The 72089-nt window shown below is 40.7% G+C and overlaps 1 protein-coding gene and 1 long non-coding RNA gene across 2 annotated transcripts; both read left to right on the forward strand.

Annotated features, from left to right (window-relative positions):
- The first annotated feature begins 22179 nt into the window (after positions 1-22179).
- Positions 22180-24366, forward strand: LOC134633357 (uncharacterized). The gene is made up of 3 exons (XR_010094721.1): positions 22180-22290; positions 22742-22831; positions 24270-24366. It is a non-coding gene; the product is annotated as an uncharacterized LOC134633357 (long non-coding RNA).
- A 7-nt stretch (positions 24367-24373) lies between these two features.
- On the forward strand, positions 24374-51276 carry LOC134633021 (ryanodine receptor 2-like). The gene is made up of 25 exons (XM_063481884.1): positions 24374-24407; positions 24514-24591; positions 25208-25283; positions 25699-25822; positions 26084-26199; positions 28885-28949; positions 30912-31033; positions 31253-31302; positions 33139-33199; positions 34096-34334; positions 34408-34489; positions 38720-38850; positions 39507-39634; positions 39855-40047; positions 42036-42118; positions 42407-42564; positions 43437-43524; positions 45978-46070; positions 46218-46388; positions 46905-46964; positions 48186-48320; positions 48530-48642; positions 48893-48989; positions 49137-49249; positions 51171-51276. Exons 2-25 carry the CDS (start codon positions 24559-24561, stop codon positions 51247-51249), a joined length of 2610 nt encoding a protein of 869 aa, XP_063337954.1. The 5' UTR covers positions 24374-24407; positions 24514-24558; the 3' UTR covers positions 51250-51276.
- The last annotated feature ends 20813 nt before the right edge of the window (positions 51277-72089 follow it).

Raw genomic sequence — 72089 nt, forward strand, 5'->3', positions numbered from 1 at the left:
CAGGCAGCTGTGATTGAGCAGCAATGTAAATCTTTTGTTTGTAAAAATTTTGTTTTGCTTAATGCGTTTTATAGTCCAGTGCGCCTCGTGTATGAAACCAGACCTGTTCATCGACAGTGCGCCTTATGGTCCGAAAACTACGGTGTGTTAAATCTGATTGAACTATAATCCCTTGTCTTCTGCACAGGATGGTGAAGGCAATTCTGTGGATGTCCAGGTCAAGGATAATAGCAACAGCACATACACCTGCACCTACACCCCACGTAAGCCTGTGAAGCTCACTGTGATGGTCTCCTGGGGAGACTGAGAGTCCATTCAGGGTGAGTATGCACTCACACACTCTCTCACTTTCACTCTGGCATGCAGGGTTTGCCTTTTCTTCTCACTGAAAAGTCTCTTGAGTTTTGGTGTTTGTGCCCACTGATGAATGTCGGAGCAGGCTGTCATCCAAACAAGGTGAAGGTTTCTGGGCCTGTAGTGGCAAAGATGGGCCTCAAAGCCTTCCAGCCAACATACTTCACTGTTGACTGCTCAGAGTCTGGTCAAGGTAAAGCTCCATAAAACTGTGTGTGTGTGAGTAAAGAGCGCAAACATATGCTCATGTCACAGAAATATTCCAAACAACAGTAACATGTTTAAAAACAGATATTACAGGGAAACTTATTTAACCCACCTGCTGTTTGAGGCTTAAAATGACTGTAGAGCATTACCTGCAAAGGTAACATGGTAACACAGCCTTTGTCCTCTGCCATCAGGACAAAGGCTGTTTGCCTTTAGGCTATTCCAATGACACCGTTCAGGGTCAAAGTGGATCCTTCTCAAGGCAGAGGGACCAGGACTCAGCCGCAGTGCTAAGAATACCTGTACTGCCTCACAAAGTCAGAGAGTACTAACAAAAAACAGTCTGTTTATTTAGTTTGTTGGCCTATAATACGGTCTGAATGTTTTCCGTCATACTACATGGAACAACTCTTCATAACACTTTTATGAAAAAGTTTGACGAAATGGACAAGATCAAAATTAAAACCACAATCGCAAGGATTTAAAAACAAGAATAAACATGAATAAACAGGGTTATAGTTGGTATGCTAATGTAAACACATCCTTTTGAGCTGTCATTTGAACTGTGTACCAGTCAAAGCAGTAGTAGCAGCAGTTTCCAAAGATGAGTCACAAAAAAAGGGTATATTCTGGACTATTTGTTCTTTGAACCAGTAAGCCACTGTTCCTGCTCTTTAGTTTAGGAAAATATTTGTCATCCAGGTGGTGATGGTGGGGTTGTGTTGTTTTGTTTGTTTGTTCTTTTTTTTTTTTTAGGGGGGGGGGGGTTAAAGCCAACAGGCCATCACCAGCTAACAAGCACTGGGTGCTGCCCCTCTGCAAATCCTGTTAATCTAAAGAAAGGAGAAGATGGGAGGTAAAATGGCTCATTGTAGTACTAGGATGACATGAAGCTCTCCATTACAGGCGTTTCACTGTGAGCACTAAAGGAGCAGGAAAGGGAAACTTGGACTGCAACTTCAGCGGCCCAACCAAAGGAGAGGCTGTGAAAGACTTTGAAATCATCAAACACCACAGCCTCATTCTTCTGGCTGTTATGCATCATATTAAATGGGAGAAGGTGGATCACAGTCCCAAGAGGACTTTCAGGAACAGCACGTCGTGTAAACATCAGCCCACATTCCTGAGTGGCTTTCCTCTGGTCCTCACGTCACGCCGAAGGATGGCGGTAATGCACACTGTCGCTGTTTGACAACCGCCAATAAAACCCACGAAGAAGAACCCGAGGTCGGTTTGGATAATGGCGGGTGTTCTGACAGAGGAACAACTTGCTTGTCATGTGTATTTTTCGTTGGAGGTAAACGTTCAGGGTTCATAAGCCTTTTTCAGGGTCAAATTCAAGCACCTTTTAAGCACTTTCAAGGTCCCATTTCAAGCTTTTCCAGCACCCCCCCCCCCCCCCCCCCCCCCCCGAATTGCATGTTTCAATTCGCATCACCTCAGTAAGACCATGTGAAAAAACACCTTTGCTCCCCTTCTGTTAAGACATAGAAAAATGCACCACACAAAAATACTGCAAAAGGAAACGGTTGCCTTATATACATAGTGTATAAACTCAAAATGCACATTTCACTTAAAAATTAAGATGTGAAAATGTGAACAAATCAACTTGTTAGATATTCTTCTCTTGTTGAAAAACAAAAAAGAAATAAATAAGTCTTCTCATCAGATATTGATGCTTCTTTCCTGTGTGACAAAAAATAGGAGACAGTCGCCTGTGAGCTTGGGCTCACGACTGTGCAGGTACCGGCCGCGCCGCGTCCACCTGCCACGCGGCCGACCTCCGAACCAGCTCCGCCGGCACCGCTGGATTCGCGGGCGGCCACCTGAACTCGCACCTCCCCGTCGCTTGGCCGGGGCCCGGGGGCGCAGACGGTCCGGGCTGATTCCCTCTCCCACTCACGGTGGGGAGTAGGTTCGGCCGGATGGCTCCCCGGCCTCAATCGGGCGATGGGGGTATGTGGTGGGGCGTGGTCTGCGGTGCCGCGCAGGGAGGGCGGACGCACCTGCACGGCATCCTTAATCACGCCCGCCGAGTTAAAAACACGGGGAATCAGGGGTTGGGGTGTCGTGGTGTGATGTGAAATCAATAAAATGGCTCAAAACACTGACCCATGGACCCGCCGTGTCTCATTCACACCACAATGAGCAAATAGGTTTGTTACCTGCCCGGCTGCGATGGCTAAGGCTGTCACTGAAACACAAGAAAGAAAACAAAAGATCTTAGCACAGCTCAGTCTGGAAATATTAAGACATTTTCTGTAATGCTAGAATCATCAACTCATATGATTAGAGATGATTTGAAAAAGGCAGCTGTACTCACATAGACCCATTGTTCCACTCAGGGTGAGGAACCTAAGATTGGACTGTGTCTTAAACAGAAGTGAGCATCAGCTGTTATTTCCTGGATAATGAAACTGAATGGGTGTCACTGGGTCTGTGAAGTAAATAAACTTCCTTTAGTTGTCATAGAACAAGTGATTGTGAGGCTGGATCTCAGGGGGTTTGACATAGTTATTTATTTGATGTTTTTTATTATGTATTTCACACACGTGTTATTTCAAGGATTTTTCTTTCTATTTAATCCTTGTGTTAAATAACTTGCTTAAAATAAACACAAACAAAAAGGAGGTTATGATACGGAGCATGTATGAATGTTATTTGGGTCACTGAAAATGTGTCTGTATTATGTGTGTCCTTTCTTTGGGGTGTGGTATGTAACAGAAGAAAGACCGCAGGTACCAATTAGTGTAGAACTTCCTCACATACTTGAGTCATACATTGACTCTGGTTTAATCTTGTTAAGGAAAATAGTGAGAAACAGAAATGGAAATAAAATGGGTGAGTATAAAAGGCTTATCACAGCAGACACAAGAGCAGAAGGTGAGATGAGTTATAAAAACAACCAACGTTTGAGAAGCCCTGGACAGGAGATCCTATGAAATGGCAGCACTGGAGATCACGACAAGACACACGTTCAGGAAAGTTGATTATACTGCATTTAATCCCAGTCATTTTCAGAGAGAGATTAAAGGTTGAAGACTGATTTATAACAAGTCCCCACACAAACATAGATAAAGCACTAAAAGTGCCTCACTGACGAGCAAGAAGTGCAATAAATAACTGAGAAGTGATACATGCTGTATGGGCGTCGCACGTATGACGAGTTAGGAGTGAGAACGTGTTGATCTGTCGGGAAGCAGGAGACTGTTGTTATAGAGTGGATTGAGGATTTTTATTCTTTATTTCTATTTTTCAGTTTTCTTTTTCAAGACTTTGTGAATTGTCTTTTTTTAAATAACTTTTCTTACCCTCTTTGGTTTTGTTAATATTGGCAGTAGTGCAAAGTGCTATTGTTGGTTTTGAATATATTTATGATATAGGCCATCCAGTTATGTTAAATGTCATGTTTTGAGTTGTTAGAATCTGATGAGCATTATTTTATTTTATTTTTTGTTGTTTTGTTTTTCTGTTTCCCCCCTGAGAGATTACCACCTTAACGTGGTCAGGCGGTGTGATGGCTGCAGTTACAGCCACACAGTGGTAATATCAGTGTAGAGGCTTACACACAACACTGCATTCACATTTGTCTTTCTTTAAATATAAGGTTTAATTTACAGGATAATAAATAACTGGTTTTGGTCTCAGTTAGGTTTTTGTGTGTTTTACCCCTTTTTGTGATTTTTGTGGGCTGATCAGCCACTATTTAAGTTTCCCTCTTTGTCTCGTTTAGTGAGGTCAGTTTGTTTGAGGTATCAGTATTGGTTGTTGTTAACTTTGAGTAGAGTTCTGTTATTTTGACCTCTTTTATGGGCTCAAGATTTTGATTTTTTTGTATAATTTACTATGTTGTTGGGTTAAATAAAAAAAACTTTTTTGGGGACTGTACTGCGGTGGCCCTGAGAGGCCAAACGGACTGCAACTTAAGAAAACACGAGCAATAAGAAAAACCCTGCAAAAGCACACAAAACACAACGGAAATAGGAAAAAAAACAAACAAAACAGATTTCCAAAAGCACAAGGGAAGTGTTTCTGGGGAGACAATAACCCGACGGACCAGTTGCAGGAACCAAAATATGCTAAGAACTGTGCTGGGAGACACTTAAAAGAAGTGGAGGATCTATCGGTTTTGTGAGGAAAGAACAGATGAGAGGTAAGTGTGTTAGCCTGACTATTAGCCTAAAAATCCGTCATCATATGAATGATGATAAAACACGCCTACCATGTTTTGGGTTCCTGCAACTGGTCCGTCAGGTTATTGTCTCCCCAGAAACAATTCCCTTCCTCTTGTCTTTTTCCTATTTCTGTTGTGTTTTGTGTGCTTTTGCAGCGTTTTTCTTACTGCTGGTTGCAGTTAAGTCACCAGTTTATCATTTCTGCAAAGAGATATTGCTGCTCAGTTTTAACAGATGTTTTTCCAATTTTTCGATTTTTGCTGCTTTAAGAGCCATGAAGAAACTAGCATTTGAATCTTCTTTTTTTTTTTTCAGTTTTATTGGAGAGAAGGCCGGCAGTTCCTTAGCAGATGTCTTAGAATGAAGCCATAACATTATAGGACATAGGAAAGTGAAAACATTTCGTTTTGGTGTGAACTCTTCCTCTAAAATCTGATTCGGATGTCGTATAATCTAATTAATGATATCGTCATTTCTTCTTCCAGAAAACATGCAGGGCTTGCGATCATTAAAATACTGAAACCATCATAACATTTTGACTTTGTAGTAACAAAAACATTTAATAAAGACACCTGCTTATCAGTTCCACTTGCATTTCAGCTACAACCAGCTGATTTCAGGTCATGCACCAGGGGAGGAAAATGTTAGCGCAGTATACAGCCTGGATATTGAAATTACTTTTTTCTATTGCACAAAAGGACAAGAGAGATTTCTTTCATTAGCAACCACAGCATTTTTTTTTTATCATGTAGAGAAAACTGAGACATACTGTTGAAATTGCACTTCTTTTTCCAATATTGAGATAGCTCAGAAGTGAAATGTGCAGTTAAACTACTTTACACAGGAGATTTTCACTGGTGGCATGTATGTAGCCCTCGATGTAAAAATCAGTTTAACATCTCTGGCTTAAACAGTGTAAAGACAGTGTATGGGATGGAAATCATGAAACATCTGTGTACATCTTGTTGGATTCAGATGTGTAAATCCACAAAAAGCAGTAAACCTCAGGTCAAGATCAGCTGATCACAGACTGTATACAGGTTTCAGTTCAAGGAGACAGATTGTTCTTTAACAGACCACGCACCAGTAGAATTACACATAAATCTAAATGTTGAAAAGAACAGAATGGGTAGGTGGAGACTAAACCTAAGCATGTTGCAGGACGAAAAATTCGTATCAACCCTAAAAGAGGATATAAGATATTTTTTAGAGGTGAATGTTGGATCTATGGACAGGCTGGCCATTGTATGGGATGCTTTGAAGGCATTTATTTGTGGAAAGTGCATAGGCTATAGTTCTAAGAAAAATAGAGAAAATAAGGAAAAGATAAAAACTTTGGAGGAAAATATAAGTAAATTGGAAAAACAATTAGCAGGAAAATTTGATGATAATACATTTAAAGAGATTTGTCAGCTTAAATATGATCTTCATGAAATTTATAACAAAAAAGCAGAGTATGCCCTCTTTCGTCTTAAAACTAATTTCTATGAGAACGGTGAGAAGACAGGCAGGCTATTAGCCAGACAACTTAAGCAAATGGACAATCAGAATGTTATTACGGCAATTAAAAAGGATGATAAATTAGTTACATCCTCTTCAGAGATCAACACAATTTTTAAAATATTTTATCAAGATTTATACACGTCCGATAACAAAGTAAGTATGGATCTGCTGAGTGCATACTTTGGTAAAATGAAAATCCCAAAAATCTCACAAGAGTGTAGGGACAAATTGGAAACTCCACTAACTGAGGTAGAAGTAAAAGAAGCTATCCGTGCAATGAAAGCTGGGAAGTCACCAGGAATAGATGGATTCCCAGCAGAATTTTACCATAAATTTATAGATTTGCTATGTCCTTTTCTAACTGAAGTATTACATGAAGCTTTTGAATTTGGACGACTCCCTGCAAGTTTTAATCAGGCAGTAATATCACTAATTCCAAAAGGCAACAAGGATTTAACTGATCCAGGTAATTACAGACCGATACGTTTAATCAATGTGGACTGCAAAATTCTATCCAAAGTTTTAGCAACAAGGTTGGAGGTTGTAATACCACAAATTATTCATCAAGATCAAGTAGGGTTTATCAAGAACAGATCTGCTTCTGATAATATCCATTCCAAACGCAATTTCATTGTTTTTCTGACAATGACAATAAATATTTGAATTGAATTGAATTGAATTGAATATGAGGAGATTACTACACCTGCTGTGGCTGAATAGAAGTAACACAAATCCTGTACTGGCTATATCTTTAGATGCACAGAAAGCTTTTGATAGGGTGGAGTGGAACTTTCTGTTCACAGCCCTGGAAAAGTTTGGAATAGGAGACAACTTTTGCAGATGGATTAGAACCATGTACTCTGGTCCAGAAGCAGCTGTATTTACAAATGGGGTACTTTCTCCTTTTTTTAGTATTTCCAGATCAACACGTCAAGGGTGCAATTTAAGCCCATTGCTATTTACAATATTTTTAGAGCCATTAGCTATTGAAATCAGAGAAAATGCAGAGATTAAAGGTGTATTCGGGGGAGGCAGAGAACACAAATTATCGTGTATGCAGATGATGTGCTGGTATTAAACCAAGACCCAACTAATTCTATCACAAAACTATTAGAGGTGATTAATACATACTCAATGTTTTCGGGGTACAAAATTAATTGGCATAAATCAGAGGCGATGCCAGTTTCCCGGGCTTGTAGTCATAACTTAATATCGGGCTTTAACTTTAAGTGGGTGGATAAGGGAATGAAGTATCTTGGAGTTGAATTGAACCCAAATATTGAGGATATTATGGCTAACAGTATGGGAAAATTATTAAACAAGATCAATAAAAACTTGGGTAAATGGAGTAAACTAAATTTGACATTGTGGGGAAAAGTAAACACAGTAAAAATGTTTGCAGCACCACTCATCAACTATTATACAGGAATGCTGCCTATGTGTATCCCGCGACGAATGTTGCAAAGCTACAATAATATGATATTATTATTATTATTAAACAGCAGACTGTTTACTGGACACAATGGCTAAGAAGAGGTATCAGAACTGTTAGGGACCTATTTGAAGGGGGTGTTTTCATGTCTTATGAGGATATTAAAAATAAGTTTCATTTAGCTAAAAGACCGGTGTCGGCACATAAGAACGCTGTCATAGCCTGTCTACCACGTTGATTAGCTGCATATATACGAATGTAAATCGCATTATTGGCTGGACTATGGGATAAGGTGGCATCGTTCTAATCCCATACGGGAGCAGCCAGTCACTTACTGACTAACACTGCAAAACAGAACTGTTAAAGTTTTAATTTTTAATTTCAGTTCAGGTTAGATTTTTTTTTTTTGTGCGCAACACAGATTTTCTGTGCGCAGAGACCGTGCCAGCAGTGCGCAATTGCGCACGTGCGCAGCTTAGAGGGAACATTGTTGGCAACCCTAGCAGAGCCACAAGCCTCCGTCAGGTTCTTGTCTGGTCCCATCAGGTAGGGGGTGAGGAAGGGCTCGCACGGCCGCAGGCTGGTAAAGAAGCCGTAGACACAGAGCAGCACAGTGGGGAAAAACACCGACATGTCTGAAGCAGCATGACCTACACCGGTCCTACGCCTTCTTCTTCTATCTTTTTATGGCGGTAGCAAACAACTTCAGGTACATTACCGCCACCTTCTGGACTGGAGTGTGAATCGGAACGCCGCGTTTAGATAAGATAAGATAAGATAAGATAAGATAAGATAAGATAAGATAAGATAAGATAACCTTTATTAGTCCCACACGTGGGAAATTTGTTTTGTCACAGCAGGAAGTGGACAGTGCAAAAGTTATGAAGGACAATTAGAATAAAATAAAATAAGAATAAATACAGTACACAACTGTACAGAATAGAATAAAAATAGAATACTATATACAGTAGAATAAAATAGAATAAAATATACAATAGGATAAAAATAGAATACAAATGCTATATACAACAGAGTGAAAAATACAACGGTGCCAGAAAGATTATTGCACATTTGTGGATGTGTGTGTTTGATCAGTTAAAGTCTTTGTTGTGGAGTCTGACAGCAGTGGGGAGGAAAGACCTGCGAAATCTCTCCGTCCCACACCGTGGGTGCCGCAGTCTCCCACTGAAGGAGCTGCTCAGTGCTGTCACAGTCTCATGCATGGGGTGGGAGATGTTGTCCAGCAGGGATGACAGCTTAGCCACCATTCTCCTGTCACTCACAACCTCCACTGGGTCCAGAGGGCATCCTAGAACAGAGCTGGCCCTTCGGATCAGCCTGTTCAGTCTCTTCCTGTCCCCAGCAGAGATGCTGCCACCCCAGCAGACCACACCATAAAAGATGGCTGAGGCCACCACAGAGTCATAGAAGGTCTTCAGGAGTGGGCCCTCCACTCCAAACGACCTGAGTCTCCGCAGCAGGTACAGCCTGCTCTGCCCTTTCCTGTAGAGGGCATCTGAGTTATGAGTCCAGTCCAGTTTGTTGTTCAGATGAACACCAAGGTACCTGTAGCTGTCCACAGCCTCAATGTCCATACCTTGGATGTTCAGTGGTTGCAGTGGAGGATGTTTGTGCCTGCGGAAGTCTACCACCAGCTCCTTGGTTTTACTGGCATTGATCTGGAGGTAGTTCAGCTGGCACCAGTCCACAAAGTCCTGAGTCAGTCCTCTGTACTCCTTGTCGTCCCCATCAGTGATGAGGCCCACTATAGCAGAGTCATCAGAGAACTTCTGCAGGAAGCACTGGGTGGAGTTGTGGGAGAAGTCTGCAGTGTAGATGGTGAAGAGGAACGGAGCCAGAACCGTTCCCTGTGGGGCCCCCGTACTGCAGACGACCCTGTCCGACACACAGCCCTGAGTCCTCACATACTGTGGTCGGTCGGTGAGGTAGTCCAAAATCCAGGTAGTGAGGTGATGGTCCACTCCAGAGTTCTCCAGCTTGTCCTTCAGAACCGAGGGAAGAATAGTGTTGAAGGCACTGGAGAAATCAAAGAACATGATTCTCACAGTGCTCCCAGCGGTCTCCAGGTGAGCGAGGGAGCGATGTAGGAGGTGAATGACGGCATCATCCGCTCCAATGCCAGGCTGGTAGGCAAACTGAAGTGGGTCCAGTGATGAGCTCACAAGGCGCCGAAGCTGAGCCAGGACCAGCCGCTCCAGGGTCTTCATCAGGTGGGATGTCAGAGCCACCGGCCTGTAGCTGTTGAGGTCCTTGGGGCGTGAAGTCTTTGGCACTGGTACAACACAGGAGGTTTTCCAGAGCTGTGGGACTCTTCCCAGCCTCAGGCTCAGGTTGAAGAGGTGCTCCATCACACCACACAGTTGGTCCGCGCAGGACCTGACGACCCTCGAGCTGATGCCATCTGGACCCGCTGCCTTCTTGGCTTTAATCCTCCTCAGTTCCCTCCTAACCTGGGTGGTTGAGAGAGACAGGCTGGAGCCTTGTGTTGATTGTGTATTGGATGCTGTTGTTGGGGGTGGGGAGGAGTGAGCAGGGTGAATAGAGGAAGTGTGAAGTGTCTGAGGTGTCAGAGGTGGAACAGCAGCAGTGGGGGTGGTTGAGTCTGCAGCCGATGTTGGAGACTATGGCTGAATCAAATCTGTTGAAGAAATGATTCAGTTCATTTGCCCACCTCACATCCCTCCCAGGCAGAGAGTTCTGATGTTTGTGGCCTGAGATGGTTCTGAGGCCTCTCCAGACTTCACCAACGTTATTTTGCTGAAGCTGGTTCTCCATCTTCTGCCTGTAGCTGTCCTTCCCATTCCTTATCAGTCCCCTCAACTCTCTCTGCACCCTTTTCAACTCCTCTTTGTCTTTGGATTTGAAGGCCCTCCTCTTCTGCTTGAGGACAGCTTTAATTTCCGGGGTAATCCAAGGTTTGTTGTTGGAGAAACACCGTACAGTCCTGGTAGGTACGGTGTTATCCACACAGAAATTAATATAGTCCGTAATGCATGTAGTAAGGCTGTCGATGTCCTCTCCGTGGTCGTCACAGATCACCTCCCACACAGTCGACTCAAAACAATCCTTAAGAGCCTCCTCGCTCTCCTGCGACCATCTCTGTACTGTGCGGGTGGCTGGTGGCTCCCTGCGCACTAAGGGCTCATACACAGGGACAAGGTGCACCAGGTTGTGATCAGATCTGCCCAGGGGAGGGAGAGGTGATGAACTGTATGCCTCTTCAGCATTGGCATACAGTAAGTCCAGTGTTTTATTGTCTCTGGTTGGGCAGGTCACATACTGGGTGAAGGTGGGCAGTGTGGAGTCCAGTGAGGCATGATTAAAGTCCCCTGATATTATGAGGAGGGCTCTCGGAGATTGTGTTTGCAGTCTGCTGACCACTGAGTGGAGAGTGTCACAGGCTGCATCCGCGTTGGCCGAGGGGGGGACATACGCTGTTATCGCGATAACATGCGAGAATTCCCGGGGCAGGTAGTACGGACGCATGCTAACGGCTAACAGCTCAATGTCTCTGCTGCAGAGTTGTTCTTTCACAGTGATGTGCCCAGGGTTACACCATCTGTCATTCACAAACACTGCCAGTCCCCCTCCTTTCCTCTTACCGCTGTCTCTTGTCCTGTCCGCTCGAAGCAGCTGGAATCCCGGTAGTGTCACACTCGTGTCCGGAGTTAGCGGTGTTAGCCACGACTCCGTTAGCATCATGATGCTACATTGCCGGTACTCCCTCTGTGACCAGGTTAGCGACGTGAGCTCATCCATCTTATTGGGCAAAGATCTTACGTTTCCAATAATTACAGAAGGAAGAGATGGTCGATAACGTCTCCTTCTCGGGCGACGGCGCTCCTTCCCAGCACGACACCCCCGTCTTTTCCTCCTCAGCTCGCTGGGAATGTCGGGTCTGTCCGCCGGCAGTACTGCTGTGGGACGCAGCGCTAACAGCTGATCCTTACTGTAAACAAAGGATCCCTGCTCTGGGTCCCCACACACGGGTGAAAAAAGTAGAAAAAAACTAAGAAAAACGACCAGAACTAGCACAAAACGGTAGAACATGGTTGCAGAGTCTAATTACTAATACGTTAGTTATAGAAAAATTACGAGAAGAAAAGATAAGAAAGAAAGAAACTCGGAATGAGCAGAGCTGCTGTAACAGGCTGCCGCACACGGGGGGCGCCGGAAGTGACACATATGGACAGCTGCTGCCCCCTGCCGGCCTGAAACAGGCTTTTCACACAGTTGTGTGACAAACGTTAAATACCTAATGATTAGTTCCATAAAAATGTACAACTTTTGATCATAATATAGGATGCTTTTTCTTTTTACTTTATCCAGTGATCTAGTTTTTAACATGCTCTAGTTATATTGTAACTATTAATTAACTGATACATATTATTTTCCCTTACAGATCCATCGTATTGCTTCATCTAATATACATGAGGACATTGAAAGATGTGAAAAGAACTGCTCCAGTTAATTAATCTCTCTTTATTAGTATTAATTATTATGATTATTACTATTTAATTAAGACACTAATCCGCAAGGGTGGTAGAATCAGTGTTTGAGTCAGTGACAGACAGGAGGTCACTGAACAAACTGCTCTCCATTATGGACAACCCAGCACACCCTGCTCCACACTTCTGAGGCAGCAGAGCTCCTTCTCACTCTCTGACTGATTCATCCTCGCTGCCATAGAGAAGACTGCACTATGTCATAGTATACGCAGGGGCGGATGTAGAAATTCTTTTTAGGGTGGTATGAAGGTGGCATGGAAATCAAATGGGTTGGTAGTTCAAATACATTTTTTACACATATGCAGGTGTTACATTCTGTAATATGCATTATATATATCATTAAAATACATCAAATGCAGTATGTATACACATGTTTCATATTAATATACTCTACAAATTTCTTATTTTCTTTAGCCCACATAATTAAACATTTCAGTTACATAAAACATGCAAATTTTGATTTTATGTACTGTATAGCCTATATAATGTAGTCCAATAAGTATAAAATCCAGAAAGCTACACAACATGGGGGTGGGGGGGTGTCATTTACAAACAGTTTCACACTCTTTTTTTCTTAGAAACAATCAATGCTTACATGCTTAAATTTACTCAAAATGCCAGAAATCTGCACCGTCATGAACACATTTTTCACCAACATCTCAAAAACTATTAAAGATTAAAGGCGAGTGGATGGAATGACCGCTATATTAAACAGTTTAAAGGTAATGTTTGAAAAGCACATGTCAACTCAGAGTGTAATGAAAGAAACAAAACCTTAAATAAACACTGCATTCTTGATGGATTTTAACTGACTTAGTGCAAGCAATCGTTGCCAGTACGATTGTTTATTATGTTATTATGTACTCTATGTGTTAATGTGTTGCATCATCTGTTATAGGTTTCCCGTTCATTTTCAGTTGTATTAAATACATAAATAAAAAATACAGTGAAACAATAAAACTGGGCTTTCTGACAGTATTCATCTTTGCTGAAGCTCCACATAACTGCGCTGGACCACACCCACACATACAGATGTCACATTGCATATGGACAAAAATCAAGCCGTGCACTCACAGCTAAACCTCAATCTCCTCTGCATCTCATTGTTAATGTGTATAGTGAAAATAAAATTCAATTCAATTCAATTCCATTCCATTCCATTCCATTTTATTTATATAGCGCCAAATCACAACAAAAGTGCCTCAAGGCGCTTCAGAGAAAAACCCAACAATCATATGACCCCCTATGAGCAAGCACTTTGACGACAGTGGGAAGGAAAAACTCCCTTTTAACAGGAAGAAACCTCCAGCAGAACCAGGCTCAGGGAGGGGCGGCCATCTGCTGCGACCGGTTGGGGTGAGAGAAGGAAGACAGGATAAAGACATGCATTCAAAGCTCTTCTTTGGATGTTGGCTGCCTTTCGGCATATTCACTAATGTTGAGGTCCAGGCTGTGGGGAGGCCAATACACAACTGATAGCGTTCCATAATGTGTTTTTCTACCTGGAGATGGTGGTGTTGTAATTGCTATTTATTGTTTAATTACATTAGCACAATGGTGATAGGAAGGCCCCAACCCCGCCTTGTGGGAGCCAACCAATAGGACCACTCCCTCCATGTCTGCGACCAGTGAGACCACAATCATCACCATCTAACAAGGCACCAGTGATAGGAGACACATATGTTGCTTTTCACTTGCACAATCATACTGGGTCACAGGTTGAACAGATATCCACAGGTGGTATAGGCAGGAAACTAAGGCTACGTTCACACTGCAGGTCCTAATGCTGAATTCCGATTTTTTGATCAAATCCAATTTTTTTGTCTGCTTGTTCACACCACAAATAAAATGCAACAGCAAACGCGCTCTAGTGTGAACCCTCAAAGCGGCCCGCATGCGCAAAAGAAGACGTCACACACAACGCGCTCTGTTTAGACCCAGACCAAACAATATTGTATGACTGATGGCCCTTAATATAAAGACTTGGGACTTTACGTTTCCCAATTTTTGCTTTAAGTTATTTTGTTATTTACATAATAAAGTAGATAACAAAATAATGGTCCTTATTGCTGTTTTAGAGGAGCGGTGCTTCCAAGGATAGTTGCAGATTTCGGTCAGAATCTGCAGATTATACAGGACAAATAAAATGTTCACGTTTCTCCAACGTTGTCTTCCCAACAGTTTCACTGACATCTACACAGGATGGCCAGGAAGCGTTCACGATGTCTTCTCCGGAGCTGATAATTGGGGTCTGTCTTGTGTCAGTGACGTAAAAGATGGATTTAATGCGACATGATGATTCAAACAGCAGTTGCTTTCTAAAACATTGGATATGTATCGGATTCAGTACCACATACTAGAGATGGCACGATACCACTTTTTTATGTCCGATACCGATACCGATATCATAAATTTGGATATCTGCCGATACCGATATTAATCCGATATAGTGTGTTTTTTAATCAATAAAACTGTTTTTTTTAAACATCTTGCTGCATTTTGTATAAGTTCATACTCAAGTTTAAATAAACAACAACACTAAAGCTATTCTGTTATACCTGTATGTAAAAAATACACTGCACCCAAAATATTTCATAGTTCAGCAACACTGATCAATCTAATAAACTTAAACCTACTCCATCCTTCCTATTCTGGTATTTTAAAGAGTACTTAGCAGAAATATTAAGCAACCTAACTAATAGGGTTGCAATCTCCCAGCAAAAAAAAAAAGAAAAAGGGAACCACCTCCACCCTCCACCTCATGATGCTTAATCAACGTAATCAACTTTAATTTGATGCAGTGTGAAAAAAATGCACAGAAATAAATTATTTTTCAAGAATAATTAAATATATTCAACATCTTTCTTCTACAGAATTGCAGACTGCACAGATGGTACTTTCCCAAAGGAAAAAGTACTATAGCTTACTAGGGTATATTAGACTTAACAGTTACTATATACAGTAATGGACTTCTATACATTTTACATCAGATTAAAACTTTGGGTGTAAGATTCAGATAATTATTTATTAAAAGCTAGACATTTTAAATGAGAATAAGAAAGATAAGTATGTCTTTGTGCCCCCTTTTCCCTGTTAATGCCCTATCGGCCCCCCTGGCTAAACTTTGCTAGATCCGCCCCTGCACAGTTACCAGCCGTCAGCTACGTAGAAAAGGATCCTGGTCTAGAAAGTAATATTAAATAAATTCTAACAACAGCTTATCAAGCTTAAACCTGCTGCTGTTGTTCAGCCACTGGTTTCCTCTTTCTGGTGCAAAGTGGGCCAAAAACAAAGAAGAGAGACGGACTCGCGACAGAAAAGCCGATCAGCTGATCATTAAGCAGTTTCACGATTGAAGTAGCAGCAAGAGAGGGAGAGAGAAGAGGCTCCATATATCGGTTGTTAAGCTTAACGTAGGTACGCTTTACAAACATTCAGAGATGAACTTACACACTTGCTTTACTTCTCTCTGGGATAACTTCCTTGGAGATGAAATGCTGGATTGCTAGCGAGGCTACAAATAAACACAGCCGCTCTATCACGTGAGCACACTGCTTCGACGTGCTACGGTTACAAGCCGAGTTACGTCGTGTCGCAAGTTTTGTGAGGTGCTTTTTTGATATTTAATGGATCGGATTACATTTTTTAATTTCTCGCCGATATCCGATCCAGTAATTTAGGTCAGTATCGGACCGATACCGATACTTAATATCGGATCGGTCCATCTCTACCACATACGAAAGTGACCCAGATCGGATTTGAAAATATCGGATTTGTGCCGTTCACACTGTCATAGCATGATCGGATGTGGGTCGCATAGGGTCAAAAAATCGGATTTGATGCGCTTTCGCCTGCAGTGTGAACGTAGCCTTAGTGTTGGTAAGCTTTAACGTTCTGACCTCTCAAAACACACGTCTACTTTTTAGACTTTTTATACACTGTTTGATCAGCGGACATCAGAGCAACTGGCACGTCACTTTTTAACACTGGTAGATTATTTCAGCAAAAGAAGTTAAAACATTGCTCTGATTCTGTATTGACTTGTAACACAACAACATGATCTACAGATATTTTCTCAGATTGTCTTTAAAATTCCACATGTGAAGCTGTTAAAGCCACAGCACGTGATCCTCATTTACAATTAAAAACTGGTCACGTGGAATACTTAAGAAGAACGGGCTCTTTCTCATCACACAACCTCACAGAGAATTGCAATCAAACTGCGCAGTTTAGCAGCTGAAGCGCTGCACATAGTCAGGCCCATAAATAGTGGAAGAGTGGGGCTACGTCCACACGTACACGGGTATTTTTGAAAACGGAGATTTTCCGTTTTCGTTTTAAGAAATAATCCCGTCCACGCTGCTAGGAACATGCCAAAGCAACAGGTGGCGATATATTCCTAACTGTGTAGAAATGTTGGCCAATCAGAAGTCTAGAAGCCTCGGTGGGAAATAGTAAACAAAGATGGGGCGTAGAAGCAGAACCGTGTGGAGGGACAGTAACTGTGTGTGTATATGTAAGCATTTAAACACTGCAGAGAGTACAATTAACAGTATTGTAGAAATTCATTTCACCGAAACAAACGTGGCGCACAGTGCGACGTCAAAAAAGGCGCACATCTTTGACGCTGCGTATTCTCCGTTTTTCTCGTCCACACGTAAATGCAAAAACGGAGTTTTCGAAAATATCCACCCTGGCAGGCGTTTTTAGAAATCTCCGTTTTCAGTGACCGAAAACGCCGTTTACGTGTGGACGAAAGGTGCAAACGCATAGAAAAATCTGCGTTTTCAAAAATACCCGGGTGCGTGTGGACGTAGCCTGAGATCCAGGGATGTGCAAACAGCCTGCTGTGAAATCCCCCCTGAACCACCTCAGCAGTTTTACTGAGCTCATTAGGAGTTAGCAGAGTCCAGGCTTGGTCTACTTTTTATACTCTTTCATCTTTTTCCTAAAACCACTCTGTTCATTTGTTTGCTACATTAGCCGCTAGCATACACGCTGTGTTAGAGGCTTGTTAGTTAGCCATGCTGCACACCTGTTACTCTGTATTTTTCAATGATTCAGCACTCGTTCGGTTTTCTTATCCATTTTTAGACAGTAATGAGATCATCTGCACACTCCACACAGGTCCAGAGTTACTGTTCATAGCAAAAGTGTAATGCTGTCCTTGGAGATTTTCACATATGACTGTGGTTTGGAGAAACTTCTTCCTTTTCTTTCATCACAGCTGTCCTGTGCCAGATGTTCTGTTGACCCACTGAGAAACATCAGGAAGACTGAAGCTCATGGCAGGAATGAAGGAGGACCTTGTGACCTGCACCAGCAGCTCCCTCACAAGGAACTCTTCAGAAGTCCACTGCAGGCACGCCCCAGAAGATGGATAAAGCCAGCGTTTCATGAAGACACTGGAACCAATCTATCTTCATAACAGTGAGTTTGATCAACAGGTCATATGCTCTTGAGACATAGTCTCGCGATACCGATTATACACAAATTGTCGGTGTGTTTAAATTGTAGCAGCTATGTGGTGTAGCTTATAGCAACATGTACTGTGTGCTCTGGATGCTTTGCAGGTGAAAGCAGCATAGTTGTCTACAAAAAGCTTTCATGGTCAACGTTTCTGCCACTATAAAGCAAAAATGTATCAGGAATTCATAGATCAAACTTTATGAGTCCCTCGGGTGGGTTCAACCTATCATGCATTTTAATCTCTTTTACAATAAACACACACTGACATGATTTGAAAGTTGAAATTGGTACCAATTAACCAACTTGTTTCATTTGAGTTTATCTGATAAAAAAAAAAAATGCTGCTAAGTAAGCTTGCTACAGTATTGGATGTAAATTGTGTATGCTGTTGAAATATCTAACAGACCAAAATATTTTTCAGTGGTGAATGATATTAGGAAAAGCCGTAGATCTTATTTTCTAACTGCATTCTAAGTAGCAAATAATAAGGGATGGCGTTAAGCTGCAGTTAAAGAGGTTCGTGTTTACAGCCGTACCCAAGCTGGCCCCCTGGCTTTGGCCACACAGCTGTGTAAATACATTTGGCGAGGTGGCTTTTGGTCTGACTGTAGACTAGGGCTGCCACGATTAGTCACGATTACGTCGACTATCAAAATTGTCGACGCATCGTTTGAAGCTTTGTAAGATCACAAAAGACGCAGGAATAAGTAGTAGGATTTAAGAGTGTAATAATGGACTGAAACAGAAGATGGCCCGAAGAAGAAGAAGTAGCTCTGTCCCAGAATTCATAGCGCAGCCCAGCTCAGTTTCCAACAATGGCGGCACCTAGTTAGTTTTAATATTACTCTTATTACTCTTTCTGGGTCACAAAATAAACGTTTAACATATTTTCAGGCGAGAATGTAGCTGTGTAAACCTCAAATATCTGCTCAGTTTATCAAGACACCACATATTTTCAGCGTTTCCAGCCCCCACAGATAACAATTTTTTTTCAACTCTGCAATCAGGAGATTATTAACAGCTGATTTTATACTTTTCCATATCTTTCTTGGGATTGTGCAATCAAAGCTTCATCATCATCATCATGACCCTCAACCTGAATGTAGAGAATAAACCACACAAAATTTATTGGAAAGAACTGTCGGAATCCTGACAACGAATACATAAATAAACACTTTAATAACACAATTTGTTAAATATGTTACGTAGATCTCTTAACAGTAGTTTTACTAATAATGTATGGATCGCATCATTTTGAAATGCAGTAAGTTGCCTGCTGTGAACCACCTTTATTTTACTCTCCGTCCGCGCTCGGCACATCTCTGATAAATCGTTGCAGGACTTTTACAGACAGGTAGGAGAGAGCAGACTCTCATTAGCATCACAGTGGATTCTTTTATCACACATTAGGTTCAAACAGCTCTCCAACCCCCCACAGAAGGCCAACAACTTCCAAACCCCAGCTAGTGCTGGGCGATATGACGATATATATCGTGTGGACGATAGAAAAGTGTCTATCGTGCCATTTGTCTTCTATCGTCTCTATCGTTTCTAACCCTAATTTTATAAATTATTACATAAAATATATCATTAACCCTTTACAACCAGTCGGAGCAGGCACACTCCGTTTTCCCTAACTATTTTTAAATCCCTGTAGAACTGGAACCACGTAAGGTAGCGCAATAATGTTTTTTGCATATGAAACCGTAGGAGTTGTACTTACATCTTATTCCATTAGCTTGCCCTAGGTCACGGTTTCCTTCCACATATAGCTTTGCAAAAACTGCATAAAAACCACTTCCAGCAACAAAAACATAATATTCCAGACTTGCAGGAACAAAAACATAATATTCCATTAACACGCTTTGCCGATCCGATCAGCTGTTCATAACACTTCCTACGTTGTAATATAAGTCAGCGCGAACTATCGCATGTCCGCCATTACCTGTCCGAAACCGGAAGTGACGTCATTTTCGCGGAAAATGTAGTTTTTTAGCTTCAAAGCCTATGTTGGTGTTTTTAAAAGTCATGTTTGACTTTATGCTTTTCTGTATCGTTTCTGGGATGCTTAGAAGTCAAATTACACTGTTGGAAATAGTTTATTTTGATGCACATGCTGTATTTTTGCAAATTTGCATTTATTCATTTTCCCTGTAGTATATAAAAATTTGTGTATCTCAAAAATACAACTATGAAGACACTCAAAATAAATTTCTCGTGGTTGGAAACTATTTTGTGCAACTTTTTTGTATTTACAGTTTTGAGGGATAAGCCTCTTAAATTTCTCTAACTAGAAATATATGTAAAAAAAAAAGATTTTCAATTTTTTTGTAGTTTATTGCACTTTTTTGCAATTTATGTAGTTACTATGGACTTAATGCATACATATTATTAAAATTTGGGCTATAACGGTTGTATTGATGTATGGAATCTTGAAATGCTCCCACAAATGGCACTACAGCATGTAAAATGTAAAGATAAGCTCTGGCGGACTTGGTTCTATTCAATTCAATTCAATTCAATTCAATTTTATTTATATAGCGCCAAATCACAACAAAAGTCGCCTCAAGGCGCTTTATATTGTACAGTAGATAGCACAATAATAAATACGCACAATAATAAATACAATGGTTGGTCTTAAAGGGTTAAATAGCCTGTGCAAATATATTAGTGTTGTCTTCTCACTATACATGCTCTTAACTTTATGCAAGAGAAAATAAAGTATAAAAAAAATGATATTTTTCGCAAAGAAACTCCGTCTTGTGGTTTTGCGACATGGTGCTGCTTTACGTGCACCCGGATTTGCGACATGCTTTACAGTAACTCAAAACAAAGACTGCACCCTCTCCACTCGCTGTTTACAGACTGCATACTTTCCAGATGACCACAGGTCAGGTGGTATATCGTGATATATATCGTTATCGTGATATAAAATAATTCATATCGTGATAAATATTTTTTCCATATCGCCCAGCACTAACCCCAGCCCAGATATCCCCTGTATGCCGTCTTTTACACTTGTAAATGGTATTCCAGGAATCACTGACAGGAAGTTTTTGCAGAACGCTGTTATAAAAACAGTCACTGTCTTTGTATTTTCCCAAACCCCCATCTCTGCCTGTCTGTAAATCTTAATGAATGTCATTAATGTGTTTTCTCTTTTAATGAAACATAATTACAGAAGAACAACATCATGTTGAATTCATAACAGTGTGTAACTTATAAATATGCAGAAGCAATTTTCACTTGATGGAATGATCTGACAAGTCAGAATATGCCTGTTCAGTTTATTTAGGCTGCTCAGTCCAGAAACAGTTTTCAGCACAGAGGTGTATTCATGAAAACTCCGTCTTTTTTTAAATCTTGGGAGAGCGCGTGCTCTCCTCCTCGAAACAAATCAAAGGAAACAACAAAAACTGATTATCAAGTAGGAAAGCCTTAAATTTATGGAATTCACATAGAGACATAGACTGTTTGTTTTTGGTAGTCTTCTAATGTCCACTGTGAGGTTTCTTCATATTTTTGTTCACATTTCTAAAGACATAGCCCAAACAGCTGATACGTTGCACACCTGCACATCTGTCAAGTTGACACTGGTCAAACACACTTTCATTGAAAAAACATTCCCCTCTTAAGTATGAAGACAGGACTTAAAATGATTCAAAAAGAAGCCAATGTCCAAAGAACAAACAGCTTCAAAGTTGTTCTTTGAAGCCTTCAGCAGAACTTTAAAAAAGAACAATTAGGTGAAAGTCTCTTATGTAAAATGTAAAGAAATTGTGAGTGGCTCAAGACTTTTGCACAATTTAAGAGATTAATGAAATCTAAAGAATAAATCAAAATATTAAGTTGCATTCTAACAGAAAAAAATGAATAACAATGCTATTCATTCAAACAGGTCTGAAGAAGTAACAACCCAGCCAACAAATGCAGTTTTACCAGTTTCAGAAGTAACCTCCACATCTGGGTTGGGATCTATGAGGAAGCTTGTGTGCAAGAATTATTATTTTTCTGTATTTATTTTCTTTTAAATTGTTTCTACTAGATTAGATTGAAATGGAAGAACGAATGGATGTTTACAGGAAATAGTTTTGGTGATTTGCAGTGTCAAATGACTGAATGGTCAAACTAACTGTAAAGTTTGATCCATGTATTTTTTCAAAACTTAACTTTAAGTTTTTATACTCTAATGGGTTATGGTAGTGTTATGGTACGTGTATGGACTGGTCTCAGCTGGATCACTAGTGCTAACCGATAGTTAACTGATAGTGTAGCGTTGACTGCTGAGAGACGTAGCAGGATAAATTCCTAAGTGTACAGTCTGGCGATTAACACATTTGAAATGATAAATAAAGTTATGAGCATAACTGTATATTTATTTATATTTCAGTTTTTGATGCAGGACTCCATAATGCTCCACTGAAGTGCCTTCAGTCATTTCCTGGCACTGGACACTGACACAAATCCAGATGCAGATTTCTATTTTCTCATCTCTGTGTTTCTGCTTCTAATGGAGTGGTTTGTTTTGTCTCGCTTTGACAGTGTGACTGTTCCAGAGAAACTGGATTGTTTTATAACCAGATATGCAGAGCACATCCATGAGAAGTGGTGTATAGAAAAGGTATGTATGATTTTATTCTTGTTCTGTGTTGTATTTCCTGATCATACTGTTTTTCCCCTCACCATGACGACAAAAACAGTGTGGTACATCAACAGTCTTTCACAGTCACTGATAACAAATGCACCCAATGATTACACATAGAAGAACACACCCCACAGCTGTAATATATAAAACATTCTGTTACACATGTATGCTGTTTGGCAAACTTTACGGTATACTCTATTTTAAGCCAATGATTGACATAAATGTCAATATACCAGCTTATTCTGCTGATACTTTTTTAGAGAAAGAAACATTTCTTGTAAACATTGAATAACATTGAGGGGAAAATGTTTGTGTGCTTTTTAAAAATGTCTTAGTGTTTCTTGTTATCATCACGAAATGTAGCAAAATAGAACTGCTTTTGGTTGCTGTGAAATCTGATCTGTAAATGTGAAATTATATTTTGTAGTTTTCCAATGGCTGGTCATATGGAGACCAGATGTGTGAAATCAGCAAGAACCATCCACTCCTGAAACCATACAAAAGCCTGTCTGAAAAGGTAGTCTGCATGCAGACATCTTTCTGTGGAAGTTTCTATATTTTACAAAAGATTTGTATAGTTTGTGTGAGTGCTACATTTGGGTCAGTGATAGCTTATTAATGATGACAAACGGCATGGTATGCATCTGTATTGAATCACAGGTAGCTCTCCTGGCTGCTACACCAAACTCATACCTGAAAACTGAAAAAGTCAGTTTTTCCTCTTTAGCAGTAAAAGGCTGATGGGGTGTTGTCGTCACCCTGGTGGCTGAGCGTGAGCACCTACGTTTGTGAATGCAGTAACTCAAAAATGTAGGAGCTTCAAATTGATAGCACAGGTAAAGATGTGAGAGGAGTTTGAATCTCACTGACCCTGACCTCATGGTTCAGTTTTCTGAAATTGATACTACAGGTGCATTTACTAAAAATGTCAGAGGAGATCAAATCTCAGTGACCTCAAGGTCAAAGTGAGTTTTCTGAAATTCTTGTGAATGAGAGAACTTCACACCGAGGTGATGTAGGATTTTGAAATGGATACCATCGGTATATCTGCTATATCTGCCCGCCGTTTTCCTGTAGCACGCCAATCGGCACCAGCCCGTCTCGCCGAAGGAGTTAGGGCGCTGCCCCGCTGCCACCAATTCCCCACCGTAGCGTGGTCTAGCCTCCAGTTTATGCCAGCAACAGAACAGCTCCCTCCGCTTTTCTGCTCGCTGGCGTCATCTTGCTCTCCCAAGTCCTGCACGCCAAAACTTTACCAGCTCCCTGCATCTCTGAGCACTCTCACCAACGCCAACTCCGGCGCCGCCGCTTGCGGCCATCACCTGCCACTCCTATTTCACCATGCCTGCTCCTGTCTCTCAAGCCTCCCCTCAAGCCTGTTCTCAGTGGTCTGGCAGGCCCTCTTATTGGCCTCCGGGACCTCGCAGGTGTGTCAGGTTCATAATTGGGGAGGGCGGAGTCTTTCCAGGACAAGTCACCAATGAATACCATAAAAACATGCAATAAAACCCATAAAAATAAAACACTGTACAATATTAAAATATTAAAAAAGTAAAACACAGCAAAACATGCACAATAAAAACCCTAGGTAACTTGTCCCTTTCCACCCCGTGACACTTCATTTTGCAGTGCTCATTGAAATACACATTACAATGGAGTTTTAATGGATTCTAGTTCTGTCACTGATCCTCTAGATGCTTCCATCATGACACTACATTTGTATCTACACTCATTAACTAAGTGTGCCAAGAAAATGTCCAGTTGTGTATATAAAGTCTCACAGTTGTAATGAGCTTCAAATGAGATTTACTAATTGAATGAATGGAAATGTATCAGCTGATGTGGAAACAGACATGTGCTCAAATGATCCTGCAGAAGATCATCTGTTGGTGTGTCTGAGTTCATGCTTTGTTCGGTTTTTGCAGTACATCTGAAAGTAAACTGTGACTTTGCAGGATAAAGAGACGTACTGCTGGCCCATCAGAGAGTCTCTGAAGACCATGCTTTCATGGGGTTGGAGCATTGACAGGATCAGAGAGGGAGACTCTGTCAGCCTTCACAACAAGCCCAGAAGGATATCACAGGCCAGTCAGGTGTATATGAACACCAGCTATTCTTACATTTGTTCCCGAGGTACTCATTATGGATCAGAGGGAAAGGTGACATCATATATAATGCTGTGTGTTCAATCTCCAACAGCTTTCTTTTGAAGGAGCTTCAGCTTTCAGTCCAAGACCCACTGATATGAGTAATGTGACATTGTCCAGAGACTTGCAGGTAAATTATTCACAAGAACACAATGCATGCAAAGCCAGATTGGGAGCTGATAATGCAGATTGATTGATGGATGAATTGATAAGATAAGATAAGATGACCTTTATTAGTCCCACACGTGGGAAATTTGTTTTGTCACAGCAGGAAGTGGACAGTGCAAAAGTTATGAAGGACAATTAGAATAAAATAAAATAAGAATAAATACAGTACACAACTGTACAGAATAGAATAAAAATATAATACTATATACAGTAGAATAAAATAGAATAAAATATACAATAGGATAAAAATAGAATACAAATGCTATATACAACTGAGTGAAAAATACAACGGTGCCAGAAAGATTATTGCACATTTGTGTTATTGCACATGTGTGGATGTGTGTGTATGATCAGTTAAAGTCTTTGTTGTGGAGTCTGACAGCAGTGGGGAGGAAAGACCTGCGAAATCTCTCCGTCCCACACCGTGGGTGCCGCAGTCTCCCACTGAAGGAGCTGCTCAGTGCTGTCACAGTCTCATGCATGGGGTGGGAGATGTTGTCCAGCAGGGATGACAGATCACACCATGACCAGATCAGCGCAGTGTAAAAGAGTCACATGTCAAACATTTACTTCTCCAGTCAATGGCAGAGCTGCTTGCAGAGAATTATCATAATATCTGGGCCAGGAAAAAGAAACTGGAGCTGGAAGCCAGAGGTAAATCTCACACAGCAAACACACAAACAGGGTTTTCCTCGTTTCTCTGCCATCACAAACAGATAACACAGAAAGCTTGACTTCTTTTTTATGCATAGCCTGTAAAAATAAATCAGATGGAATTCTGCGAAGCGGTATTTAGAAGATCAATACCATTTCCCTATACGTCTGCTTTACAGTTGCTGTTATAGCAACTTTACCCAACCCTTTGATTTTTGTTGCATATTAACTGAAGTGCCATACAATCATTTTGGCAGTTTTTCTGTTAGAAGCTTGTCCATTTTGGTGTTTTGAATAGATGAAAATTCGGTCTCAAAATTGTGATGGACCACCAGTCGCCTGGTAGATGTTAAGATGTCACATAGTGTTGCCACAGCCTGTTGTCTTTCTTCTCCACCCTGCTGCTCTGTTCCAGGTGGAGGAAACCACCCACTGATGGTTCCTTACGACACATTGACTGCCAAAGAAAAATCCAAAGACAGAGAAAAAGCACAAGATATCCTTAAGTTCCTCCAAATCAATGGTTACATTGTGTCCAGGTTGGTCCAACTATATCTGACATTTTTAACATGCATGGGTGCATAACAGTTTGTCTTTGGCGTTTGTTTTCAGATTAGAAGGTCAAATCCATAAAAGTTCAATTTTTCTAAAACGTCTAACTCAGAAAATACAACATTAGTGTGTATAGTCCAGCGCTGCAGTGTGGATTTGATTTAACTTAACAAAGGCAGTGTACAACACATTTAAAACAAAGTTGAGAAATGCAAATAAAAGGAGAATATCCTTTGTGCTGATTCCAGAGGTGTGCAGTCACAGGAGCTAGACACTCCTGCCATAGAGAAACAATTTGCCTACACCTTTCTCCAGCAGATCATCACCTATGTGGACCAGGCACACCAACACATGATGGAGTTTGGTAAGAATCTTCTCATGCCTGTAAGAGCCACTTGTTTACATCACCAACCTGGTTGTTGTCCATGATACAACAACCATGATACTTTTGCCTCATTCGGTGAAACAAGTTTGTCGTTTCCTCTTTTAGCAGGAACGTTTTTTGCATATTTTGCCAAGTACAATGCTTTGATGAAGGTTGTGGAAGTAGCTCTCTTTTTAGATACTAAATTGTCACTGGAGGCTAAAACAGTCTTGGGGTCTTGCTCTGAGACATTCCCAGGTTTTTCTCTTTTGTTTTTCACACTAGGAAACGTGAAGGCATGGTGTTGTTATAGCACTGATATAGCAATATGACACTTTTTTATTTGGAGTTTTTACCTGGTTAGATGTTGGGCTGGGTTTTGTATGCAGACAGAGTTGCAACCTGTTTGTAAGGTAGTAAGTAATCTATAAGACAGTGGACATGACAAGACGGTGGTATGCTGAAAATTTCTCTTTATTTTTCCTCCCTGTCCAGGATGTGTACATCCTCATCATAGAAAGAGTGTCCACTGGCCTGTAGGTGTAAATAGACTGCAGAGTGCTGGCCTGACGAGTTAGCTCTTCTGTGTTGTACCATCTGCTTATCCAGAGGTTGTTTTGTTTCCCCGGCAATCCTCCTGGCACTTAACAGCGTGCACTATGTTACTCTGTTTGTGTCGGGGGACCCGATCTTTGGGGTGGAACAATTTTTGGTGCAGCGTCTGTTGGGATTTAAAAGCCACAGAGAGTCTGTGTTTAGAAAAAATGCATCTCAGCTGTTCCGATACTCCTGACACCTGAGGACTCACTAAAGGTTTTCGCCTTAGGCAGCAGTTGTCCTTCTCTCCTGGATCAACTGGAGCAAGTTCTTTCCCAGCTGGGATAACCACATTTACTCAGGGCCTTCTTGATGTTCTTCTGCCTCCCTGGCCGCTGTGTCAGTGGGAATGGTGTTCGCTCTGTGTTGTAGCGTCCTGATGACGCCCAGTTTGTGCTCCAGTGGATGATGAGAGTCAAATTTTAAATACTGATCCGTATGTGTAGGTTTACGGTACACGTCAGCTTTTAAATGTCCCCCATTACTGATGGAAATCTCACAGTCTAAGAAGGCTAACCTGCCACTGTTCATATCCTCCCTGGTGAACTTGAGTGGACTGTGGTACATCCTGAGATTTGATTTTCACCCAGGTGTCATCCACAGACCTTAACCAATGACTTGGTGGTGTTCCAGGGTAGGATAGCAAAGCCCTCTTTTCCACTTCTTCCATATAAAAGTTGGTCACAACAGGTGAAACAGGGGAACCCATGGCACACCCATGTTTCTGCCTGTAGTACTGACTCTTGCATATGAAATGGGTGGAATGAAGACACAGTTCCAAAAGCAAACACACTTGGTTGGTGCTGAGAGTGACCCTGTTGCTGAGGTTGGGGTCAATCTCTTACAAACTACCTCCACTGCTTCAGTGGCTGGAACACAACTAAAGAGAGACGTAACCTTATACGAGACCATTGGTTTATCTGCCCTGCCCAAACCAGTGTTCCTCCAGGGAGGTCGAGGAGGCCATTTACAAAAAGGAAAGACCATCTCTGAATCTAGGAGGAAGCCTAAGGGTACATCTGTCACCATCTTACAATGCTGTGATTGCAGCCATTCTCCAACTCTCAGTGAATGGTACTCATGGTCATTGATCATTTGCATATTAATGACCATGAAACTGACCTCACAACCCATTGTTAGTCAGTGGTGCTAGTGTCAGTCATTATGCAAATCTACTGTTTAAAAGGTTGGGAAACCTGCAGTAAGTTGAACCTGACGAAGTCACTTGGATGGAATTTTTCTCCCTCTGAAAACGTCCAGATGAAAAAAATAAACTTTACATGGATGATTGCACATGCATCAGTACATTGTTTGGTGTAGTTTCTCAAGCTGTTGTCCAAAAGAAGTCACAGTCAAGCTGGGGATGTTTGTCAGATGTGTGGGGATCAGATCTTCAGAGTTCACTTGGAGGGAAGAATGGTAGAAAGGCAAAATCACAGAAGGTAGTGAGGTTGTGTGGATGAGGCACCACTGGACTGTGAACTAAACCTGCTGAACCAGTTGAAGAAATTGGTTTAGTGTTCATTTCTGAATTTAATTCATAACATGATTATAGAATTCTCAGATTTCTCTTGTGCCCTGTTACCTGACTGTTCATTGGACTCCTTGTGCGACCCAGTGGTAAAAATTCTAGAAACACCTCTGTGTGGCTCAGAGGTAGAGCGGCTTGTCTACTTCTCTCCTCCAGTTCTTATTTTAAAGTGTCCCTAATACTGAACCCCAAATCCACCCATCAGTTTGCATGTGTGTGCTACAGAAAAGGGTTAAAGTGTAGTAAGGATAGCACTTAATGAATGTGTTCATGTGTAAGTAAAGTAAGCATAGAAAAGAACAACTTAAATACCAGTCGAGTCCTGTTAGTCCCTCAGATTTCAAGCTCATGGCTACACAGCTGTGGCAGCTCGCACAGTAGAGTTGAGCCTTTTTCTATGGCTCAGAGGAATTTCAAATACTATGCAAGATAATGCAAATGTAAAAAAATAAGAAAAATATTATTATTTAGTGAACTGTTTGCATAAAACAATTATGTTTTTATATTTTCCACAACTTAACTTCATCAGCCCATACTCACTGTATTGTCTGTTGTAGATGTGGGAACACGACCAAAGGGAGAGAAGATTCCTCATGAGCAGCAGATCAAGTTCTTTGGAAAGGTGATGAAACTTTTTTTTTGCTACACATTTTTTGACTTATTTTTGTTGTTTTGTTTTATCAAGTTTATATATTAGATTTAGTTTTTTGTAATCAGCAGAATTCAAAATGAAGTTATCAGCTTGACTAAAACTGCAAATAATTATGATTTCTTCTTCCAAATTGACACAGAGCAGAATAAGCATTTGACTGACTCTGTGCGTTCCACATACCTCAAAGCAAAATGTGTAAATTTCAGGCTTTTCCTGGTTTGTGCCTGTTCAAAATCCTCTATAATGGTTAGCTAAAGAGGCACAGTGACAGGACAGTGAAGGCATGGACACAGTTTTTGATGATGTCCTCGTTGCATCTGTAGTGCAGAATTTTAGGGGAAGAGCAACGAACATAAAAATCACGAGTTACTAAATTTGTGGCAGGTAATTTACTGAAAAGTGTGCTAATAATTAACTCTAAAAAAGAATATTTCACTAGCAGGGACCACATCCTTGGTAACGATGGGCGATGAGGGATGAGGAAGTGTGAATAGTGCTGCGGTTTGGGGAAGGCCTTGAAGGGGAAGGGCGACGGCTCTCGGGCCGGGCAGATCCCCATGTACTAACGAAAAATAAATGGAGGAAAGGAAGAGAGGAGAGGAGAAGAGGAGAGGAGAGGAAAGAAAAGAAAAGGGGGGCAGGGTGGGGCATGAAAATGAGAACAGCAGGTATTGGAGAAGGGGGGTTTTTATAGCCTGAGGCCAGAGGGGGCGTGAAGGCGGAGTGGTCCCGCTCCTGAAGTTCAGATGATATCTCCACTTAATTTGGCACCCGATAATGCTCAAAGTGTTCCGTGTATAGAAAGTAGGGGTGGGTAATATAAACGATATACGATAGAAACGATATAGATTTGGCCAACGATAGAGATTTTGACTATATCGCGATATCGCGTGTTGATGATGTCATCAAGCTGCGCCTGTTTTGGTAGAAAGTATCACAGTGGCTACAAGCATTATCATCAGTAAATTATGTTCTCCTGACTGAAGTTTGGCCCGTGTATACCATCCTGCTATGCGATTGCATTTGTCCCTGACCACCAGAATCCCTCACGTTAACTTTTATCGAGTGGAAAAAAAGTTGCCGTTCATCCTCCAGCTTCACTGTGCTAATGTTATGCTAACATAGCTGTGTCGCTAGCAATCACGTAGCACAACATTATATACCAGGTAGTCCAACTTCGGTAACCCTGCAAACGCCACTGCTGTTTAGTTTTCTGTCTTCACTTATGTTGGAAGTGGTAGCAGAGCTGTATGTTTTAATTAGTTTCAAAAATCTCTGTCAGAACATGGTATGAAATGTTTAGGTGTAAACTAGCGAGCTAACTTCCTGTTAACTTCTAACTCCGTTAAATTTAATAAATTCTGTTTTCACGGATGCATGGATGTTAAACTTAATTGTTACACCCGATAAAGCAGCAACGCTGATGATTTAATTAAAGATGAAAGAATTTAGACTGTTTTTAACTCTCAGTGTTCGTTTGACTTTGGGACCTGAAGGGGACGGAGTTTTGGACCCAGATTACTCCTCACTACGGCAGCCGTAATGCTCTGACATTCCATCAAGCAGTCCATCAGCAGGCTTACCAAAGTTGTACTAAAACATTTTTTAACAGATTTCTACACGCCAAAATCGGTTCAAGGTCAGTGAGCACAACCAGAATTCATACATAAGGCACACTCTCGATTTTTGAGAAAATTAAAGGATTTTAAGTGTGCCTTATAGTTTGGAAAATATGTTATACAGAAGAAAAGAATATATCGTGATATATATCGTTATCGTACATGCTTCAAATTATATCGCGATATGAATTTTAGGCCATATCGCCCAGCCCTAATAGAAAGTTATGTATTTTATTAAAACTGACCCAAAAAGTTTCTGAAGACTGAAATCAATATGATCGACAAGCTCTGAGGCTTCATGTCTCACTCCCAGGTCGTCCTGCCGTTGGTGGATCAGTACTTTAAAAACCACAGGCTGTACTTCTTGTCCACGGCCATCCATCCCATCAGCAGTGGTGGCCATGCCTCTAACAAGGAGAAGGAAATGGTGACCAGGTGAGCGTGGCCAGCATTACAACAACAGTAAAAAGTCAGGCACATTGTTGAAAGGAATAAAACTTGAGAATGTCTTATTGCCTAAATATTGAATGTCTGGTCCTATGGGCTCTTTCCTCTGTTCCTCTCATTTGATTGCCTCACACTTTTGTCTTCCTCTTTTGTCTTCCTCCTCTTCCATTCTGCCTCTTCTTCTCATCTTCCATTAAATCTTTTCAGTCTTTTCTGCAAACTGGGAGTTCTTGTCAGACATAGGATATCCTTGTTTGGTAAGGACAGTGTAAACATTCGAGTTAACTCCCTAAAGATAAAATATTTGATTTTTAAGCCAATTTTCTTAAAAGATGGAAAACTGCAACTGTGTTTATTAGCTTGCTGTCTGTTTCCCTGTTTTTGATGGCACGTTGTGGTTTATCCTGGCATGTTACCAACACATTTAGACTTTTTGAATAGTGGAAACATTTGCAAGAGTTTATTTTCACTATGCAGCCTTGTGAAAAACTAAGTACACCCCATGATTCAGTTAACTGGAAAAACACCTTTAGCAGCATTGCTGTAGTTTTGGTTTTCTATATGAGTTTTTCAGTCTCTTATGTTGTTGTGAAAGAGTTCTGGCCCTGTCTCCTTTACAATGTTGTGTCAGTTCTTTAAGATTTGCAGGTATTTATTCATGAACAGCTGTCTCAAGATCTTGCCACAGGATTTCAGTTGGGTTCATGTTTGGCATCTTGATTATTTTCTTTTCAGCAATTCTGTTGTATTTTTGGGCCAAGCTTTAGCAGTCAGACCAAAGGCTTCACATATGAGTCCAGAATACTTAGATATGCAGAGAGGTTCATTGTCAGTTCAGTGACTGCGAGGTGCCCAGCTCCTGTGGCTGCAATACACGCCCATCACCAATCCCAGAAGTCTTGTGACGTCTTTGTTCTTTGTATTCTTTGTTCAGACTGAACTTTACCTAAACCTAAAACATGTTGTCATGGTCTCTTTAAAGAGAGGAGGCTTACTCCTTGTTCAATCTATTTCTAACTGTGCTGTCATGAAAGGTAATATTTAACATGCTAACTGAGATGATCAGTCTGAGTTGTAGCTTATGACTTTTCAGCAATTCCTCTGAGCATTGTACAGTCTGACTTTAAGGTGCATTTTCTGGCATGCCCACTCCTGGGAAGATTATGGCCTGATGTTAACACATCAGTGATCCAGATGAGCAAACTGCAAAAAAAGGGTCACATTTGCTAATTGGCAATAATTGAAGTGCATTTGAAGGACATCTGGCTACTACTTTCCCTGTTAATTCCTGTTGAATTATTACTTGTGTACTCAGTTTTATACAGGACTGCATGGAGTCCTATGGAAACATTTTTCTGACTGACTGTATTTTGATACATGGCACTTCTACGTTCCTCCTGGAATATATCAGACGGGAGCTTAATAAGCTAACTTGTAATTGGTGCAGGTGTCTGCAGGGATGTCACGATACCAGAAAGTTTTAGCCTGTATACTTTTGATATATGATAAATATGATACCACTCACACATACAGTGACAGACTGAACAGACTTTTCTTTCCTCCAATGCAAAATACCAATACTGTCTAGTTTTTCTACCAGTGACTTGGTAGCAAAGTATGAGTTGTCGTGGCATCCCTAAGTGTGTGTGCATGCATGGTATTGTGGGTGTATAAATCCTCATCACTGTGTCCTCACAGGAAAAAGATGTTCCACTTCTTCAGACTCAAAAATGGGCACTTTAGGAAAGAAACATATTGTCAAAAATGAAAGATAATTATTAGTTGCATGTAAAGCAAAAGCTGTTAGAATATCAATTATGCTGATATTTAATGGCTTTTGCTATCAGCCACTGATGACAGGGTAAAAGTAGTAAGTGTAACATTTCCACTTCACATAAACTTTATTTTATAATTGTTTATTTATTGTTTTTCCAAGGAACATCATTTTCCTCAACATAACATAACAGTTGTTGTGTAAGTGTGGTTTTGTGCTAAACATTTCACATTCAAGACAGATACTGTGTGAAGCCTAAATACTTTGTGCTCCGTGATGTGAGTTTGCAGTTTCACAGCTAATTCTCTCTGCTCACCAGGGAACAATGCCACTTCCATTGTCAACTGTCTGCAGATACTGGGACAAAGCCTGGATGCCAGGTAAAAATGTGATCAGTTGTGACCTCATAACGATGAATGACGGGAATGCTTTCAGCTTTCTATGGAAAAACATAAATGAATAAAGCAAAAGAACAAATACAGAAAAATTAACATGAATCAACGCAGATTTTGCAAAATAAGTACCAGTGACTTTATCCCAAAGCAGTATGAACTACACTGAGTGTGGTAGTCGTTAATATAAGCTGCAATATTAGCTGTCAAGAGATAGCAGTCCTCTTTTAAACAGTGGTAAAGTCTGCGTTTGAAGGGCAGAGACGTAATGACAAACTAGTGTATCAGCCAGGAGACCAAAGTTTAGTTAACAGGTGTGGGACAGAAATCCGAGTCAATGAATGCCATAAAATACAAACTCTTACATAAGTAAGCCTAGACTACAAAGTTTAGTTCTCAATGCAAGTGATAATTTCCCATAATTTCAAATTATAGCTGGATGAAATAACAAGATTAAAAAGATTTAAAAGAATCTAAGGAAATAGCACAGTATAAGTATAAGCACAGGTTTGATGGATGTGTTTCTGTCTGGAAACATCATGAAAATTCAGACTGATAAAGGATCATCATTATGTGCGGCTATCACAGTGAATTCTTACCTCAGATAATTATGTGTTTCATTGTGTGACTCCCCTCTCTAAATGTTTTGTACTTTTAGAAGCAAAGTTTAACGAGGCCTCTCACAAAAATAATCGTCAGCACTATTTAGTTGGAAACTCAGTAAAATCCTGACAGCGTTGAATGAATAATATTTACTAGCAAATACTGGTAAAATTGCCCCTTAGTTATCAGACTGGTTGAATGTGCCCATATTTTCTCAAAGTGCTTTTTTCCTGTTTGAAAAAAGAACATCTCTTGTCAAGATATTAATGTAACTCTATCAGGACAGTGATGAAGACGGGCCTGGAGTCAGTGAAGGCGGCTTTACGGTCATACTTCGACAGCGCAGCGAAGGATCTGGAGAAGACTCAGGAGAACCTGAAGCTCGGTCAGTTCACTCACAGCAGGGACCAACCACGAGGAGCGACTCAGATCATCAACTACACCACCTTCGCCCTGCTCCCTGTCCTCTCCTCACTGTTTGAACACATCGGACAGAACATGTTTGGAGAAGACCTCATTTGTAAGTGAAAACTTCACCTTTCATCTGGACGATGATGTCAGTTTACCTACAAATTTTGTCTCTCTTGCCTCAGTGGGTGATGTCCAGGTTTCCTGCTACAGAATCCTTAACAGCCTCTTCCTTCTGGGAACCAACAAAAGTATCTATGTTGAGAGGTAGGAAACATCCATGGTCCACATGTGATAGATTTAGTAAAAATGTGTTTCACGTCGCATACAGTAGAGTTCAGAAGAATGAGACCACATTGAGAATCTGTCCTGGTTTCATGTAAACCTGGAAATGATCAAATATGCTTGATTCAGGAATATTCAAAAAAAGAATTATTATGTAAAATGAAGAAGAAATACAGTCCTATGAAAGTCTTGAGCACTTTTCTGTTGTTTTTATTTTATTTATATTCCTATTATTTAGAGATTTATTGAAACAAGCAAACATAAATACAGTATGTAAGGTAAAAACAAGAACTCAGCACTTTGGAGTTTTCCATGGTTGATGAACGGATTGTTTCCCTGCACCTTCGGGTTGAGATATGGGTTGTAGGATGTAGGATTGGTGGCTGTATGTCTTGGACACTCAGGAGCAGATCTGTCAGCTGATACCACCAGGTGCTGAATTGGATATGGTGGTGGGGGATTAAGTTGGAGAGGCCTGGCGTGCCCAAACGGATAAGGAGCACGCACTGGGAATGTATGGCAGAGGCCCCGTTTCGTGACATCTTCAACTTCTATGTCCGGCAGAACTTCAACAGCATCCTGAGGGTGGTTGGGATATTAAGTCTGAATGGACCACGTTCCACACCTCCATTGCTGAGGCAGATTTATGGTGCTGCTAATAATAAATATAAAACCTATTAAATAAATAAATGACCTATTAAGTAATAATGGCTGAGTCAATAAGTCAATTCAAAGTGCAGAATGTAGACTGTATATTCAGAGGTGTGGCAGTTTGGCACAGTTCATCAGACTCATATCATCTGGAAAACAACTCATCTTCAGACTGGTGGATCTGAAGGGAGGGCGAAAAACAGTCCATGTGTAGGATGGGCGGAGTACGGTGTCTCGTGATGCAAGTTGCTCTGTCGTTGCATCTGCTGGCGTAAATGTCTCAGTGGGAAGGTACATCCAATAGCCCTGTGTGCAGTCTTAACCGCTCACTGCAGTGTCTGCTTCTCTTCTCTATGGTGCAGCTGCAGGGCCAGACAGTAATCCAGGCAGTCATTGTGCTCTCCACCACACACCTGTAGACAGAACTGGGGATGGTGGAGTTCAGCCCCGCTCCCTTCAGCTTCCTCAGAAAATACAGGCGTTTATGAGCCTTTTTAATAAAGCTGAGAGTGTTATCACACCACTCCTGTACTGGCTTCTCTTAAATTAAATCCAGTTGTTAAATCCAAAATCAATTTTAAAGTCCTCCTCATCACATACAAGGTCTTGAATAATCAGGCACCATCATATTTTAAAGGCCTCATAACACAGTATCATCCCAATAGAACTAGAACTCTCAGACTGCAGGCTCACTTGTTGTTCCTACAGCATTTAAAAGTAGAATGGGAGGCAGAGGGTTCAGGTTTCGGGCCCCTCTTCGGTAGAACCAGCTCTCAGTTTGGATTCAGAGACAGACACCATCTCTACAGTGCGTCATGCAGATATTGTTCCCCTTTTAGAAATCCCTAAAGGGGAATATCTAACAAGGGGAACCTGCAGTCAGAAGTGACTGAAGAAGTCACTTGGATAAGTGACGAAACATTTCTCCCACTGAAAACGTCCAGATGAGCAGAATCAACTTTTTGGGATTTCCTTACCTTGATGATTGAGCATGCATCAAGACATCACTTTTCCTGAAGTTTTCAACAGAACATTGCTGGCTAAGCAGCATTAAGATACATGGATAAGAACAAGTCATAAGTCATAATGGTATTCTGATCAGATCATGGCTGGACTGATGAAAGCCATCCGTAATCATCATCATCATTACCTTTATTTATAAAGCACTTTAAAACAACCACAGCTGACACAAAGTGCTGTACATAGGAACTATATAATAAAATTACATAAGAAATAAATACAAGCCAAATAAAAGAAAAAGTAAAATAATTAATAAAATAACTAATTTCATTACAAGAGAAAACTAAGTCTCACTGAGGTTAAATGGTATGGAGATGCCACCCTTCTGCTTCAGTGGCTAATAAATTTGGCAGTCATCCGCAAAACAATGAAAAGAGATCCCATGCCTTCTAAGGATGAAACCTAGAGGCAATAAATACAGTAAAAACAGCAGTGGCCCTAAAATTGAGCCCTGTGGGACGCCACATGACAGGGAAGCAGAAGATGATTCAGAACTGAGTAAGCTGACAGAGAAGGTTCTATCTGACAAATAAGACATAAACCAACCAAGAATAAAACCAGGAATTAAGCTCTTCTGTGTCAGAGGAGACAAAGTTAGAAGGGCCACCGAGCTGATTAAAAGCAGCAGAAAACTGCACGGCAGTGGAGGGGTTAATAACCCGACAGCGCCGAGCAGCAGCTGAGATTTAACTGCAGTATGTGTAAAACCACATGGGCTTCTCTATGAATCGCCACAGTATCTGAGAGTGCACAGTCACAAATCTCCAAGTTAGTGACAGGCAGACCATATGACAGGACAAGATGCAGTGTGTGTGTCTTTCATGGATCACACAAGTTAGAAATAATAAAAACAGGAACAAATTTGGCAGTGACAGACGAGCAGCCACACATACCGACGCCATCTTGTTTCCACCATAATGTTCTGAAACACTTTGTGGAAACTAGATTAGTTGAATTCAAAGCAGGGTCGGTCATACTATAGTTGTGGGATAATGTGTTTATTGACTGAGATCTGCTTGTACGCATAAAGAGTATCATAATGCTTCTCTATGAATCGCCACAGTATTGTGGTGAACAGGTTTGTGCACCCGATTAACCCTGGAGCTATGATGTCAGAGGCAGGGTCTCTCAAGCCAAACTGATCCTCCCTCAGGGGCCACACAAGAGGAATTTAGAAAACAAAAGACACAGTTCAGATGGACTGTAACTTCCAGCATTTTTCACATCTCTGCATTCCCATATACTCATTTTAACTAATGAAGATACATAAAAATCTGTTGCTGAGCAGGGAAGCCTCTGTGCTCTAGTGCATCCTATCTTTATCAATTCAAAGATATAGTAATACTGAGGGAAGAAAGAAGAGCACCTCAGTGCCACTCCTTCACACTCACTCCTTCACCACACTCCTTCAGAAACACTGTGCCGAGGCTGTTGATCAGTGGTGTCCGAAACTTCATTTGGCAGGTCACTGCTTCAGTACTTGATTCACTGGTTTCTAAGGAATCGTTGGTGGGATTCCTGGAGGCAGGAAGTGAGGATCCTCTGCCTAATCCTTAATAAAAACAAGTTCTTCAGCAATTCTGCTCCCAGGTCTAAAATGTACATAAGAAATACACTATACATATTGTTGGGTCTGCGCTTCCACAGGCCCTGCTGGTTTAGAAACTTATTCCCGTTAACGAAGCAAGGAAGCAAGACGAACAGCTTTAACCGGTTTTTACTTGCTAGCAAGGGAGGCTGGTCGGAGCCAGGCTCTTGGAGCTGAATGCTCCTCACCTGTCTCCTAGCCAACTTCAAATAAACAGCCTTCCTTGCCCACTTACAAATTTAAGTAACACAATGACAACATTTAACAACTTGACTCCAACACATATACTTACTGTATAATTATAGAAGTTATAGTATATTATATATAAACCTACCTGTGTACTGGTTAATTACATAATCAGGTGGAGGCAGGGACCTCACAGTAGAAACATATTCTTATAAGTTTCTGTTTTAGTGTATTTTTAAACATCAAGAAGTCACAAGCATAAAGAGAACACTCCATGTTTAAAGAAGGAAGGTGTATTCATAGAAATGATTTATCATTAAGAGAGACATACGAACATAATTTTTTCACCCCCCAAAAAACACATGTTCAAAGCACCATATCAGCTCGATATCAGACAGAACTGTCACATGAAATTAAACAGAAGCTGTCAGTTGAATCATAATGAAGCCGTCCTTTATGAGTTGTGGACTCAAGCTGCTCTATATTTTTGGCCACCAGATGTCACCAAAGAGGACTGTGTTGACAAGCTTAGAGTAATGAACTGTTTTTCAATACGAGCTTCAGAAAGCTTCATTTGGCCATCTATATACAATATATACAAAACAACTAATCTAGCCCACCAGACTTGACAGGTCCCAGTTTATAGCCAGCCCTATTCAGTCTTAAGCAAAAAAAAGAAAAGGAAAAAAAATTGTTTTTACCATAATTAGATAACCTAAAAAGAATTGTTTTTGACTCTTATCATGAGCTCTCTGTTTCTTTTCCAGACAACGTCCAGCAATGGGAAAGTGTTTAGCAGCCTTCGCAGCAGCATTCCCTGTTGCCTTTCTTGAGCCTCACATGAACAAGTTTAACAGCTTTTCCATCTATAACAGCAAAGGAAGCAAAGACAGAGCAGGTGAGACATGTACATGAAGAAAATGATGGAACATACAAATCCGGAGGTAACTGTACTTTCTTAGAGTGACATTTCAGCGAGCACTGAGGGCTGTACTTTGTCACAGGACTGCATGTTTCTTTGAGCCTTTATATTTTACTAAAACTGGAACCATGAATACACATTACACTACATACAGCACCAACTAGCTTTTACTGTACATCTCAGAAACAAACAGAAATGTTTGTTGTGACTCTGCCGTCATGTCACTCTTAATTCTGATTTACACATGTTAACTCTTTGGTAAAACCAGAAAATTACATGAAACATGTCTGGGTTGATTGAGGAAAGGGAGGAAGGTTTCGAGAAGTGTCTTATGTCTTAGTAAACTATGAAAAAACTGGAGTGTGCAGTATATACATGATGTTTGTATCTCTTGGAGACACCTACTATAACAGGAAGTACCACAAAGTGGTTTGAATACTTTTGCAGCTGTCTGTCCTACATTTGTCTGACTAACAGATTCTCCAGTTGTGTATTTCGAATAAAAAAACATTAATCCAAAGCTAAACGATGGCTGTGTGGTCTGAGAACTCATCAGTGTCAAAAATCACAAATCAAATCACATTATGTTGAATTTAATCTGTTTTCAGTCCACTTCTCTTTCCGCCTCTCAGCTCTAGGCCTTCCTGGGCAGGTTGGGGAGGTTTGTTCACTGATCCCCAATTTGGAGAAGTCTTTGGAGGAGATTGTAGAGCTAGCAGAGTCCGGCATGAAGTACACGCAGATGCCTCATGTTATGGAGGTAACTCTCTAATAATTAATAACTAGAGTATCACCTTTGATATTCTTTCCTTGCTTCATGTCATTGAAAAATTGTCCACGGAACCAAAATAAGTGGATATTTGTCCTGTAGTGAACATTTCAGAGCTGAAGATGGGTAAAAAAAGACATTGCTGATTAAACCCATCTGACTGTGAAGCTTTGCAAAGCTCATTATTTTTGCCTTGTTTCTACTGCTGTAGGTGGTCTTGCCGATGTTGTGCAGCTACATGTCTCACTGGTGGGAACATGGACCGGAAAGCGACCCAGACAAAGCCAACAACTGCTGCACCTCTGTGACCTCTGAATACATGAATACTCTGCTGGGAAACATTCTCAAGATCATCTACAACAACCTGGGAATAGATGAGGGCGCCTGGATGAAGAGGCTGGCTGGTAAATGTTAACTCGCTAATGTTGAACACTAAAATAAAATTCACTGATTCACAAGATTCATCAAACTCGCTCATCCATGTTTTTATGAACCTGGTTTTGTGCACTGATGTGTGGTCACGTTGGACAGGAGCCGTCTCCAAAGATGGGAGCATGAAATTGTCCAATATGTCTCAATATGCTGAAGTATTAACAGCCGAACCCAATTGAAAAACAACCCCACAATATAATCCTCCCCCTCCACCAAACTTTATACTTGCCACAGTGCAGTCAGACAAGTACAGACTCAACAATTGCATTGCCAGAGAGATGTGATTCATCACTCCAGCGAACACGTCTCCACTCCTCTAAAGTTCATGGGTGATATACTAGTCTGACACTTTGCAGTGTGCTTGGTGAGACTGGGATGCAGATGCTCAGCCATGGAAACCATTCCATGAAGCTCTCTAGGCACTGTTCCTTAATGCTCTTGAACATGAAGACTAGAGGTCTGTAGCGATTGACTGATACTGTGACTTTACACGTCCAGCCACTTTGTGGTAGAGTTGAAGAGAGAGAATTTCACGAGTGGACTTGTTGAACAGTATCACAGTATGATGCTGGACTTCATTAAACTCCTAAGATCGACCCAGTGTTTGTAGACGCAGTCTGCATGCCTAGCTGCTTGATTGGTATACACCTGAATTCAATGACTTGGAGGGAAGATTGAATACTTTTGGCAATTTAGTGTATGTTGGAGTTAAAACTGACTAGTGACTGCAACATAAATCTAAAACTAGTAGCTCTTCTTTTGTTTTTCTTTTCTTTTCATTCAGGGGAGTGATATATTTTAAAGCTCTGCGAAGAGAATGAAACATCACAGTGAAACTTGTGCTGCAGCTGCAGGGACGTGGATGCTGTATTGGTCCACCATGGTAGAAAGAGAGCTAAACGTAAAAGCGAAGCTCTTGATTTTAGAAGGAACGAGATTGCAGATGCAAGTGGTGGGAATAAGCTTTGTCTGAAGGGTGGCTTGCATCTTTCTTAGAGAGGAACTCAGGCTTTTCGGAGCGGCTCAGAGTAGAGCCGCTATTTCTCCACAGGAGAAATAAAAGGAGACAGTTGAGGTGGTTGTGCATCTGACAAGGATGGGTACCTCTTTGGTGAGGTATTCTGGGCATGTCCCACTGAGAGGAGGCCCCGGGGCTGAACCAGGACATGATGAAGAGAGTTTATCTCTTGGCTGGCCTGGGAACGCCTTGTGTTTCCCCGGACAAGCTGGAGGAGGTGGCTGGGGAGAGGGAGGTCTGGGCTTCTCTGCTTAGGCTGCTGCCCCGCAACCTGGCCCCAAGTAGCCGGGAGAAGATCGATGGATGGATGGATGGATGGATGGATGGATAGTTTATTTGCTAATGGAACGTAATATTTGCAGGTCACAGTGATGCACAAGGCAAAAATAAAACAATATGACATCAGACATGAAATCTGGTTTGTAGAGGCAGGTTAGTTAGGTTTGGCGAAGTGTTCATTGTTTTAGGTGTGCAGGCATTTTTAAACACACCTCATTAGAGGGTGCTCCAAATGCTGGGCATTGCCATTTAATTGTTTGATAAAACACTACAGCACTGGAGGAAACAATTATTTTAAAAGAAATGAGCTTATTCTCTCCAGTTAACCCCTTAAGTCTTTTGCAATTTTTTTTGCAATTTCCTCTTTTAAAAAGAAAATATAGTCAGTAACAGCAGTTCTTGTAATTGTGTTAAGAGGAGGACACAATGGAAGACAAAAGTTACATTTCACGCAAGAGGATGTTTCATTTTCTTTCATTTTCTTTTTTCTGCACTTTTTGTAAAGTTAATAAATAAAAACTCTCCTCAGGATCAGTTTACATAAGCATCCTCAAACTGATGTTAGTTGAATTCTTTTTGCCTGCTGCTAATCATTATATGGTATGCAAATGTACATACATTCACATTTTGCGTTTTAACACCATCTCTGTTCATGTCCCCAAGTCTTCTCCCAGCCAATTATCAGCAAAGCCAAACCTCAGCTGTTAAAGACCCACTTCTTGCCCTTGATGGAGAAACTCAAAAAAGTAAGTCTCACCTTTATTATAATATACTGCCTGGAAGTGGTGCAACTCATTTAACAGAATATAAAACTAGGTCACATTCACTGCTTGTTGTCTTTTCTAACACTTTCTTGATTTTTTAAAATGAAATTTAATTACCTACATATATTTCTTAACTAAATATCTATTAGTATGTTTTTAAAATGGAGAAAGTGCCCTATGCAAACACTCCTACTACTTAATAAAATAGTCACAAAGATTAAAGCACACAGTGCTGCTTAATATAGAAAAATCTATTACTGTATTCTTTAGAAAGCAGCTGTTGTGCTGATGGATGAAGAACATAGCAAGGCAGAGGGGAGGGGTGAGATGTCAGAGACAGAGCTCCTCATCATGGACCAATTTACTATCCTGGTCAGAGACCTGTACGCCTTCTACCCTCTCCTCATACGATTCGTTGACTACAACAGGTACAGTGTTGTGACTGAACAAGTGACCTTCAGCTCATTGAGTGGAGTGAATTTAGACCATCTAATACAGAAGCTTAGTCACTAATGCCGGGCTCACACTGTGCGATTTTTTCAGTCGCGCGATTCAGCTCCTGCTCAAACTGTACGATTGACTCGCAGGGGTTAGAAGTTCATAGGTCACGATGCAGGGTCTCACACTATACGGCCCGATGCTCTGATGCGACCTGAGTGCTCAAACTGTGCGTTCATAAAATGAAGGTTATAACAGAAATTCTGTCGCTCGCTCTCCCTCTCTGTCTTTCACTCACACAGACACGCACACCACCACCATCAACTTTATGAAAAACATTGATCAGGCAGCTGTGATTGAGCAGCAATGTAAATCCAACTATTTTCACGGTTGTTGTGGTCGTGATAATTTTGTGAGGCCACATCGAAAAGGCTCGGGTGAGCTTTCCAAAGTTCTACAAGTTGTGCCTCCATCGCTTGTGTCCAGATCACACGCTGCACTGCCGTGCTGCGCCGTCTTTTTCGCTGACATTTGTGTTTGCGCGTGCGCAGTGTGAGAAGCTGCAGTGACACCCTCCCGACGGTCGGGAGGATTTCAAACATCCTCCCGACCAAGCGATTGATGATCGGGAGCTGGTCGTGAGGTGTTAATCGTTTCTCGTTACCCCACGTACACTACACGATGCACGACGCACGATGAAGGACAAACTCGGGCCGATCACCAAAACGGTCGCACGACTCAAAAATCGGCTCAAAATGGGCCAAAAATCGCACAGTGTGAGCCCGGCATAAGACGAAGCTGCAGTTTTGGAAAAAGAATGATTGGTTTCAGCATGTCACTAACTGTTTTGATATACTGACAGGGCCAGATGGCTTAAAGAGTCCAATCCAGAGGCAGAGGAGCTGTTCCGAATGGTGGCTGAGGTTTTTATCTTCTGGGCCAAGTCTCACGTAAGAAAATTACTGCAACATATCTATCCATCCCATAGGGCAGGGTTGGGGACCTCCAGGCCTCGAGGGCCGGTGTCCTGCGGGTTTTAGATATCACCCTGGGCCAACACACCTGAATCAACTGAGTTCATTGCTGGGACTCTGGAGAACTTCAAGACATGTTGAGGAGGTCATTTAGCCATATAAACCAGCTGTGTTGGATCAAGGACACATCTAAAAGCTGCAGGACACCGGCCCTCGAGGCCTGGAGATGGACACCCCTGCCATAGTGCGCCAATCTGACACAGGGCTAACACAGCGAGTAGACAATCATTCACACTCACATTTACACCTGTGATAAGTTTAGAATCACCAGGTAACCTAAACCCACTAACTGCATGTCTTTGTACTGTAGGAGGAAACCAGAGTATGCAAACATAGGAAGGCAACAGTGCTAACCACCGGGCTGCTCATAAAAACATATAACTGAAAATGTCCCTAAGAGGGTCAGCTGGGATTGATCTTTATATCGCTGATTTATTAAACCTGAAATAACTAATATTACATTTTCAAGCTAAAACAGAAGAGAAGAGCAGCTAGCTATCTATCTATTGACATTGCAGTTAAGCATTTACCACAATCTGTCGAAACTGAAGAAAACTAAGCTAGCAGTCTTTGCTTTGGCTTTAAACCATAACGGTCGATGCAAGTGTAAGAGGAATTATTTTTCTACATGTTGAATCGTGGACGGGAGGTTTGTTATAATGTGAAACATTTAGGTGAGTATACTGATTGCAGATAAGCTACCCATGTGCACTTTGATGAAGGTGATCTTCTGACTATGGTGGACAAAGATGGCATCATGGACACTGTGGCCAAACAGGTGGCCAATTAAAGTGGCCAACATACCTTTTTTCATTTGCTTATTTATCACATGTAAACTTCAGGCACATTTTGATGAAACCTAAAATACAGTACAGTACAATGCAAAACACTACAGCACAATAAATAGTTATTTTCAATGGTGTGATACTTGTTTAGTTCCTTTCTACTCAGTTCAGCACTCAAAGTGCTTTCTATTATACAATGCAGTATAGCCCAGTACAATAGAATGCAGTACCATGGATAATGGATCAATATAGTACAGCACAGTCTAACAAAATGCAGTACAGTGCAGTACACTCAGCTGTACCTTCTGAAGCCAATGACTATCTCTTTAGTATTACTTACAATCAGAAGTAGAAGATTTCTTCAAGATTCTACAAATTATATATATGTGTTCTGTGCGCCTCCTCCTGCCAACAGCAATTATCCAAATATTTATGATGACTGTATGACCCGGCGTTGTACTGAAAGTCTGAGGTATACAAGGTGAGCAGGAATGCTGGCAGCATCATTCCTTGCAGAGCTCCTGCACTGCACAACACCATATTAGACTGAGCACTGCCCAGTCTCACATACTGTGGCCTGTCTGTGAGGTATTCAGTAATCCATGAGGACATGTTTACTGACATTTCCTGTAGTTTCTCCCTCAATAGCAGTGGCTGGATGATGTTACATGCACTTGAGAAATCCAAACAGGTGATCCTTACCTTAAATCGGTGTATCAGTCAGTTGTCCCATTACTTTTGAGTCTCTGAAAATTAGGACTAGTGGATCAAATTTGATGTAATTCCTAAAAATGTGTATTAATTTGCAATAATTTGATTAACCATTGAATTAAAGCTGACAGTCTACACTTCAATTAGATCTTGACTGTAAAATCCAGTTTGGTGGAGAAAAATGACAAAAGATGCTTAACTGTACACCATCAATCGTGATCTATGTGTTCTTCAGTTTGAAAACAACTGATGGAGAGTTTACCTAAAAAGATGAGTAATGAGTTAAAAGCTTAACCCAACTTATTGTTAGACTAAAGCGTTTAGCAGTGATTTTATACTTTTATTAAAGTTTCCAGGAAAAACACCATCAAAGCTACTTTTATGCTAATTCACTGGATAGAAAGCTATATAATGCACTATATTACTGCTGCTGGCATCTGACATCAGTAGAGTCACATTATAAATTAGGAAGTGTGTCATCAATGACAGGAGCTCACTTGAAAACAAGGATGGAAAAGGCCCTTCATGTAATTAAATATATAAATGTTGCTGTCTGCAAGTTGCAAGCATAGCTCACATGGCGGGGGGGTGGAGCAAGTCTAACAAGGTATTCACACCCATGAATTTTTTCATACCTTGACTCAAGGTGACTCACATGGTTAACAGTGGGTCACTGACCCCAGGACCACAATCCCAATAGGTATTAAATACCTGGGACTCTCATCAGTTTTTTAGAACTGAAGAAGCCTCTTAGTGAGAAGTAAAATGTCTTTACAAACCAAAAATATTGTCCAGTTGCCTTCTTTTCAAAGACAGTACAACACATAATACAACTGTGCTTTAATTTAAGAAAGTCCTGTTTTCTGTCTACAGAACTTCAAGAGAGAAGAGCAGAACTTTGTGGTCCAGAATGAAATTAACAACATGTCCTTCCTCATCACTGACACCAAGTGCAAGATGTCAAAGGTACAGACACATAGATGCTGGACACATTTGAGGACAAGTGCATACCAGTGACCTTATTTTACAATTAAATTAAATGCATTAATTAAAACTATTTAATAGGTCTAACAGTGTAAAGTTATGCCTGATTAATGTTTGACTTTGCCACAGGGAATAGTTTCAGACCAGGAGAGGAAGAAGATGAAGAGAAAAGGTGATCGATACTCGATGCAGACAAGTTTGATTGTTGCTACTCTAAAGCGCCTGCTGCCCGTGGGACTCAACATTTGTGCTCCAGGAGAACAAGAGCTTATCGCACTGGCTAAGAACCGCTTCACTCAGGTAGCATAGTGGTGCTAACAGATTACAGAAAGAACTGTTTCATTATAAAAATAGATATGATTCATTTAAGTGTTTCTGTGTCACACCTTTAGGCAGTCAAATCACAGTGACTGCCTAAAGGCGCTTTATACTGTAATGACCCTACAATGATACAAAGAAAACAGATAAAACCCCAACAATCACACGACCCCCCTTTAAACAAGCGCTTTGGTGCCAGTGGGAGGGAAAAACCTTTGACAGGACCAAGCTCAGGGAGGTGCGGTATCTACCATGACTGGTTGGGGTGAGGTGTACGACAATAACAATAAATTATTTGCAGTATTGGTATTCCTGAGGTAAACCTTTAGTAACAGCAAAATAACTCTGCCTTAGCTTTGTAAAATTTTCAGCTAAAAAGTACAATTTTACATGAAGGCTAAATTTCTGAATAAATATTTTTGCTCATGACATCTTTGATAGCATTTTGTAGGTCACAGAATAGCTGTTGTTTGATCGAAGTTAATAATTCTTTTGCAGAAAGACACAGAGGACGAAGTTCGAGAGGTCATCAGGAACAACCTACATTTACAAGGAAAGGTAAGAATAGAATCAGGCTTGTGACTGACACAAGTTACTTAAAGTGCACTTACACATTACGCCTCTGGGCTTAGATTTTGTGTCAGGTTGTTGTCAGTTTATCTTATTCTTGTGAAAGTAATATCAAAGGACGGGTTTAAGAGAAATTCTTCAAATTTGGCACAAACATCTACTTTGACACAAGGATGAAGTGATTCGATTTTGATGGTCGGTGGGCAAACTCGCAACATTTAAAGTCAAGTATTCAGATTCAATTTAAATTTCACACAAATCTAGAGTAAGAGGACCTAAATGAACTGATGAACCTTTATGTCCATAAGATAAATAAGGCTACTTCACAGTGATATCATAGGTTTTCTGAAAGATATAGAATAGGAAATTCAATCTGTCAACAAGTGATTGAAGGAACTCTATCACTCCACATAGCCCCTCTCCCACTAACATCACTAAACTCGTCTGTACAGGAGAGTACAGGCTGTATCAAAAAGAATCATTCGATTTCAAAGTGCTTTAATTCTGCAGCCATTCACCCGGAACAATTGCATTACAACAGCAGTGGCTGCAGTGACTACAGTGAAGTATGGGATGAAGTATTTCATTGATTATTCATAAACATCGAACATTTTGTATGTAAAACTTTATATTCAGTTATGTATTTTAAATTTAGTGTAAGCTTAAAATACAGCCTTTTGAAAGTGTATGATTTATTTTTGATACACTGTATATTCCAGAGTCATATGTGAAGCCATCTGCTCGACAGCTAAAGCTTCACCCACACTGGGTCAGGAAACAGGACAATGATCCCAAACACACCAGCAGGAAAAAGAACTGAATCTGAAGTTATAGAGTGACTGAAATACTGAAAGTAGCAGGACCTTAAGAGTGCTGTGAATAAATGAATGGCTTCAAACCTAAATCAACTGAAGCAACGTTATAAACAAGGGTGGGCCAAAATTCTTCCACAATGATTTAAAGACTTATAAAGTCATACAAAAAACAACCAATTCAAGTTATTGCCAGCAAGGTAGTTATACAAGCTACTGAATCATGAGCTTTACATGTGCTGTTTCTGTGTTTTGGCTTTTGTTTTGTTAAAGTCGAGACAGATGTAAACGAGATGGTAGATGTTGGTTCGTACTATATATTTATATATTCACAAAGGTGCTTAACCTTGTGAATAGGCCAATAGAGTCATGCATTTCCTCTGTGTGTCTTACAAAGTCAGAGGACCCAGCAATTCGTTGGCAGATGGCTCTGTACAGAGACCTCCCAAACCACTATGAGGATACTACTGACCCAGAGAAGACTGTGGAGAGAATCCTGGATATTGGTCATGTCCTCTTCCACCTGGAGCAGGTCTATATATTCAAGTTTGAGTTGATTTTGTGCATTTTTGTGCCAACGTAGAGAGTATAGCTTTAAGGTACCCCACGGTCCTCTTAAACTAGCTGATTGGTCTTTATTAAAGCTGACCACATACTTCTCCAGGATAATATGGCTTCCAGATGGTAAGGTACACCAACATAAATATCCAGTATACTGAGTGGTTCAGTTTGTGTCTTCAGGTGGAGCATCCTCAGCGCAGTAAGAAGGCTGTGTGGCACAAACTGCTTTCAAAACAGAGGAAGAGAGCTGTGGTCGCTTGCTTCAGGATGGCACCACTCTATAACCTGCCAAGGTATGTTCTCAAACACACACCACACACACACGCACACACACACACACACACACACACACACACGTAAAATGAAGAAGAAATATTTAAAATTGTGCACTTTATTATTTTCCCACCCTCATCTACAGCCACACCTCGGGCTAGTGAGGAAAGATTGTGGATATATGTTGCACCTACAGTGCAGCCCTTTATAAGCAGCAGAAGATGGGTAGATAAACAGTTGTTAGTCATCCATGTATCTCTCTCATACTAGGCACCGGGCTGTAAACTTGTTCCTGCAGGGCTATGAAAAGTCCTGGATCGAGACAGAGGAGCACTACTTTGAAGATAAACTCATAGAAGACCTCGCTGTAAGTTCATTTCATTTAAAAAAAATAAAACAAGTGGAATTCTTCTACCTACTCTGGAATTTGTACTTGTTTTGAAGGCAAATTATGCGGTAATTTCTTCAGTGTATAGCAGAGTTTTAGCACTTTGTGAATGTGTGTTGATTTCAGAAACCAGGTGAACAGGAGCCATCTGAGGAAGAGGAGGGGCAGAAACACAAACACATAGATCCCCTGCATCAGCTCATCCAGCTGTTCAGCAGAACAGCCCTAACAGAAAAATGGTGTGTATTTTACACACTACCTGTTAAAAGTCCCAGTATTTCTAGTTATTTGTTGCAGTTCAAGTCATTAAAGTCCAATGAATAGCTTGAAATGGTACAAAGGTAAGTGGTGAGCTGCCAGAGGTTAGGTTACCCCAAACTGAAAAATAATGTACATTTCAGAATTATACCAAAAAACATGGGTTAACAATTCAAAGCTGTTCTGCAGCAGTGGAGGTTGATCAAGCCTTGAAAGCCGGTGCTACTAATTCCTACAGCTGTTCCAACTTGGACTACCTCCAACCCCCTCCTTCTGCATAAAGCAGTGTTGAACACACTATGGTGCCCTACCCTCGTGAGCATCAGTTAAATAGTACTGTACTGCAGAAAGTAGTGTGTTGCTACAAAAATGGTGAGAAAAAGACCATTAACAATGGAAGCGAGACAGACCATCATAACACTTAAAAATGTGGGTCTGTCCTGACAAAGAAAGTCAAAGAGTCAGTGAGTCCAGTTTCCTTCACCATCAAACACACTGAGAAACAAACTGTGACAGGAAGAGGTCTGCAGACCCAAAGACACGACTGAATCAGAGGACAAGTTTCTGAGAGTTAACAGCTTGTGTGATAGTCGGCTCACAGGACAACAGCTTCAAGCACAGCTATCTCAAAGAGCTTCATGATGTCGTCACCTGAAATGGTTTCATTTCACAGGTGTGCCTGTCAGGGTTCATTGGTGGAGTTTCTTGCCTTCTTAATGGGGTTGGGACCATCAGGTGTGTTGTGCAGAAGTCAGGTTGGTACACAGCTGACAGCCCTGTTTGACAACTGCATTAATTTATAATATGGCAAGAACCAATGCGGTAAGTAAAGAGAAACGACAGCCCATCAGTCAGTCTGGAAAATTGCTAAAACTCTGAATGTGCAGTCACAAAAAAATGCCATGACAAAACTGGCTCACATGAGGACGCCCCAGGAAAGGAAGGCCAAGAGTCACCTCTGCTGCTGAGGATTAATTCATCCGAGTCACCAGCCTCAGAAATCACAAGTTAACAGCAGCTCAGATTAGAGCCCAGATAGATGCCACACAGAGCTCCAGTAGCAGACACATCTCTACATGTTCAGAGGAGACTGTGTGAATCAGGCCTTTATGGTCAATCAGCTGCTAAGAAACCACGACTAAGGAAAAGCAACGAGCAGAAGAGATTTGTTTGATCCAAGAAACACAAGGATGGACATTACCAGTGGAAATCTGTGCTGTGGTCTGATGAGTCCAAATCTGAGATCTTTGGCTCCACCCACCGTGTCTTTGTGCGACGAGGAAAAGGTGAACGATGGTCTGTACATGCATGGTTCCCACTGTGAAGCATGGAGGAGGAGGGGTGATGGTGTGGGAGTGCTTTGGTGGTGACACCATTGCCGGGATTTTTTAAAATTGAAGGCACACTGAACCAGCATGGCTGCCACAGCATCCTGCAGACACATGCCATCCCATCATTTATTCTTCAACAGCACAATGAGCCCAAACACACCTCCAGTCTGTGTGAGGGCTGTTTGACCAAGAAGGAGAGTGATGGAGTGCTGCACCAGACAGCCTTGCCTCCACAGTCACCTGACCTAAACCCAATGGAGATGGTTTGGGATGAGATGGAGCGCAGAGTGAAGTGCTCAGCATCTCTGGGAACCCCAAGACTTTTGGAAAACCATTTCTGGTGACGACCTCATGAAACTCATAGAGAGAATGCCAAGAGTGTGCAAAGCAGTAATCAAAGCAAAGGGTAGATATTTCAAAGTATCTAAAATATAAAACATGTAAATATTCATAAAAATAATGAAAAACTATAAAATGAGAAGATGTCATTTCAGTCAGTGGTGCACCAAAATGATTTTCCTTAATACAGCTATAATTGTGCTAACTTTTGTGAATGTGTTTGTTTTTGCAGTAAACTGGATGAGGATAATCTCTACATGGCCTACGCAGACATCATGGCTAAGGTATCTGTTGCTGAGTACCAACTCTAAACACTTTTGAATTGAAACTCACATAGCTGGCTTAGCATAGACGGTAAAAAAACCTGTTATTGTTCTGTGTGCTGTTTATGTCATAGACCAGGGCTGATGCTTTTGGGCTGATGGATTACTTGAAGGGCGCTGTACTGCCTAATCAAATCACTTATTGCAACTGGCACCTCCCCGACCTTCAGTGTAGAATAGTTTAGTGTGGCCTGAAAAGCTAAGAGAGGAAAAAGAAATTAAAAATAGATGCACCAAACTGTGGCAAATTAACCAAATGTTAGCAGCTGCACTGTTAATAGTAGCACTAGCAGTTACTAGTAACTAGTCTTCTGGATGGCAGAGTTGTTGTTGGTTTAGGACACTGCTTATATATCACTGCTTAGTGATTGCTGTCCGAATTGGGTCTGCTGGGTATATTTCTTCGGACACTTCATGCTGTCAAGGCCGGGAGACCGGTACGTGGGAGTGAATATAAGTGCAGACACAATACAGAGCGGAAATAAGATTTCACAAGTTTTATTGAAATCACAGAATAAACTATGGTGAGACATGAGTGCGTGGCAGGGACATCTCTGACGAGGAGTCTTGCAGGGGGCTCTGGAGGCGGGTAGCCGTCTGAGTGTTGAATGAGTGAGTTGGGTTCCAACCTTGTATTCTAGTAATCCAGAGGAAGCAGCAGGCAGGAGGACAGGCAGGTGAGAGCAGTGAGTAATTTAAGTCAAGAGAAGCAAGTTGCAGAATGAAGCTGGGATGTGACTGTGGAGACCAGCGTCCAGAGGAAGGAGTAAGGTGGTGACTTGACGAGATTGCTAAAGGCACAAAAGAGATCAAGTACTTGGCATGAACAAAGAAACGAACTGGTGAAGAACTGATGGCAACACTGGTTTTAAATACTGTCTTGCTGAGTGCCACAGATGGAAAACAGGAGAAGTGTAGGTGCTGAACCAGGGCTCCACCCCAAAGGGCAGATGCAGAGCGCAAGGCCAGGACAGAAAACCACTGAACACTCACCTGGATCATGACATATATAAAGACAAAGAATGGTGTCTTTAGCTTTAGGACCAACCAGGTTCCCCAAAATAAAATAAAAAAACTGTTTGTGGTGAACAGTGTTGGGTAAGTTACTTTAAATTAGTAACTTAGTTACATTACTAGTTACTTCTCTAAAAAAGTAACTCAGTTACTTCAAGTTACTCGTTACTTTCAAAGTAACTAGTTACTAGGGAAAGTAACTTTGGTTTTACTCAGAATTCTCTTGTTAATGTGTTGCTTCCGTAACTGGATACCCAGCAAGATTGCCAGTCTTCTAGCTTGCTTAGGGGAGACCGGGTATAGTTGTAACATTTTTGACATTTCTGTCTGTAGCTTGGAGCTCTTTTAAGGTAGTGGATTCAAAATTTAATGCAAAGTATTTACATGTCTCTGCTATTTGGTAGTACAGCTATCTTCTGTGCAGCACAATTACTCATTGCATGGTATGGTCTCAAACACAAACAGTGAAATGTTACAATTAACCCCATAGTCTGGGTTAGTTGTAACATATCTTGGGGTGAAATGTAACACAATGAAATAAGGGTACTGACAAAACATTAACATGTAATCTTTTTTATTCAACACATGAATGCACTTAGAGCCATTTATGTAGCTGTGTGTGTGTCCATCGTCTAGGGAAAAAAGAAGCGGGTAGACATCGACAAATAATAGTTCAGTTCACCATGAGGCATTACCGAGACGCTTTCTGGAAACTGACTAAGGATTCCCAGGTGTGCAAGGAGCTAGGCGTCTACTTCAAGCAAGATTTCTGCAAACTAGACCGGGAGGCAAGAGCTGCAGTTTGGCCCAAAATGGAGCGAGCCAGAGCTGAAGGGAAGAACGTCTACTACCGAGGGCACGCCGGTTACATCAACGGAGTTCGGGTATTCCCCGGGTGACTGTCGAACTATTCAAAATAACCAGTCAGCATATTACTCTATGAGTACAATGCGCTTTGCTAACAATTCTATTTAGGTCACGTTCTTTAACCAAATTTTAAGAATGCCAAAAGTTTTAAATAGGCAGGTTCAATACTTACTGTTTACATTACCTATTTGATACGTTACTATAATGATTTTTCATAGAGGTCGTTTGCACTTTGTGAATTCAGTTTTAAGGGATTAAGTGCTCCCAATTTTATAGAGTTCTACTTTTATCTGGGTACTTGAAGTACAGTCAACCTCTTTTTATTTTGAATTCTCACTTCCTTTTTATGTCATTCCTTAGTTCCAATGTTAACTGTGTCTCTTTAAATACTAGCGGCTTAAGAGACAGTGTTAAAAGAAAATCGATATTTTTCTTCTGTAAAAATGTAAATGCGAACTGTATACTGCTACAAGAAACACACTCTGTGGAGGCAGATGAAAATTTTTGGTCTAGTCAGTGGGGGGAACGAATAATTCTTTGTCACAATACTAACAAATCAGCTGGGGTAGCCTTACTATTTAAAAACTTTCGTAATAAAATTGAAACTCATAGGAAAGACAGTCTGGGACATTGGCTAATTTGTGTACTCAAAGTGGATAATAGCTTTTTGATCTTATGTAATGTTTATGGTTACAACAATGTAGCTCAGAACAAACTTTTATTAACTGAGATTACCAGTCACCTAAAAGAAGGATCTCACAAATACTCCACAAACAATCTTATATTAGGTGGAGATTTCAATATGGTTTATGACGAATGGCTTGATAGATCACCCTCTAAATTCCATTCCCATCATATAAATTCATTTTTACACAACTTCTGTCCAAATCTCAACCTAATAGATCCTTGGAGATTAGCAAACCCACTTGTTCAGTCCTTTCCGTGGTTCAAGCCTGATGGTTCGATTTCTGGCTAATCTCAGACAGTTTAATGCAGAATAGTGTAGATGTGGGTGTCTCAGCTGCGCCTTTAACCGACCACTGTGTGATACATTTCAGTGTCACTCCTCAACTTAAAAACTCTTATAATAAAGGTTACTGGAAGCTTAACTCATCCCTGCTTACCAATGAAAATTTTAGTAACGAAATACTTCGACAACTAGAACTTATTTCAACTAATGAAAACATAAGTTCTTACACAGAAAAGTGGGAATTCTTTAAGTTTAAAGTACGTCAAATCTCAATTAAACACAGTAAAATAATAGCTCATCAGAACAAGCAAAAAGAAACTGAAGTTATCAGAGAACTTAATCACATCTGCTTGAAACCCTTTTTTAATGATAATGACAAACAACGTAGAAGTATTCCACAGTCTTCTTTAGACGATATTTATACTAAAAAGGCCAAAGGAGCATATCTGAGATCCCGAGCCAAGTGGATCGAGGATGGCGGAAAAAGTACAGCATATTTCTGTAGATTAGAAAAGATAAGACAAGAGAGAAACGCCATAAATAGAAACCAAGGGTTTGTCCTATTTTTAGATTTTTACAAAGCCTTCGACATGATAGAGCATGAATTTATGTTTCAAGCCCTTGATTTGTTGGGTTTTGGAGGTAACTTCATTAATGTAATCAAATTACTGTATAGAGATACTAACAGTTCAGTGTGTCTTCCACGTGGCACCTCACAAAGATTTAGGATTTGCAAAGGAATAAAACAAGGATGTCCAATCTCGCCATTGTTGTTTATTGCAGCAACAGAAATGCTTTCCATTCTGATTAAAAATGCTGATTTTGGTAAGATATCTGTTCTGGGTAAAGAGCTCTCTATCAGCCAGTTAGCCGATGATACAACTATTTTCCTAAATAACCTGAATGAAATCCCCAAAATTCTGCAGATCATTAAAACTTTCTCAAAAGCTTCAGGGTTAAATCTGAATTTAAACAAATGTGAGATCTTAGCCTTAAATGATTGTACTATTTCTAACACTTTTAATATTCCTGTTAAATCCACTGTCAAATATTTGGGTGTGTATATAACCAAGAATAAGACTGATTTAGATAACCTTAATATTTGGGAGAAAATTCAAATCTGTAGAACTCATTTGAATAACTGGGCTCAGAGAGACTTATCGATTCTAGGCAGAATTTTTCTCACCAAAATGGAAAGTATCTCCAGGCTAGTATACCCTGCATATGCGGTAGGAGTGCCTAAATCAGCAATCAAATCTATTAACCAGCTAAACTTTGATTTTATATGGAAACGTAAAACCCACTATATTATGCAAGGTAATTTAGTCAAACGTTTTGAAGATGGAGGTTTGCAAGCTATTGAATATGACAGCTTAAATGGCACCCTAAAAATAAATTGGCTTAGGTCATTTTTAAGAAGTCAAAATAGCCTTTGGTTTCACATTCCAAGCAAAATATTCTCAGATCTAGGCGGAATTAATCTTTTACTTAGATGTGATTTTGACATAAAAAAAACTCCCCATAAAGCTCTCTTCCTTTCACCAGCAAGTTTTATTATACTGGAAATTAATATACAAACATAACTATAGCCCACACAACACTCCCCTATGGAACTGTCGTTACATAAAAGTTGGAAACAAATCAATCTTTATGAAAAAATGGTACGATAAGGGCATCTGGTCAGTGATGCATTTGTTAAATGATAGAGGTAAAATTTTATTAGAAGATGAATTATAATCTGCAAATAAATAACAAAGAATTTCAAAAAATTACTAAGCCTATCCCTCAAAACATTCTATGTACAGCATATAATCTTTTTCAAAACCCTGACTATAGATCCCCTGACCTCCCTGAACTCTTGGTAAATGGGCATAACATTACAGCTAACAGGCTAAAAAACTCCCAAATTAGGGAATTATTTACTAATGTTTTTTTCCCTTATAGATCCAATCCAAATTCCATCTCACATCTGTTCTCCGGTGATCAAAAGAAAGAGATCAGAAAAAATTACCTAAAACTTCCCATTCCTCCCAAAGCTAAGGAGGTCCACTACAAAATCCTCTCTGGTATTTACCCTTCCAAAGAATTTCTCAGACGTCGCTTTGCTATTGATAATAATTCTTGCTCTTTTTGTAATGGGGATATTGAATCAACAGAACATTTATTTTATGATTGTATATTCTGTAAAGCCCTGTGGAACGATGTGCACTACTGGCTCTTTCCAAAGATTCCAAACTTAATTGAATTTTCTAAAAATGATATTATCTTTGGTTCTCTAAGAAAAGAAAAGAAGCTTGAAAATGTTCTAAATGTAATGATTATTATGGGCAAATTCTTCATTCACAAATGTCGTTTTCTGAAAACAAAGCCGTCCTTTTTTACTTTTCACAAAGAACTCTGCCTCTTCTTCTCATCTGTAAAATTTATGGACAAAAAACAAGCTCTGGATCTGAATCATATGATTATTGAACTAGATCTGCTAGAAAACCCCTAAGGTATAACTTATTTTATGTCTTTTAATTATCTTTTAATTTTCTTTTTTTCTGGTTACAGCAGGATGAGTATGTTAGTTTAAATGAATCAACACCCCCGAGTCATTCTAACTACCAGAAACCTCGAAGCACAGGCCGAGGGGGCGGTGTGGCAGCAATTTTTCACACCAGCCTATTAATCAACGAAAGACCAAGACAGACTTTTAATTCATTTGAAAGCCTGATGCTTAGCCTCGTCCACCCCAGCTGTAAAACTCAGAAACCAGTCGTACTTGTTATTATCTATCGTCCACCTGGGCCTTACACAGAGTTTCTCTCTGATTTCTCAGACTTTTTATCTGATTTAGTGCTCAGCTCAGATAAAATAATTATTGTGGGTGATTTTAACATCCATGTAGATGCTAAAAATGACAGCCTCAACATTGCATTTAATCTGTTATTAGACTCAATTGGCTTCTCTCAAAATGTAAAAGAACCCACCCACCACTTTAATCACACTCTAGATCTTGTTTTAACATATGGCATAGAAACTGAACATTTAACAGTGTTTCCTGAAAACCCTCTCCTGTCTGATCATTTCCTGATAACATTTACATTTACAATAATTGATTACACAGCAGTGGAGAGTAGACTTTATCAAAGTAGATGTCTTTCTGAAAGCGCTGTAACTAAGTTTAAGAATATAATCCACCCACTGTTATCATCTTCAATGCCCTGTACCAACATAGAGCAGGGCAGCTATCTGAACGCTACTCCAACAGAGGTCGATTATCTTGTTAATAATTTTACCTCCTCACTACGTACGACTCTGGATACTGTAGCTCCTGTGAAAACTAAGGTCTCAAATCAGAAGTGCCTGACTCCGTGGTATAATTCTCAAACACGTAGCCTAAAGCAGATAACTCGTAAGCTGGAGAGGAAATGGCGTGTCACAAATTTAGAGGATCTTCATTTAGCCTGGAGAAATAGTTTGTTGCTTTATAAGAAAGCCCTCCGCAAAGCCAGAACATCTTACTATTCATCACTGATTGAAGAAAATAAGAACAACCCCAGGTTTGTCTTTAGCACTGTAGCCAGGCTGACAAACAGTCAGAGTACTGTTGAGCCAAGGACGTGTACCAGGTGTGTCCTTTTAACGTTAACTAGTAATGACTTCATGAATTTCTTGACAAATAAAATTTTTATCATTACAGAAAAAATTACCAAAACATACCACAGATGTAATATTATCTACAGCTGCTTTCAGTACCATTGATGTTCATTTAGACTCTTTTTCTCCAATTGATCTTTCTGAGTTAACTTCAATAATTACTTCCTCCAAACCATCAACGTGTCTTTTAGACCCCATTCCTACAAAACTCCTCAAAGACGTCCTGCCATTAATTAATGCTTCAGTCTTAAATATGATTAACCTATCTCTAATAATCGGCTATGTACCACAGGCCTTCAAGCTGGCTGTAGTTAAACCTTTACTTAAAAAGCATCTCTAGACCCAGCTGTCTTAGCTAATTACAGGCCAATCTCCAGCCTTCCTTTCATTTCAAAAATCCTTGAAAGAGTAGTTGTCAAACAGCTAACAGATCATCTGCAGAGGAAAGGCTTATTTGAAGAGTTTCAGTCAGGTTTCAGAGCTCATCACCAGTAGCGGTTTTAGATACGGGCGACACGGGCGGCTGCCCGGGGCGGCATCGTGGTGGGGGGCGGCATCACGGGCATCGGCAAAAAAAAAAAAAAATTGCTCGTACTCGTGCTGCCCCGACATCATGCCAGCGCATATTGGGGATGGCATAGGCACCGATCGGTTTTCTGTCGCCCATTTGCTGGGAGTAAGGGCGCCCTCCGTTTGCGGGGTGCGCCTGCTGCTTGCAGCACAGGGAGGAGAGGGCGGGGCGGCGGGGGATTCACTGTCTGGCTGGAGCAGCATCTAATAACCAACTAGCAAAATAAAACAAAATAAATGGTAAATGGCCTGCATTTGTATAGCACTTTACTCAGTCCCTAAGGACCCCAAAGCGCTTTACACTGCATTCAGTCATTCACCCATTCACACACACATTCACACACTGGCAATGGCAAGCTACATTGTAGCCACAGCTGCGCAGTGGCTACATAAAATAAAAACAAACCAACAACACGAAAACACTAGGGGTGCAATGATACTCGTATCGATATTGAACCGTTCGATACAGTACTTTCGGTTCGGTACGCATGTGTATCGAACAATACAAAATTTTGAATTTATTTTATCAACATTTCTTCTGACGATGCTGTCTGTGTTGAGCGCTCAGTGGATCTGCGTTCGACTACTCCTCCTAGGCTGCACTGTCGAGCGCAGATCCACTGAGCGCAGCGCAAGCTAGCAAGACAGAAGCTAAACTTGTTGCAACAAAGCAAATTGAACCTCCCCCTCCCTCATTCAGATCTGGCCTTTGGAACTATTTTGGTCTTCATGTGAAGTATGACCCTGAAGGTAAGCGCGTCATGGACAAAAGTAAAACAGTATGTCGGATGTGCCACGCAATGCTCATTTACATGGGTGGGAACTACTGCGTTAGCGCAGTTTGCTCGTTAACGTGTTGACGCCGTCCAGCCCCACGCACGGGGCGATCCGCGGTAGCTCGTTAACGGAGATTTGCCGTGTTGTGGCGTTAATGTCATTTCAGATTAACGCTGACAGCACTAGTGGGAACACAATGAATATGACTGCACATTTACGCCAACATCATCCTAGTGCAAAGACAAGTGGAAGCAGACAAAAACAACAAGCACGCATGCTACAAACTTTACCCGAGTCATTTAGACAGCCGTTAGCACATGATTCTCCTTATGGGGACCTGATATGTTTAATATGCTGCTGAGAGTATACCCCAGAAGAAGCTATAGTATAGCTTTTATTTTGGAAAGAGCCATTTCTCTGTAATAAACTCTCTTTTCCAAAGATGAGTGATTTCTCGATCAGATATTTATTTTTTTATTACTTTGTCGTTTCAGCAACATTAAATTTAAAAACTGTACTTTTGAGTTAAAATATATATTTATAATTTTAATAAATGACAAATTAAAAAAGCATGAACATTTTTTTGTATCGAAAAAATATCGAACCGTGACACCAAAGTATCGAACCGAACCGTGAATTTTGTGTATCGTTGCACCCCTAGAAAACACCAGACATTATGATACGGACTTATAATTTGCACCGATGTTTTTCTATATACGAAAAGTGAGCGCGAGAGCCCTCGGTGCGCCTGCTCGCTGCTGAAGTCAAAGTAAACTTTATTGTCATCTCCGCTACATACAGTCCAGTATAGAGAGAGACGAGACGACGAGGCTCCAGTTACAGCAGTGCAAGCAAACAAACAATAAATATTTAAGAGTAAAAAAATTAATATACACTTTAGGACTAGGGGTAAAGGGATCAATAACAATTTAAAATGTATATTTTATATTTTGTTGATTTAAAGTCTCACACACAACCCGTTTTTAAAGTTTAAAAAAAGAGAAAAGACGAGGAGGAGTGTAGCGACTTCCACAGTCGCTAGAGGCCTGGGATTGAGCCTGCCTATTTGCCTGACGTCAACTTTACGCAATAATGCGAGAGGTGGTGTTTTGGGAATCCATCCTACCCGTTGTTTCTGCGCATGCGCACAACACGAAATTCATTGGCAAACCGTCCTACCTTTGTGAATATTAGCTAGAAAAATACTCTGACCGGTAACATTCACTGCCAAACCATCCTATCTTTGTGAATGTCACCTACAAGCATACTTAAACACCTAAAATATAGTGGCAAATCGTCCTACTTTTGTTAATCTGAGCTAGAAGCATACTTTCATAGCTACATTTAAGTGGCGAACCATCCTACCTTTGTGAATATGAGCTAGAAGCATACTTTAACAGCTAAAATTCAGTGGCAAATCATCCTACCTTTGTTAATAACAGCTAGACACATACTCTGACGGGTAAAATTAACTGCCAAACCATGCTACCTTTGTGAATGTTGCCTACAAGCATACTTTAACGGGTAAAATGAAGTGGCAAACCATCCTGCCTGTATGAATATGAGCTACAAGCATACTCTGATGGGCAAAGTTAAGTGGCGAACCGTCATACCTATTTAAATTGGTGCTGGAATTACTCTGTGACAGCAGAAATGTGCATAAACTACTTACGGTAGGACGTTTTGCCAAAGTAGGATGCTTTGTTAGAACAGGAATTGCTTGCTTGTTTATTAAAGTGCTAAAAAAATTTACAGAGCAATGTTATCGCCAGAGGGAGTGTTCACCCAGGGCGCCAAATAGGCTAGGACTGCCACTGCTCATCACAGCACAGAAACAGCTTTAGTGAAGGTTACAAATGATCTTCTTATGGCCTCTGACAGTGGACTCATCTCTGTGCTTGTCCTGCTAGACCTCAGTGCAGCGTTTGATACTGTCAACCATAATATCCTATTAGAGCGATTAGAACATGCTGTAGGTATTACAGGTACTGCACTGCAGTGGTTTGTATCATATCTATCTAATAGACTCCAGTTTGTGCATGTAAATGGAGAGTCCTCTTCACACACTAAGGTCAATTATGGTGTTCCACAGGGTTCAGTGCTAGGACCAATTCTGTTTACATTATACATGCAGTATCATTAGAAGACATAGCATAAATTTTCACTGCTATGCAGATGACACCCAGCTCTATCTGTCCATGAAGCCAGGTAACACACACCAATTAGTTAAACTGCAGGAATGTCTTAAAGACATAAAGACCTGGATGGCTGCTAACTTTCTGCTTCTTAATTCAGATCAAACTGAGGTTATTGTACTCGGCCCTGAAAATCTTAGAAATATGGTATCTAACCAGATTCTTACTCTGGATGGCATTAGCTTGGCCTCCAGTAACACTGTGAGGAACCTTGGAGTCATTTTTGACCAGGACATGTCCTTCAACGCACATATTAAACAAATATGTAAGACTGCTTTCTTCCATTTGTGCAACATCTCTAAAGTTAGAAATATCCTGTCTCAGAGTGACGCTGAAAAACTAGTTCATGCATTTATTACTTCCAGGCTGGACTACTGTAATTTACTATTATCAGGAAGTCCTAAAAACTCCCTGAAAAGCCTGAATCCTCCCTTAGTTATGCTGCAATAGACGTAGGCTGCCGGGGATTCCCATGATGCATTGAGTTTTTCCTTTCCAGTCACCTTTCTCACTCACTATGTGTTAATAGACCTCTCTGCATCGAATCATATCTGTTATTAACCTCTGTCTCTCTTCCACAGCATGTCTTTATCCTGTCTTCCTTCTCTCACCCCAACCAATCACAGCAGATGGCCCCGCCCCTCCCTGAGCCTGGTTCTGCTGGAGGTTTCTTCCTGTTCAAAGGGAGTTTTTCCTTCCCACTGTCGCCAAAGTGCTTGCTCATAGGGGGTCATATGTACCTATGAAGCGCCTTGAGGTGACTTTTGTTGTGATTTGGAGCTATATAAATAAAATTGAATTGAATTGAATTGAACTGTGAATTTTACATTTATCAAGTATAGCGTTATGTATTCTGCATTATTACTATATTTTCCACAGTGAAATTCTGCCAACCACAGCTGCCAGCAATTTACCGTGAATTCGACATTATTATATTCCACCCCTTTAGTTAAACATTAAAAGCATGAAGTAATCCCCAACCTGATTTTAAGTATTTGCAGTCGTTTCTTTCAATAATGATATTTTCCAGTGGGAAAATGTGGGATGACTCGTGGGAGCCCGGCAGTGAACTTCAACACCACTTTGCCGTGCCTGATGTGCCACCTCCTTCAGCCAGTGAGCAAGTCTGTTCATCATATTGTGTTGGTCGTTTACAAACAAGTAATATTATATAATTTTGCTTGTTTGTAACATTTGTAACATAATATTATTAATATATCTGCAAACTGTAAATGTGTACTCTCTACGGGGAACAGTGTCAAAACTATGTGGAACCAAAGATCCAGATACCACATTGGTCTTTGCTGTTGATGGACATGATGTGTTCATTTGAATCAGAATCAAAATCAGAATCAGAATACTTTATTGATCCCTGGGGGAAATTATTTTTTTGTTACAGTGCTCCATTATAAACCAACATTAACAAAACAGACAACACGCTAACTAAGAATAGTACAATATATAAATATATATATATATGTGTGTGTGTGTGTGTGTATATATATATATATACATAAGTCACACATTAATAAATAGCTGGAAGTCACATAAGTCACACATTAATAAATAGCTGGAAAAGAAACGTGTAGTTGTAGCAGTAACCAGTGTGTTAAGTGGATGAGTTGTACAGGGAGATGGCCACAGGCAGGAAAGATTTCCTGTGTCGTTCAGTGGTGCTTTTCGGTACTCTCAGTCTCTCACTGAACGTGCTCCTGTGACTGACCAGCATGTCATGGAGAGGGTGGGAGGTGTTATCCAACATTGTCTTTATTTTGGACAACATCCGCCTCTCCAACACCACCTTGAGGGAGTCCAGCTCCATCCCCACAACATTACTGGCCTTACGGATCAGTTCATTGAGTCTGTTGGCATCTGCGACCCTCAGCCTGCTCCCCCAGCATGCAACAGCATAGAGGATCGCACTGGCCACAACACACTCATAGAAAATCCTCAGCATTTTCTGGCAGATGTTGAAGGACCTCAGTCGCCTCAAAAAATAGAGACGACTCTGGCCCTTTCTGTAAAGTGCTTTGGTGTTTTTAGCCCAGTCCAGTTTATTGTCAATGTGTACTCCAAGGTATTTATAGTCCTCCACAATGTCAACATTGACCCCCTGGATTGAAACAGGGGTCAAGTGTTTCCTGGTCTTCCTGAAGTCCACGATCAGTTCAGTTCAGTTTGTAACCAATCAGTTTGATTGGTTACAAATGTATACTTGTTTAAATGCATTTATGGGATTTAATTGAAAGGCTCCTACGTCCCAGTGAGCCCTTTGCACTGTGAGCCAGTAACAGTTTAAGTGTAACACATTCATCATTTAGAGCCAACATTTCTGAGAGAAATAACTGAAATGTAAAACATGGCAGACCTCAGGCCAGATGTCATTGATGGTGATATATGCATGCATTATGAAATGTATGTACCCGGATCATTATTTTGCATCTTGTCATGGGAGAGCCACCCCTCCCTCTGAAGCTCACTGCAGCTCAAGATAATTAGTCGGGGCATTTACACACAACCAGTGGGCTAAAAAGAGCAAGTGAGAAACGGGCAGCCTGCACAGCCGCAGATGTGTAAATGATCAGTGACTTAGCTTAAGGCTAAACTTTAACAGTACCTCTGCCTGTGCGGAACATTTCTAATCAGGTTTGAGTCAGGCTGCAACTTTTCTCTGTTGAAAACAGACAAGAGTTTTGAAGATGCAATGTTGAAATCTTTATACGTATACTTTAGTTTCAGCTCTCCAGCCTGGTATTTGGTTAAGCATGATTCAAAAACATTTGATTTGGGGGCAGTTTTAGGTTTTCAGTTTTAATTTTCACTTACTTGTTGGGAAAATATGTTGTTCTGTTCTGGCACACAGCGCTGCAAGCACAAAAATAAATGAAAAGACAGACAAACTCATAACAACTCTGCCTGGTTGGAATTTGAACACACAGCAGTGCAGGAGGCAGCAGCAACTGATGTATATCCGGTGTGAGAGACAAACCCAGAGACACTCGCTGGGGGAAATCTGAATAAATCGATGTGAAATTAAAATGAGGCAGCGTCAGTCAATTCTAACCCAGGTGATCACATGAGTCTCTGGTTTTGTGACACACAGATACGTTTAGGACGAACAGCTCCAACCATTCAGGAACATTTAATTCTCTTTTATAGTCATCTGAGGGTGTTTACTCTAATGTGACTGAACAATAAAAGGAAGGAAGTCGTCTGTGGTGGTTCTGTCACTTTACACCACAATGAAAGCTGAACATGAAAACTCCAAAGAGACACTGGAAAGCTTCTGGCACCAAAAAAAGTCCTCAAAGAGTCTCCAGTTAATATTTAAACACTAATGAGGACAGAAGTATTTGCCCCCAATGAAAATGACTGTTTTTTAAAAGTGCTACAGAAAGCTTTTCCAAACATCCTGCATCATTTTTACTGAGTAACAGCCTGCAGTTGTTTGTTGAAGTTGTCAACAAGTGGCACACGTGTTGAAAGCACGATACTCCCACCACCGTGTTTCACTGTGGGGACACTGATCTTTGGGTTGTAGCCTTCTTCCTGCAAACATAAGCAGCATCTCTGTGACCAGAGAGCTTAAGGCTAGTCTAGGTTAGCTTCCAGTGTGAATGATCTTTCTCCAGGCTGTCCTTAACACACGTGACTTGGATCGAAGACGTCTTCTTCTGCAAGAACTGGAATTTTTCTTGGTCTGTGACATCACAGTCCATTTGCATGGAGAGTTTGAGTTATCTGTTTTTTTAACTCCAATTCCTGACTTGGCTAAGTTACTCACAGGTGTCTTGGCAGTTGTTTTGGGGTCTTTGGGCACTTCTCACACCAGTTCCTGACACCTTTGTCCTGCTTTATGAACTTCAACAATATTTCCACAAGTCTAAACTGATTTTTTTGTATTTGGTATGGTACATTCTCAAGTGACAGCTCAAACTGTAAGTTTTTATAATATAATTGATGCTTTCTAAAAAAAAAAAAAAATGTCATTAACTTTCTCCTCATCTGTATGTTCTTTAATTCAGTTTGTGATTTGGTTCTTGAAAGGTGAAGAGATAGTTTTAAAGTACTTATGTAAAAGTTGTTTTTCCTTCATTTGGCATCTTTATGAAATCATTGGCCAGCGAATATCCTTAATATGGGCATTATGAAAGCTCTGTCTGTAATTTGGATTTCTGTTTATGAGCAGCAAAGAGAGTTAAAACAGCTTATGCCACACAGGCTCGACTGAGAGGCTGCACCTATGTCACAGACTGTACTATAAATCAGGATTATTTTACACTGTGAATCATGCAAAGCTACCCTAGTGCACAGACCCTTTAATGTTTCTGGGATTTGATCTCAAATCTGTAGCATTTCTAATAGCAAACTAGTGTACAGATAAGGCACATGTTAGTCATTAACATTTGTGGCACATTATGCTACGAAGGCTGAGCTGTATGTAATCGAGCCCTCTGTTTTTAGGGGGATTCATCAGTGCATTACCGAGCTTTGATAATCATGTGGATAATACAAGTAAGGTCAGGCATCTACCTAGCATCTATCTACTGACTTATTTCTATTTATCCATCTGAGGCAACACGAGCGCTCACGATTGATTTACTAGTAGACGATCCCCACACTCTTATTTTGAAAGTACTAACCAGCACTTAGTACTTTCATGTTTCCTGACCAGGTGTGTTAGCTGGCTCGGTTGCTACCGTAGCAGTCTTTGACGACAGCTTTGACAATGCATTTCTGTTCAAATCTGCTCTCATGCATGAAATGGAGAAAAAATGGGAGTTGCGTCCGTATGCTTGTTATGCTCTTCTGATCATTGTTATGTCTGTGAGTCTGAATATTTTTATATTTTGAAGTCTTTTGTGACACAAAAACCATCTCCAGCATGACTAACTAACATGGGCCCATTCTCTGGTGACTCACTTCTCTATATCAAATAAGTACGAAACGTCATCCTTGCACAGTTTCTGTAACCATCATCTCAGACTGAAGCTTCCACAAAATTTACTTAAAAACAAAACAAACTTTAAATGTTCCTAAAAGCTTTCCGTGTTTGCAACAATTAGTAGAAGAAGAGCTTGACGTACCCGGGAGGTCAACTGGACCTGAGATCTCCCAGTTCGTTCTCCTTCCACTGTTATCTTCTGTTGTCCACAAAAGGGGACAACAGAAGATTGAAAATGTTGCCTGATCTGATGGGTCTCAATCTGGTGTCAAGACAACCATCTCACCCTCAACGTCGCAAAGACAAAGGAGTTGATAGTGGACTTCCGGAGGTGCAGAGAAGTACACACCCCCATCACCATCAACGGCGCCGCTGTGGAGAGAGTGAGCAGCTTCCGCTTCCTTGGTGTACATCTGGCTGAGGATCTTACGTGGTCAGTACACATAAACAAAACAGTGAAGAAGGCGCAGCAGCACCTCTTCTTTCTCAGGAGACTGAAAAGATTCGGCATGAGCCCCCGCATCCTCAGGACCTTCTATCGCTGTGCCATTGAGAGCATCCTCACTGGATGCATCACCACCTGGTACGGCAACAGCACCGCTCACAACCGCAAAGCTCTCCAGAGAGTAGTGCGGTGTGCTGAACGGATAATTGGAGGTGAGCTTCCCTCCCTCCAAGACATCTACAGGAAGCGGTGCCTGAGGAAAGCGGGGAGGATCATCAAGGACTCCAGTCACCCCAGCCATAAACTGTTCAGACTACTTCCATCAGGAAGGAGGTTCTGCAGCATCCGGTCCCGTACCAGCAGACTGAGAGACAGCTTTTTCCATCAGGCCATCAGACTGCTGAACACTTCATAGACACCTCATCTTCACTACTGGAACTTCAACATTATGCACTCCATACTGTACATTAATGCCACTGTTTTGCACATGTCAACTACCGACCTCTGTATATTTTATATATCTTATTTTATTGTTTACTCTATTTCATTTGTAAAATATGTATATACATACTATATACACACTCAAACACACACACGTAGAAAAACATATTTAGTATACACATCCAGTAATGCATATACTCTTATATATTGTACATATATTTATTACTTCAGATTTAGCCATTCTTATATTTTGCTTGTTTTACGTTATTGTATTTTTGCACAACTCTGTTGCTTGTGAAGCTCGCACACAAGAATTTCACTCTCATGTACTGTACCAGTGTACCTGCACATGTGACGTGACAATAAAAGTGATTTGATTTGATTTGAATCTGTGTAACATTCAGATTTTAGCTTCAGAATTTGTCTTAAAAAACACAAAAGCATGGATCCATCCTGCCTTGTATCAGGAAACGCTGATAAACTCTGAGCAAATGAAACCACAACTATAAAAGATTATTTTCCTAAAAAATTTAAAAAGAAATCAGAAGTTTTAACACCTACAGCAAGTTTGATAAAAAGAAATACAAGATTTTAAAGATCTTATTTTTCTTAAATTTAAGATCAGAGTTTGTAATAAGCTGCAGGAACCCTGTTCAGTGTGAGGGAAGGAAAGCCAAGTGTCCTCTGATAAACCTCCATCTGTGTCACTGAAAACAGTTAATCTGACTCTGACTGTAAACATGTTTCCATTCATCCCTCGAGTCTTTACTCTGAAATACAGGAAATGACATCATGGCTCAAACTGTCATTAAACCATTTCTTTATTTAACATTTTGATTTTTTATTTAACCGTTGCAAAGTTTCATGACACAGACAGCCTGAACAAAGAACACCTATAGAACACATGGATCAAAATACATTCAACAGAAACTTGATTACATAACAACAGATTTCTTCTTCCAACAAAAACAGTTTTAAGTCTGACCCTGACACCAGATTCACCGTGATCCGGAGATGGGAATGATTTCCGCCCCGTGTGATCACGCTGATGTTTGCACAAAGCAGATAGTGAAGTGAAGGTTTTTGCACATTTGTAGCAGTGAAACAGTTTATCTGCAGTGTGGGATCGTTTGTGTTCGGAGTATGAACTGAGATTCCTGAAAGTCTTGTCACACCGGTCACAGCTGTAGTTTCCTTCCATGTGCGTATGTTCATGATGGTTACGACTACTTGATTGTGAGAAGCTTCTGTCACAGTGTGTGCACTTGTATGGTTTCTCTCCTGTGTGGACTCGTTTGTGTGTTTTAAGCTCACCTGCAGTGGTGAACGATGACCCACACTGATCACAGAGGTGCTTTTTAACCCCACTGTGAATGACTTCATTTCAGGTCACATTTATAAGGTTTCTCCTCAGCGTGGGTAAACATGTGGCTTTGTAACTGTACATCTGTTAGAAACTGTTTGCCACACTGATCACACCAGTACACAACATGTCTGGTGTGAATGCGTAGGTGTCTATTTCGGCTGTCTCGCCGACTGAAAGTTTTTTCACAAATGTCACAGCTACATGTCTTAGTTCCAGAGTGGGTAACCAGACGCCTCTGTAAGCTGCAACTGCGATCAAAAGCTCTGTCACACTGATCACAGCTGTACGCTTTCACTCCACTGTGGACGAGTTGGTGTTTTCTTAGGCAACTATCCAGACTTTCCACACAAGTCACAGCCGAACGGTCTCTCTCCAGTGTGGATGACTTGATGCATTGTTAGTGAAGCTTTGTGAGAAAAATCCTTCCCACGCTCGTCACAGCTGTAGTTTTTCTCTCTCTTTCTTCTGAGACGTTTGTCGGCCTCCTGAGAGCGCTGACTTTTCTGTCCATGTTGGTCCTGCAGCGACAGAGATACAAACACAGGCAGTAAGTGAAATGCAGTTGTTGAACAAACTGAACCTTCAAAGTCCCTCCATTAACACTCATTTTAAACCTGAAGGTGGAGTGTGGCACCAAACACCTAAAGGTCTCTTATCACCACCTACTGGTAACAGTAACACATTACATCCAACCTGGTGTTAAAAATCATGCCCACCCCCCTGCTTTACACAAATATTAATGCTAGCATGCTAACACACTCAGAATAGTAATACATGTTTACCAGGTCTATACTTTCTTATATTTCTTTCCCCTGTTTCCTATCATATATTTCTATAATTTGCTAGTTTATTCAATGATAATGAATCCAGTGTAATAGTTGCAAGCTTGGTTCAGTGAAGGGAAATGTCAGAGTCTGTTTGTAAAGTAAGGCCTTTGAGAGGAGTTATTTCATCACAGCTTAAACAGTAACACATGAAAGGCAATCCAGATGGTGTATTAATCACCAGAGTATGACACATGAAAATGAAAGAAAACTGTGGGCCATAGTCAGGGGTCAAAGTGGGCCAGTGGGTTTTTTTGGCACAACACTGGAATGACTGCAGCGCTCATACGTTGCTGTCACAGTACTTCAGCATCTAGCCACACAGAAGATGAGCGAGCATAAATGGAGTAATAGTTTTTAAGTGGCAGCTAATTTCAAATACAGCATTTTTATCAGCTCAACAAAAATTGGAAAGCACACAAAATGTTTGTGTGCAGTTTGTCTAACAGTGTGTTGCTAGCTAAAGGTCCAGCTGCTGTATTTCACAGGGAGAAAAGGTAGCTTCAAACAAAAGGACCAGTCAAAACAAATCGAGGACCTTACTCCTAAACGAGGGGCTACCTCTGTAGCATGGACGTAAAAGAGTATGGAGAGAGTTTACGGATTTTATTGATATCAGTGATGACCAAATGAAGCTGTCTGAAACACTGAAGTTTGTATTATAAGCCCAACAAGGGACAATGGTTGGAAATTAGCAATAGCTATAAACTCATGTGCAGTACATCAGGTTTATGTTTTATACTTGGACTATGTTAAACTGCACTGTTCCTTTTAAATAAAGAATTATTATTATTATCATTGTTATTGAAAAAGGGTTCATTACTCAAAGCCTTTCAACACAGTCGTCTTGGTGACATCTGCCAAAAACATGAAGCCTAACGTGAACTTAAAATAAAGTGCTTCATTATAACTGCCCACTCTACAGAGCTCAGCTGACAGCTTAATATTATGTGACAGTTCTGTCTGATATCAGGCTAGCGTTTGTGCTGCTTTCAATGTGTATTTGTGTGTGTGTGGGTGTATGTGTACATATGTGTACATATATATATATATACATATATATATACATATATATATATATACATATATATATATGTATATATATATATGTATATATATATATACATATATATATATATATATATATACATGTATGTATATATATATATATATATATATATATATATATATAAATTAAATGAAATTAAATCCATTTGGTGAAACAGTGGTATTTTTTCCTCACCTTCTGTGTTGAGCTCATCATTTTCTCTGTAGTAGCTGAGCTGAGTGCAAATGGCTGAAAATGTTCCTCTGCTGCTCCGTCAGACTTTTCTCCTCCTGCTGATCAGCTGGGACACAAAACAGATCTTTGACTGTTCAGTGCAGTGTGGAGCCTAACAAAGTGTCTCATATGTTCTTCTCACCTACTGCTGCACACTCTGGTTAAACTGCTGTACTGTGGAGGACAAGAGGAAACTGTAGCGGGTGGTGAGGGTGCCAGAGCGGGCAATTGGCACTTCACTAACCCCCCTCAGAGACATTTATACTGGCAGACTGCAGCGGAAAGCCAGTATCATCGTCAAGGACCCCTCGCACCCTGGACACTCATGTTTCCCCCCTTCCCTCTGGTAAACGCTACAGATCCATCAGGTCAAATCAGACTCAATAGAAGCTTCTACCCACAGGCTGTCAAACATGCCCTACCTCCACCCTGATTGAAGGTTAACTGTGCTGTTAACACTCATGGACACTTGCACTGTACTTATTTATAAACACTATTCATTATAGTTTTTATTTATAAACTGTACTCATTACAGCATCAAATCCAAATTCATTTATAAGCACATTTAAAAACAACACGGGTTGAGCCAAAGTGCTGTACATAGTAGAGATAAAATAGTAAACATACATAGTAATTATTATAACAGACTAGTCTAGAGAGTGCAAATGTGTTTTCAAGCGGGTTTTAAAAATGTCGAGTGTTGGCGAAGACCTAATGTGAAGGGGCAGAGTGTTCCAGAGTTTTCCCGTCTAGTTCTGGGGATAGTCAGAAGCAACTAATCTGCAGATCTAAGGGCTCTAGTTGGATTATTTTTGTCAAACAGTCTGCAGGCTCAAGCACACAATGAATTCAAACAGAAGTAAAAAAACTGGACACTGAAAAATTTAACAAAGTGATGAGGGAGGGGACAAAGGGAAGCAGCACTGAATTATCATCAGTGAAAGAGCAGAGATTGCAAATAAATCAGGAAAGGACTTCAAACTTACTGAGACTAAGGCCTCTGTTACAAATCTGTCTCATACAAAAACATGTTGTACAGGTACAGTACGGTAAGAGTTCATAGTAATTCATAAGCCGGCTCTACCTGAACCCCTTCAATATTTAAAAGTTTGTGTTTTTTTAATTGCAGTCAGAGTGTGGCTGCTAAAGATGAAAACACATACAGAATGTAAACTGAGCTTGGAGACCTTTGTTAGTAACAAATGAGGCCAAAAAAAGAAAACCCGAAACACACAAACACGAGATTCATTAATAATTAGAAAGCATCTAAACATTCTGGTGGTGGATTTTTACAGTCTTCATAATCACTGTGATCAATACGTGACTCGGCGAGGTCCTGAGGTAGGCGGGCTGTCTCGGGTGATGTTACCTTCACAGGCAGGAACAGCGTCTGGCACGAGTTGGGGAAACATCCCAGTGCACTGGTGTAGTTTCCTTTCCAGCTGTTTGACATTTGACATTTCCTTCCAATAGTGTTAACATACTACACG

This window comes from Pelmatolapia mariae, linkage group LG8 (assembly GCF_036321145.2).
Source record: "Pelmatolapia mariae isolate MD_Pm_ZW linkage group LG8, Pm_UMD_F_2, whole genome shotgun sequence".
In the NCBI taxonomy this organism is placed as follows: domain Eukaryota; kingdom Metazoa; phylum Chordata; class Actinopteri; order Cichliformes; family Cichlidae; genus Pelmatolapia; species Pelmatolapia mariae.

Excerpts from the sequence above, each read along its gene's own strand:
- LOC134633021 (XM_063481884.1), top strand. The coding sequence starts at position 24,559 with ATGAGTAATGTGACATTGTCCAGAGACTTGCAG. Across the intron at positions 28,950-30,911 it reads AGATCAAGTTCTTTGGAAAG|GTCGTCCTGCCGTTGGTGGA; the intron begins GTGATGAAACTT and ends TCTCACTCCCAG. Across the intron at positions 46,071-46,217 it reads CCAAGTGCAAGATGTCAAAG|GGAATAGTTTCAGACCAGGA; the intron begins GTACAGACACAT and ends ACTTTGCCACAG.